Consider the following 72089-nt stretch of genomic DNA (forward strand, 5'->3'; position numbering starts at 1 on the left):
AGTATGAATGAAATTCTTATTTATATACTAATTATTGATTATTTGCAATAGATGTGTGACACTGAAAAACTGATACAAGTACAAAAGATTGATTTGTCTATAGAATGTTTACTTAAGTCTGTCGCATTTCGAGAGGACTTATTTCTAATCTTTCCGGAGGTTGTTCGTCTCGTAATGGCACAATCTAGATGTTTATTCTTTGTTTGAGAACTTGATGTTTAGGATAATCGTATGAAACAATAATTCCCCTATATCATTTTCCAAATATCTTAATGATGATACTTGATGAGGTTCATGAAAGGCGTCAATACTTTCGTGTTGTATAACTACTACATATTTTCAAGCAGACCATGAGAATTTCACTAATTCTCTTTCTTAGGTCTATTTCTTTTAATCCCTGTTAATTATTTTATAAATTGTTGACTTTGGTGATAAATAGATTTTTGAATTTTGTCCACCTGGACCTTTTCTTTATCTCCTAACTAGTACTCTCTCACTTCCAGATGTACTGAAAGAATTACCTTGAGAATTCGTGCAATCTTTTCTTAACACAATTCTTTAAAAGATACATTACTGATTTCGAGGAAATTTAAATATATCTCTTATTTATGTTGTTACAAGATTGCACAACATTTATTTACAATTGCTTCGTTTACAATTACTAAGATTTGTATTTTTTCCATCGAATAATCAATTTCTTGATCTTGTTTTACTTCTTAGTGTTTTCTTCTTTCTTCTTTTCTTTTCGCCTTTCCTCAGCATCCATTTCTTCCTTGAGAATTGCTTCAACTAATTTGGTGACATTGATTTCATAATGAGTTGAATCATCTTCAATGTCATACATTTCCATGTTCTGACGTTCACTTTCACTGTGAGCAAAGTAAGGATCTTGTATTGTTGAATAGTTGAAATATTCCTGTCCCTAAGGATTTTTCTTCTAGATGAGTTATTATTTCTTTTCCTTTTGGCATAATCTCTTTCTTGGATCTACTTGATCCGGTTCCATACGTGTTCTGACTTGGAATAATCTGTGCTAGCGGGATGTCAGAATCAAATGAACCTGAATCTTCCTCCATGGTTGTTTGGTATGAATTTTCATCACTAGATATAGGAATTGGGAGAAAAGATGTTCCCATATAGCCTTTCCCTTTACCGGATCGAGTTGAATTGATTCTTGACAAGATTGACGAACGGACATCTGTACGAGGTTAGTTTTAGGGAATAGAAGTGTGTTCCTATCTTACCCTTACTTGTTTATATTATTATCCATAATAATTATTATCGTTCAATTATTTCTTTGATATCCTCACTTGGATACTAATGATTATTATTAACTTATTATTGATCAAAGCATAGGTATAATTAAATAGCTAATTCGCTAAGATCGATGGCTCTGATACCAACCTGTCACACCCCGACTTAGGGCCTAGGCGTGTGACCAATAGTTGGTACCTGTTTTGTAAATACATCAAAGTTGCGGTTATTTAGCGAACGTCTTTATTTATAATAAAATATTAATATATATTTTGAAACATTTATTTATAATAAAATATTAATTTATTTGAAAGGTTTCTCGGATAATAGACACCCGAGTGTTTGATTTTATAAATCTTGTTTGATATTACAAATCATATTTAAATATTATTACAATATTTTATTGATTTAAAACTGAGCCATCTCTACGTTGCGAGCGTCTATCTTCATGAATGGCTCTAAATCCATGCTACCAATACTAACATGTTTTCCTGAAATATGGGGGAAAAATAGGTTAGCGACATGCTGTTGAATCTTTAACTCTAAAAACATTTATAAATCTTTCTTTGACTGACAAGATAGTTTTCTTGAACAATCTCAGCGACATCTCTTACTTCTGGGATTTGCCACTGCCATACACACAGTTACGGTTCTCTGGGAACTGATGCCCATTGGAGAACTTTTATTATGATCTCTAGTCCGCGACCACGTAGCCTTGATTGAAAGACTAGATTAATTATGTCTGGATACAGACACATGTGTACTCGGTCTGAGTTGTTTTTATTTTCTATCTTGTAAATTAGGGATCACGTAATTCTATAAATCTTTATGTTAGAGATCACGTAATCTCTTAAAATATTTGGCTGACTTTGTTTAAGATAAACAACCCGTTATCTCGACTCATTGAAAACGGTTTAACGTATTCACCTGTGATTGTCTATTCTGAATGATGGGGTGATCTCGTTTGAAAACCTTTATGAATGAATGATTGATTAACCTATAATAAAATAGGTTTATACAAATACACGGGTCGTCTCTTAATCCGGATACAGACCTTTAGTCTGGTTTTGATAGCTTTAAACCTTGATTGATCATTTGTTTGAATAAAATATTTTGGACATGAATTCATTCTCTTTATTTGCTAATCATGTGCTATGTTTCTTCTTCAAGAAGAAATGTCCATGATATGTTTCTTCTTCAAGAAGAAACGTTATTTGTCTATAACTTTGATATTTAAAATCTTATGTTTCTTATTTTGACTATACCCTCATGTATATTATATTTCTTAATTTAGAGAAACATTATTATATCTTAACCTTTTTATTTATAAATTTTGATCAAGGTCTAGGCTATACCCCAAACTAGGGTTTAAGCCTTGAAATATAATAAAATAATAACTTATGCAGAACCCCTACCTTACGCGGGTATACGAAGTTTATATGCCTAATATTGTACGAGCATCACTTCTACTCTATGTCGCGTACTAGGGCTTTAATTAGCGGAACTTCAGAGTTTGGCATGCTTTACGAGGCTCTGTTGGGTCATAAATTGGTTAGACTGACGCATATCAAAAGGCCACGACGTGATCAAGACTAAAGTGAAATAAACGAAGACGAGTTGAGAATTGCATTATGGTTGTGATGGTGTAGTACCGAAATCCATAAGGATTTCGGATGTCCAGTAACACCGAAATCCCTATGGATTTCGGTTAGGCTAGTTTGGGATTATTTGGGCTTGGCCTTTGGGCTTTGTATGGTAACCCTATGTATAGTTAATGTTTAGTCATCATTTAGGGTTGGCAGTTGGTAAGAGCCACCATATTCTCTAGAGAGCATTATATTGTTTGGCTAAGTGGTTTATGTATCTGACGATTTATTGATAATAGAATCGTATGCATTGAAACCATATTATTGTTGTGTTCATTATATTTATATTGTTCTTCTATCTTGTTCTTGAATCACCACGGTGTTAGGATTCCGCACTAACATCGTGTTTGGGTTGATATCATATTGCATAGATCCGGTTTCCGGACTTACAATTGGTATCAGAGCCTTAGACCTATTAAGGCTCATTATTGTCATAGCAAGGATTCAAGATCTTGGTTTTTGGTGGCTGTGTTCGTATTTCCGGTGAAAAGCGACCGGAGAAGAGAGATATCTATGTTTGGGTAAGAGAGTTGGTGAGAAGATCTAGAGAAGTTATTGAACACTTTCATAGCCGCCATCAAGAGAGCAATACTGATTTGTGTAATCTCATGTACTAGATGATTTAATAATATAATCGTGTGCATTTGGAGTATTATCGTGTTTATTATATTCATTTTGTTCTTCTATCTCGTTCTTGAATCACCACTGTGTTAGGATTCCGTACTAACATCGTGTTCGACTTGATATCATATTGTAGTGATCCAGATTCGGGACTTACAATTGGTATCAGAGTCTTTTGAACCATTCAAGGCTCGGTTTGATATAAGCGGATTCAAGATCTAAGTGTGTTTGGTGGTTTGGTTTTGTTTTCTAGTGATCTTCGATTCAGAGAAGAAGAAGTGCTATATTTGGTTAAAGTTTGGGTTATATTTAGAAACAATTTAAATCCCATCATTCTAGGGATTTAGTTGTTACAAAAATCTTCTGGTCAAACGAATTCTCGGGTGTCCTTGGCGGTATTTCATTGTTTTTGGCCAACTTTATTAGTTTTCGGCTTTAAATCAAGGAGTTCTCGGCCAGAATCAAGGGTTCTCGGCCATATTTGATTGTTCTCGGTCAGAAACAAGTGTTCTCGGTCAGATCATCTAGTTTTCGGTCAAACTTAGTGGTTCTAGGTCAACGTCTTGGGTTCTCGGTCAACGCTATCTGTTCTCGGTCAACAACAAGCGTTCTCGGTCAAAAACCTGCGTTCTCGGTCAATACTTGGAGTTCTCGGTCAAGATTTGTTGGGTTCTCGGTCAAGCTTTGGGTTCTCGATAAAAAAAAAGAGTAATTCGGCGGGAAAATAATTCTTGAGCGAGACTTCATTCTTGAAAATTTTGGAGAAAACATTTTTTTCGGGTGATTTTTGGTAAATTTTTGGCGGGAAATTCAGAAAAATTTGTCTTCAACAAAATTTTTCCTAGACGCTTACTCATCTCAATATTTGGAAGTACTTTTAATCAGTCTGCTCCCTCACAAGTAGTATTTCAGAGTTCGTTTACAGAGGTAAGTTTTCAACCATGTTCTCAAGATGGCATTGATAAAAAAAAATTTATATCAGCTTCGTAATGATAACTTGATTAGAGACATGGAAAGAGTAAAATCTGAAAAATTTAAACCTAAGTGTAACATCCCGAAATTTCTAGGATAATACTTAATATATATTATTTGCGTCGGGTGAACTAAATGAGTTAGCGGAGCGGTAATAATAATATAATAATAATGATAAAGGGGTAACGGGCTTCGTTTAATGAAAGCAAAGATGGACCAAAAAGGAAAGATGGGCCTTAGGTCCATGGGCTTAAGGGAGTATAAATACCCCTTAAACCCTAATCCTTTTCCATTTTCCATCCATCTTATCCATTTCATTCTCTACACTCAAACACACATACTTCCTACACCCTATGCGGCCGCGAGCTAAGGTACAACCCGAGACCAAACCGAGGCTATAACTTGATAGATCTTGAGCGTGCAAGCAAGATACATGATTGTAGTTCATCACCAAGCTAACCGTAACCTTAAAAACACGTAAAGGTATGTCCGTTATCTTTAAAGTTTATGTTTTTATAAACGGTTAGTCTTGAAACTTAAAGATAAAGTAAATCGGATCTAAACGAAATATAAAGTAGCAAACTTGACGTTGGAAACGAACTTATAGAACCTATGGCTATGTACGGCGACTTGTATTGAACGTTTTTAAGCGTAAAGGTCCAAGCTTTATGGTATATACGGGTTAAAAATGAACGAAAACGGGTAGGAAACGTTAGTGGGTGATATCGAATCTTAACAAGAGTATTAAAATCACAAGATGCTTGTTAAGGTTGATAAAAATCAACCCGTTGCAGCTACTGGATAACTTCGCTATGGAAGTTCGCGTTGTTACAAGTTCGCTTGTGGACAAGTTCGCTTGTGGACAAGTTCGCTTGTAGACAAGTTCACTTGAAGACAAGTTCGCTTGAAGACAAGTTAGACAGTGGATTATGTGTCTTCGGATACATATATGATGTATGAAGTGGTTGTATGATGAGTTGCTTGATTAACTAGAACTCACTCAGCGTAGCTGACTTTTAGTATGCACGCAGGTGATTTGATTAAAGAGTTGACATGAGGTTGGCACATGGCATGGATTGAACGGCTGGCATCTGAAGATATAAAGAAAAGAGGTTTAAATATAATGTTTTGGGTTATGGTATCAAAGAAAAGATTTAATTTTTTGTAACGAATGGATGATGTTTTATATTCCGCGAAAAGTTTTAATGAACTCTGATTTGTAAGAACTGTGTTTATGAGTAAATCCGACGTTAAAGTGAGGCACCGGGAACGGGGCCTTACATTAAGAAAAATGAAACAGCTTTCCTAGACAAAATAGAAGCACAGAAAAAGGACATCTCTAAGCTTAAGTATGATTTCAGTATAAAAAGCCGTCACCACCTAGATGCCACGCAGGAAATCGCTGAACTAACTGCTAAACTAGAAGCCTCCAAGTTAGAAATTCTGAATCTAACTAGTAAATTTGAAAGGGCCGAACTTGATTTCAAAAAATTCGAGGGTTCTAGTAAAGTAGTCAATTCAATGATTGAAAATCAATTATGGTGGAAAGAAAACGAAGGTGAGGGTATATGATATAGTCAAGTACCCCCACCATACAATGACAACTATACTAGTCTTCCTCTTACCAAAGAGCAGGAAGAAAAGGTAAAACACATGAAGTATGGTAAACATGTTCAATCTGAAATTGTTGGATCAGGATCCCTAGAGGAAATCAAGCCTGTTTTTAAATGTGTGAACAATTTTGATGCTTCTACTTCATGTGCAGATATAGTAAATGATGTTGCTTCTGATAGTAAAGGGGTTCAGGCTAGTGAAAATGAATCTTATTCTAACGTGTCATCAAACTCAGATGACACCACAACACAAAATTGTACTAATAATAATACACAGAGTTGTGGCACAAAGGTAAGGCGCATAAGAAATCAACACAACAAGGACAGTATCATCCTCATAGATCCTCCGGATCTCCATGTGTTGATAAATCACTGGGTGCTATTTATATTAAGAGGCAAACATGTTACCACTGTGGTACGCCAGGACATATAGCCAGAAATTGTGTTCATCGTCTATATGTTCCCTATTACAAGCAAGATCAGAAGGCTGCGCCAAGGGGCAAGAGGAATGGAAAAACCTTTCCTAAGAAGGAATTCCAGCATGAGGCAAGTGCTTCCGTTGACATTAGAAGAAGGATGAATGCGTGTTTCATCTGTGGGAACGGTGGGCATTTGGAAAAGGAATGTCACTATCGTGCTGTTAATAGACAAGCTTCTAAAGTGAAAGGTAACAGATTTCAACCGAATCCAGTGGTTAAACAAAATGTTTATTTTACAAAACCACGAGTATCTGTACAAGGGGACACATATACTCAAGGATTTAAAGTTAATGTGACAGGTTTGCACTCAAATGATTTAGAAAATGTTAAAAGAAAAATAAATTTTCATAAGTCAAAGAGTGTTGAAAGTTCTAAGAATTCGAACTCGAATTGCTCCACTCCAAAGTCTGTTCTATCAAATTTCACTAAACCAAGACAGACTTGGAAACTTAAAACTCAGCAAACAGAATCTATATTAACAAATGATTTTGTTAAAGATGGGAAAGATATGAGTTGGCAAGAGGTGACATATGTTGATGCTCAAGGGAACCCCAAGACATTTATGACTTGGGTTCCTATGTCCAACTGATCCCGTTCTGCGTGTAGGAACAACCACAAATTCATTTTTTATTAAATGGGTTGTTCCAGGCACATGACAGGGAAAATATCCATTGTTTTTAAATCTTTAAACCATAAAATGGATTACTTGTTGCCTGGACGGGATTTTAGGGTGATAGAACGTTTTTAATCTGCTCCCTAAGTGCGTAGGAACAAATCAGGGAATACATTGCATATTAAAAGGTTTGTTCCAGACATTCAACTTGCAAGGATACAGAATCTAAAGCAAGCTTATTCCTAGGGGGAGATTCTCACAAATGGGAAAATGATGTCTGGAAGATAAAAGGTAAACGTATCACTTTGGTATGAAAGATTGATCAATCAAAAAGATTTTAAAATTTTAAATTTTTCAAAAAATACAAAAATATGTTCACGTATAGTTTTTCAAGTATAGTTTTTTATTTTGTTTTATTTCAAAATGTGAAAATGACTTGATCGTACAAGAGAAATGATAGTACATCAGCTGGCTGACTATCACACTTCATCTTATTTTATTATTAAATACTACTTTTCGAGAATTGAGTCTTTTTGAGGATAAATTTGTACATATTTTATTGTTGCACAAATTTAGGGGGAGAAAAATCAAAAAGTCAAAAAGAGTGTGTGTGTGTGTTAAAAATAATAAAAAAGATTATTACTTTCGCTTAAAATTATGTCGGTTGCTCAAGTTTGAAGAACATATACTTGTATATGTTTGGCCCGGTGATCTACTTGTAGATTCACAGGATAGCCATTTATCTAAAGATGGAAAGCATCTAGGGCGATTGTGATGTGTTTTGTTTTTGTGTTTTGAATTCTCTCACTTAAAATTATGTCGGTAATTCCAAGTTGGAGGGGCACGTATTCTTATATGTGTTTTGGTCATGTTAACCACCAGTGGTCATACGGGATAGCCATTTACCTGAAAACTGAAGAGTGACCGGGGTGACTGAGTTCTTATCATGTGTGTCTTCTGTAACTCTATGGGAAGTGATATATTTATTCAGTTAACAGCTTTTTAGAAGCTTCAAAATATTTTCAAATGAAATTGATCCAACCTTTGGAAAATGATAGATAAATTGTTTATGTGTGCCTAACGAGTGAAGTTATTAAGCTTAAAAGGCTCTAGAATAGTCATTGATTTCAATGGTAGCTTTCCATGATGCATAAAAGTTGAGGTGATATAAACTGAATTTGCTAAACTTACTATGGAGAGTCATTTTGAAGAAATGTGCATGTCTCCATATACATCTCTCCGAATGATAGGCAGAAAAGCAATTACCCAGTCATACACGAGCCCGTTAGTGTCTTGATCACAAAAAATGTTGTGCTATTATGTTTACTTTTATAAAAATAAATAAATAAAAAAAACTAATAAAAAAATTGTTGCGAGTATGTATATAATTTGTGATGTTAAAAACTTGTTATTTCAAAAGCTTAAAGGGTCAAACTAGAACTACAAGGGTGGGGCATTCAAATAAGTCCTAAACACTCTGGATGAAAGGCATTTAAGTCCAACGTTCAACCTTAAAGCTTAAAATTCTGTTTAATTATTTATAAAAATCTTTTGATCAAGCACTAGGGGGATGGAGTCAAATTGGGGTGACCTGGGAAAGCCAAATACGCTTTGAGAAGAGATAGGAGGCATCACAGGTCCATGAGTGATGTCCATATAAGATTTATGCCTAACTGAACCTAATTCATATCACTAATGCAATGAAAATCATGCTAAGTTCGTTATACCTGCTATCAACCTGTTTCTTTATGTCATAATAACGCTGAACATGAATCTTTGTGAAATCACCTTAATCAATAAGATTTCATGTTCGGATCTTTTCATAAAGGCGACAGTTTTATCAAAAACAAAAATTTGATCCAAAATTTTTGCCAAATTACAAGAAGACCGGGTGATTAAATTTGTTTTATTTGTTGTTTTTGGTTTTATTTTATTTCATTTAGTTTTTTCCTTGATTGTTCTTGTCGAAACAAATGTGTTAAGAAATCGTTTAAAAGCTTGTTTTAGTTTTTGTCTCCAGCTCATGAAATCTGATGTCGGTTATTGTGTTGTAGTTGGTTTAGCTGGTATGATCTCACGTCAAGTCTTTTCTAGAAAATCATAAAAAAAATATTAATAAAAATTGCAAAAATTATGTCTGTTTTATTTAATTGTTTTCAAAATTGTGACAACTGCCAAATTTCAGGTTAACTTCGTTAACTAAACACAGTTAAATCTTGTTGACTATGTCTATAAACTCAGTTAGTTCTGTTAACTATGAGTATGAACTCTTGTACATGTGATGTCATGTATGCGTATATTTAAGTCAACGTGTCATTGGTGACTTAAACAAGGATAAGTGACTAATTATAACTAGGATAATAAACTCATCTTGCATGTTATAATAAACATGTCATATAACATGTATGATAAGTATAACGTGCTATGTGATTAATATGTTATATTACATGATTATGTGATTGTAAGTAAGCTAAATGATTAAATAGGTTATATTATATGTCATGTAACATGTTTGTTATTTAAATGGAACCTTAGGTTATGATGCATAGAAAATATTTATAAATTATGTAGCATGTTACAAATGAATTAATAAAAGATAACCTAAGTATTACTTTCATTAAATCAACAATAATGAGTTGTTAATAGGAAAATAGGTTACAAACTATTGATTAACAAGACTTTTCCTTTCCCTTTTCCTCTCTCTTTGGCCGTGATACTCACACACACACACATACTCTCATTTTCTTTCATACAAACAATCATCTTCTAGTATTTTCTCCATAACACAAGAGTTTGATTTTGGTAAACAAGGGTTTAAGTATTTGATCAAGCAAAGTGAGTAGATTATTATGTTTATATGTTTCTTTTTCTTTTAATTCATATGAACCTTGTATCCAAATGGTTGGATCATGAAAGGGGATGATCAAAGTTTGACAAGTAAAAAGGATTTTTGTATGTGTCTTGATTAGTATTTTTGAGTCTTTTATAAATACATGTGTTTTTACTTTTCTTATGAAATCAAATGGATAAAAATAAGACATGAAATTTGATTTGGTAAGAATGTTTCTTGATGATTTTGAATCATAAATGTTTCTTGATGATTTTGAATCAAAAGGATAGAAAAGTTTTGATTTGTAGTTGATTGTGGTTAAAACTGTTTATTGGCAGATTAGATGTTACGGATTTGGATTGTTGATAACTTGATGATATGTTTGAGTTTTTGATCGATTTTTGATTATATGAACATGTACTTTGAATCTAGTTTTCAGAAAGTCCGAAATCTTAATTTTTGGACACTGTTTGAATACTTTTTATTAATTTACAAAATCAGGATGCAAATCTAAATTAGAGAAAATAATTCTGAGTTGAGTTGTAAATTTCATAACTTGATGATAAAAATAGATATGGATATAATTCTACTTCTAGGATGTTGTAAATTGAATTAGGAATCTAGTCCAATTGGTCTTGCATCAATTGGACAAATATGGAAATTTTGACAAATTTTTGATTACTGCTGTGTTGTTGTAGAAATATAAATCATGTTGTTGTAGTATATGAATATTCTGGACGAATTGGTAAATCCAAAAATTGTAAGAAAAATATATGTTGAACCTAATACTGAAGTGTACATGTGTGATTTATTTGGTAATTTAATTGTGAGTTTTGATTGATGAGAAAAATCGGTTTAGGTGGTATAAATTGTTAATGGTGATAAAGGTGTTGGTTGAATTGAGATAATTGCAAATTGTGATATGTTAGTTGTGGTAAATTAGAACTTTGACATTTTAAGTCAACTTAGAACTAGTTGGCTAAATAGTTAGTCTTGCTTGTGATGTTGTGAAAGTTTATTGATCATAGAATTGCAATGAATATGGCTAAGTGTGTATACTTGATGATTGATTAAGTGTGACTAGAATTATAAGGTAAACATTCTATGTCCAACCTTTTAGTCAAAGTTCAATATTTTAGTCAAAGGTCAAAACTTTAGTCAAAGTCAACTTTAGTCAAAGTCAACAAAAGTCAAACTTTGGTCAAAAGTCTTTTTAAAAACAATGGGAGATTGTTGGATACTAGTGGTTCTAGGAACCATCCCACAAGTTACTTACGTACTTGCATTCTTAGGGTCTTAGCACGTGACGCATTTACTTCGTCGGATTTGTGTAATACCCGAAGCACCAACAAGGTGAGTTTACGGCCCCACTTTTATACCTTTCCTTTGGGGGAGGAAACATGCAAAACTGTTTTACTTACTTGCTCTAAATCTTTACACAACCGTTTGGTTGCTTATAACGTAGTGTTTCTTTGCCATGGAAAGTCCTCACGAACATCGGACCGTTAACTAAGGTTAACTGGCGTGGTAAATTTAAATAGTACTATTGGGTTTGACAAACCCCACCCTGCATTATTCTCGACTGGAGGTCGAACGGGGTGTAACTTTGACCAAACATTGTTAAGTTTTGGCAATACTTGACTTGAGGCAATAACTAGTCGGCTTCGGTCGTGATGGAAACATAACACTATGCGGCAACGAGTTAACTAAGTGTAGTTAACCATGGGCCACTTTTATTTATAAATGTTTATGAACTGATAGAGCATAACTTACTTTGAAAACCTGTGATCTCACCAACTATATGTGTTGACTCTTTTTAGCATGTTTTCCTCAGGTCACTAGCAAGCACTTGGATTAGGATAACATTGCATGCATGGACTCGCATTGGTTTAAGTTTGAAAACATTTATTTGATATTGGTTTTGCGCTTGTAGCGCCATGAATTATTTAAACTTGTTTGGGAGATGGCTCCCGCACTTTGTTTAGCTTCCGCACTAGCACTTAAGTACTCTGAACATTTTATTTTGATTTGTTAAAACTTTTAAGACCATGTAGATGTCATTTGGTGTGATTAATGTGTTCGGATCCTGGTTTGTCACCCGCCTTACGGTAAAACTCCGTTAGTGGAAATTTGGGGGTGTGACAGATTGGTATCAGAGCCATTGGTTATAGCGAACCAGGTTGCATACCATTTCATATAGGTTGCAGTCCGGTCTATAGCTTTTCATGATGCATTAGTTACACTGCACATATATACATGAGATACCACTCACTCATCCCAACCCCAACCCTTGTGTCACAGTATGTCTTCGTCGTCAGCTGATCACGCCCGTGAGAAAGCACCTATCATCGCTGAGGAGAGCACACCACCTGCGTCCCCGAGACTGAAGAGTCTTCACCCGAGCACACGTTCTTGCCTAAGCCCTAGTGCGACTGGGAATGGTACCCAGAGGTGGTGACCATGATGATTGAGAAGGAGGAGGTTCCACCCCTAGCTGTTGTAGGTCCTTCTTGCCCTACTCTACCCGCCCTGCCATGCCCTCCTGAGCGGGTGATAGCTGCACTTGTTTCTGGCCTGGATAAGGCGCAATGTGGGAAACAGGGTATGAAGTCGGACATTGCTAAGCTAGCGCAGAAACAGAGTGGAGCCAAGCATAAGATGGATTTCTTGAGGGAGCTCTGCGATCGGAGGTCAGAGATGCACTACAAGTTAACCTTTGAAGTTGAGACGCTAGGTGAGAAGATGCAGATGCTTGCAGACAGGGTGATAGATCTGACTAACGAACTGAACATTGCTCGTAACCGTATTCGGGATCTGGAGGACCGGCTGGCACCTCCAGAGGACCCAGTGGAGGACCCTGAAGAAGACCTAGAGGAGGACCCCGAGGAGGATCCGGAGGAAGACCCCGAGGAGGAGCCCGAGGTGAGCTGGTCATCGGGAGTATCTGACGAGTGATATTGTCAGTTGATATTCGTTTGGATTTCTTTCTTTTATGAACCTAGGTGGGAGGGTTGTTCCCATCCAACAGAGGATATTTTTGAACTATGATGTTTGGATTGAATGATTGTAATCGGATTACAAGTTATCTTTTCAAGTATTGTTTTCTTTAATTGTGTTGTGATGTTCATAAATTAGTTGTTTGATTGTTATTGATGTACTAGAATTAAGGCATTAATCCGGTCTATGTTCACGACTGCGTAGGATTATGTCGGGACGTGGACGTGGCCATGGCAGGGGCAGCATCAACCTCACTCCAGCAGAACTGGCGGCACTCATCAACGAGCATGTGACCGCAGCGATTGCAGCCGCCCAGATTCCGGGGCAGGCGGCAGGGGGTAAGTATACACTTTGCTGTCATTATGACCTATCAAAACTCAGGCACTAACACTTACTTTGTGAATCAAAAATCTAGGAGCCGCATGGTGCACCTTTAAGAACTACATGGATTGTAAACCCCATGCGTTTAAAGGCACCGAGGGGGCTGTCGGTTTGTTGCGCTGGATAGAGAAGGCAGAATCGGTATTTGCTATGTGTAATTTCCCGGCTGCGAGCCAGGTGAAGTTTGCTACAGGGACTCTCGAGGAGTCAGCACCTACTTGGTGGAATACCTAAGTTCAGTTGTTGGGTCTAAATGCGGCCAATGCTATGTCATGGGAGGAATTCAAAAATCTGATCAAGACCGAGTATAGCCCGCGTGGTGAAGTGCAGAAGTTAGAGCATGAGTTTTGGAATTTGCGGATGGAGGGTTCCGACATTGAGGCTTATACGACACGATCCCATGAGTTAGCGATACTGTGCCCTCAAATGGTCGATCCTGCTTATAAGAGGGTCGAAATGTATATTGACGGTTTACCTCCGCAGATCCAGAGTATGGTGACGTCGGCAAATCCCGCCAACATTCACGATGCCGTCCGGTTAGCTCATAAGTTAACTGATCAAGCCGTCAAACAAGGCACTCTTCCATCCAAGAAGTCTGCTACTGGCACATCCGATAATAAACGCAAGTGGGAGAGTAGTGGCAACAACAACTCCAACAACAAGAGCACCTCTTCAGGCCACAATCAACAGAGACGGTTTGAGTTTCCTTGCAGGAACAACTACCCGAGCCAGAACCAACAACAGGGAGGATATCAGCGGAAACTCCCAAAGTGTAACAAGTGTAACTTCCATCATGCGGAGAAATGTGATAAGTACCGTTGCAACAAGTGTGGCAGACATGGCCACGAAACCAAGTTTTGCCGAGCAGACAACCCCCAGAAACAAGCCCCACCTCAAGAGGCCCCGAAAGGGTGTTTTGAGTGTGGACAGGAGGGTCACTTTAAGAGAAACTGCCCCAAACTGAAGAATGCTGGTAACGGAGGGGCAAATGGCAACGGGAAGAATGGTATCAATGGGAATGGTAACAACGGAGGTGAAGGCAGGGGAAGAGCCTTCGTTATTGGTGGTGGTTCAGGTGAGACTTCTAACGACTCCGTAACTATTACCGGTAAATATAAAATAAATGGTTGTTATGCGCTAACTTTATTTGATACCGGGGCCGATCGAAGTTTCGTGTCAACTAAATTTTGTGAAATGGTTAATAGCACCCCATCTGCCCTAGAGTCTAAGTACACTATCGAGTTAGCAGATGGTAAAATCATCCAAGTGTCCCATATTTTGAAGGGTTGTACCGTAGAATTGTCTAGTCATTTGTTTCCCATAGATCTTATGCCGATTGAACTTGGTAGCTTCGACTTAGTTATTGGGATGGATTGGTTGTCCGAGCACCGAGCCGAGGTTGTCTGTCACGAGAAGGTCGTCCGCGTACCTCTCCCTGGGGGAGAAACTCTCATTGTTCATGGTGAGAAAGAGAGTCCATTTCCCTTATGAAGGCACAGAAGTTACTGCGTAAAAGCCATAGTGCGATCTTAGCCCTAATCACCGACAAAGGTACTGACGAGGCTGTGGAGGAGGAGGTCTCAATCGACCAGATCCCTATTGTTAGAGACTTTCCTGAGGTTTTCCCCGAAGACCTACCTGGCCTTCCGCCTCACAGACAAGTGGAGTTCCAAATCGACCTGACACAAGGAGATGTTCCTGTAGCTCGTGCACCGTATCGTCTTGCTCCGAAGAAGTTAGAGGAACTGTCTAAGCAGTTGCAAGAACTGCTAGATAAGGGTTTCATACGCCCCAGTTCATCCCCGTGGGGAGCCCCAGTCCTATTCGTGAAGAAGAAGGATGGAACTCTACGCATGTGTATCGACTATCGGGAACTTAATAAGGTGACGACCAAGAACCGGTATCCCTTGCCACGTATTGATGATCTGTTCGATCAGCTGCAAGGATCCAGATACTACTCGAAGGTCGACCTTAGGTTGGGTTATCACCAACTCCGAGTTCGGGAAGAAGACATTGCGAAAACAGCGTTTTGTACTCGTTATGGACACTATGAGTTCGCCGTTATGCCATTTGGGTTAACAAACGCCCCAGCCGTATTCATGGACCTCATGAATCGTGTTTGTAAGCCTTATTTGGATAAATTCGTCATTGTGTTCATAGACGACATCTTGATATATTCGAAGACAAGGGAGGAACATGAAGAGCACTTGCGATTAATGATGGAGCTACTCATGAAGGAACAACTGTATGCCAAATTATCGAAGTGCGAGTTCTGGATGCGTGAAGTAAAATTTTTGGGCCACGTGGTAAGGGGGGAGGGAAGCCAAGTGGACCAGTCCAAGATTGAAGCAATCAAGGATTGGCCAAACCCGAAAACTCCCACCGAGATCCGTCAATTTCTGGGATTTGCTGGTTATTATCGCAGATTTATTGGAGGATTTTCCAAGATTGCTCAACCACTCACATCCTTAACCCGTAAGGGCATTGTGTATAAGTGGACCGAGGCACATGACACAGCATTTCAAACTCTGAAAGACAAGCTGTGTAGTGCGCCAATCCTATCACTGCCCGAAGGAGTAGAAGACTTTGTTGTTTACTGCGATGCTTCACTGCAAGGAATTGGATGTGTGCTCATGCAACGGGAAAGGTCATCGCATATGCTTCTCGACAACTGAAGACCGCTGAAAAGAATTACACGATCCATGACTTAGAACTTGGAGCCGTCATCTTTGCACTAAAAATCTGGAGGCATTACCTCTATGGAACCCGGTGTACGATCTACACTGACCATAAGAGCCTCCAGCACATATTCGAGTAGAAAGAATTGAACATGAGGCAGAGACGATGTGTCGAGTTGCTTAACGATTATGAATGTGCTATAAAGTATCATCCGGGTAAAGCCAACGTGGTGGCTGACGCCTTGAGCCGAAAAGAAACTTTGAAGCCCAGGAGGGTTAGGGCTTTACAACTAATGATTCACTCTGGTCTACCCGAAAAGATCAGGGATGCCCAGTTAGAAGCTCTGAAAGCCGAGAATTTCGATGCCGAATCCTTGCGCGGTGTAGACGGGAACTCAGAGGTTAAGTCGGATGGCATTCGGTATTACCATGATCAAATTTGGGTACCGCGTTATGGGGATCTAAGAACACTGGTCATGGACGAAGCACACAAATCCCGATACTCAGTACATCCGGGATCAGATAAGATGTACCATGACTTGAAAGAGCTATACTGGTGGCCGAGTATGAAAGAGGAAATTGCTGGGTACGTGGCTAAGTGTCTGACATGTGCCAAAGTGAAAGCAGAACATAGGAAACCGCCGGGATTACTTCAACAACCCGAAATTCCTATGGGGAAATGGGAACAGATATCCATGGATTTCATATCCAACCTACCCAAGACACCCAGCGGTTGCGACATGATTTGGGTCATAGTGGATCGATTAACCAAATCCGCACATTTTCTAGCCATCCGGGAAGCGGACAAGACGGATAGGCTGGCTCGCATTTACATTAAAGAAATCGTTTCCCGTCATGGTGTGCCGATATCGATTATTTCGGACCGTGATGCTAGGTTTACCTCAAACTTTTGGAAATCGTTGCAAAAGTCGTTGGGTACACGACTGGATATGAGCACGGCTTATCATCCACAAACAGACGGTCAGAGCGAGCGAACAATACAAACATTGGAGGATATGTTAAGGGCGTGCATCATCGATTTTGGGAGCAGTTGGGAGACGCACTTGCCTTTGGTTGAGTTCTCTTACAATAACAGTTACCATACGAGCATACAAGCAGCCCCTTTTGAAGCCCTGTATGGGCGTAAATGCCGATCACCACTCTGCTGGGCGGAAGTGGGTGAGAGCCAACTAACTGGCCCTGAAATAGTTCATGAAACGACGGAGAGGATAGTTCAGATCCGAAACCGTATGGCAGCAGCACGTGATCGTCAGAAAAGTTATGCTGATAAGCGTAGAAGGCCTTTGGAATTTGAAGTCGGGGACAAAGTTTTACTAAAAGTGGCACCGTGGAAGGGTGTCATTCGTTTCGGAAAACGAGGAAAGTTGAGCCCGCGTTACGTAGGGCCATTCGAAATCGTGGAACGAATCGGTCCAGTGGCTTATAGGTTGGACTTACCGGAACAACTCCGCGGGGTACATAACGTCTTCCACGTATCAAATCTTAAAAAGTGTTTGGCTAACGAAAACTTGATAGTTCCTTTGGAGGAACTAGAAGTGGACGAACAGTTACGTTTCATCGAAGAGCCGGTGGAAATCATGGATCAGGACGTAAAGACCCGTAGGCACAGTAAAAATCCTATCGTTCGCGTTCGTTGGAACTCTAAGCGTGGACCAGAGTTCACATGGGAGCGCAAAGACCAGATGAAAGAAAAGTATCCACACCTATTCAAACCTGAAGCCAAACCATAGGTACGATTTAAATTTTCGGGACGAAAATTCTTTCAACAAGGGGATGATGTGACAAACCTAAAATTTTTCTTTTCTATCCCTTTCATGTCCCAGTCTAGTGGTGACATCACATTAATTTTCGGGACGAAATTCTTTTAACAAGGGGATGATGTGACAACTGCCAAATTTCAGGTTAACTTCGTTAACTAAACACAGTTAAATCTTGTTGACTATGTCTATAAACTCAGTTAGTTCTGTTAACTATGAGTATGAACTCTTGTACATGTGATGTCATGTATGTGTATATTTAAGTCAACGTGTCATTGGTGACTTAAACAAGGATAAGTGACTAATTATAACTAGGATAATAAACTCGTCTTGCATGTTATAATAAACATGTCATATAACATGTATGATAAGTATAACGTGCTATGTGATTAATATGTTATATTACATGATTATGTGATTGTAAGTAAGCTAAATGATTAAATAGGTTATATTATATGTCATGTAACATGTTTGTTATTTAAATGGAACCTTAGGTTATGATGCATAGAAAATATTTATAAATTATGTAGCATGTTACAAATGAATTAATAAAAGATAACCTAAGTATTACTTTCATTAAATCAACAATAATGAGTTGTTAATAGGAAAATAGGTTACAAACTATTGATTAACAAGACTTTTCCTTTCCCTTTTCCTCTCTCTTTGGCCGTGATACTCACACACACACACACATACTCTCATTTTCTTTCATACAAACAATCATCTTCTAGTATTTTCTCCATAACACAAGAGTTGGTGATTTTGGTAAACAAGGGTTTAAGCATTTGATCAAGCAAAGTGAGTAGATTATTATGTTTATATGTTTCTTTTTCTTTTAATTTATATGAACCTTGTATCCAAATGGTTGGATCATGAAAGGGGATGATCAAAGTTTGACAAGTAAAAAGGATTTTTGTATGTGTCTTGATTAGTATTTTTGAGTCTTTTATAAATACATGTGTTTTTACTTTTCTTATGAAATCAAATGGATAAAAATAAGACATGAAATTTGATTTGGTAAGAATGTTTCTTGATGATTTTGAATCATAAATGTTTCTTGATGATTTTGAATCAAAAGGATAGAAAAGTTTTGATTTGTAGTTGATTGTGGTTAAAACTGTTTATTGGCAGATTAGATGTTACGGATTTGGATTGTTGATAACTTGATGATATGTTTGAGTTTTTGATCGATTTTTGATTATATGAACATGTACTTTGAATCTAGTTTTCAGAAAGTCCGAAATCTTAATTTTTGGACACTGTTTGAATACTTTTTATTAATTTACAAAATCAGGATGCAAATCTAAATTAGAGAAAATAATTTTGAGTTGAGTTGTAAATCTTATAACTTGATGATAAAAATAGATATGGATATAATTCTACTTCTAGGATGTTGTAAATTGAATTAGAAATCTAGTCCAATTGGTCTTGCATCAATTGGACAAATATGGAATTTTTGACAAATTTTTGATTACTGCTGTGTTGTTGTAGAAATATAAATCATGTTGTTGTAGTATATGAATATTCTGGACGAATTGGTAAATCCAAAAATTGTGAGAAAAATATATGTTGAACCTAATACCGATGTGTACATGTGTGATTTATTTGGTAATTTAATTGTGAGTTTTGATTGATGAGAAAAATCGGTTTAGGTGGTATAAATTGTTAAAGGTGATAAAGGTGTTGGTTGAATTGAGATAATTGCAAATTGTGATATGTTAGTTGTGGTAAATTAGAACTTTGACTTTTTAAGTCAACTTAGAACTAGTTGGCTAAATAGTTAGTCTTGCTTGTGATGTTGTGAAAGTTTATTGATCATAGAATTGCAAGGAATATGGCTAAGTGTGTATACTTGATGATTGATTAAGTGTGACTAGAATTATAAGGTAAACATTCTATGTCCAACCTTTTAGTCAAAGGTCAATATTTTAGTCAAAGGTCAATATTTTAGTCAAAGGTCAAAACTTTAGTCAAAGTCAACTTTAGTCAAAGTCAACAAAAGTCAAACTTTGGTCAAAAGTCTTTTTAAAAACAATGGGAGATTGTTGGATACTAGTGGTTCTAGGAACCATCCCACAAGTTACTTACGTACTTGCATTCTTAGGGTCTTAGCACGTGACGCATTTACTTCGGTCGGATTTGTGTAATACCCGAAGCACCAACAAGGTGAGTTTACGGCCCCACTTTTATACCTTTCCTTTGGGGGAGGAAACATGCAAAACTGTTTTACTTTACTTGCTCTAAATCTTTACACAACCGTTTGGTTGCTTATAACGTAGTGTTTCTTTTCCATGGAAAGTCCTCACGAACATCGGACCGTTAACTAAGGTTAACTGGCGTGGTAAATTTAAATAGTACTATTGGGTTTGACAAACCCCACCCTGCATTATTCTCGACTGGAGGTCGAACGGGGTGTAACTTTGACCAAACATTGTTAAGTTTTGGTAATACTTGACTTGAGTCAATAACTAGTCGGCTTCGGTCGTGATGGAAACATAACACTATGTGGCAACGAGTTAACTAAGTGTAGTTAACCATGGGCCACTTTTATTTATAAATGTTTATGAACTGATAGAGCATAACTTACTTTGAAAACCTGTGATCTCACCAACCATATGTGTTGACTCTTTTTAGGATGTTTTCCTCAGGTCACTAGCAAGCACTTGGATTAGGATAACATTGCATGCATGGACTCGCATTGGTTTAAGTTTAAAAACATTTATTTGATATTGGTTTTGCGCTTGTAGCGCCATGAATTATTTAAACTTGTTTGGGAGATGGCTTCCGCACTTTGTTTAGCTTCCGCACTAGCACTTAAGTACTCTGAACATTTTATTTTGATTGGTTAAAACTTTTAAGACCATGTAGATGTCGTTTGGTGTGATTAATGTGTTCGGATCCTGGTTTGTCACCCGCCTTACGGTAAAACTCCGTTAGTGGAAATTTGGGGGTGTGACAAAAATATTTTAGTTGATATTTCTATCAAAGTTGATTGTTCTTTCAAGACTGATTTCTTGCAAAGGAAGCATATGAAGTATCTGAGATTGAAATTGGATGATGTTGTCAATAAGGGGGAGATGGTAGATTATTGGATGCAGATGCTGAAGTTGCTGATCATGTTCAAGTAAAGACTCTGAAGGTTTTGAAAGCATCAGTCTAAGGAGGAGATTGTTGGGTCATAAATTGGTTGGACTGACGCATATCAAAAGGCCACAACATGATCAAGACTAAAGTGAAATAAACGAGGACGAGTTGAAGAATTGTATTATGGTTGTGATGGTGTATTTCGGTTGTCTAGTAACACCGAAATCCCTATGGATTTCGGTTAGGCTAGTTTGGGCTTATTTGGGCTTATTTGGCCTTTGGGCTTTGTATGGTAACCCTATATATAGTTAATGTTTAGTCATCATTTAGGGTTCGCAGTTGGTAAGAGCCACCATATTCTCTAGAGAGCATTATATTGTTTGGCTAAGTGGTTTATGTATCTGACGATTTATTGATAATAGAATCGTATGCATTGAAACCATATTATTGTTGTGTTGATTATATTTATATTATTCTTCTATCTCGTTCTTGAATCACCATGGTGTGAGGATTCCGCACTAACATCGTGTCTGGGTTGATATCATATTGCATAGATCCAGTTTTGGACCTTACAGGCTCGACACACAAAACGAGGTTCGACACACAAAACGAGGTGTGCCGGTCGTCGAGACTTGTCGTCAAGTACTTTGAGGCAAGTCGGTTTACCAGAATATAATTATCGGGTCGAGGGCACGAAAACCGATGTAGAGAGAGAAAGTAATTCTAGAGAGAGTGGTTTTGGTGTGAGGGAGTGAATGCCGTGAACCCCCTATTTATAGTTGAAATCGGGCTCTATCGCGATACGCGATGGGCCCTTTCTTATGATCATCGCGTATCGCGATGACTGATGTATATCAGAGAGTGCCACGTGTCGCCACGTGGCCTGTGACGTCTACCACGAGATGGACACGCGTCATGATTCGCCAGACCACGTCATCTCGGATCGCGATGGCTTAAAGTTTTGGACCGTCGCGTATCGCGACACCGCCCTTTCTAGGATTTTGTGAGATGCCAATCGCGATAGCTCCTTGGCTATGCCCATCGCCCAACGCCATCAAAGCACCACATTTCGTCCAACGCCATTCGCCATTGCCTTCGACATCGTCCTTGTCCTCGCCCGAGTGCGGAGGGTAGGACAACTTGGTGCATGCTAAGCATAAAAAAATATATTACTTTGAAAACTCTATCTCCTATAAAGAGCTTGGGATGAGTTTTATCTTCCTTAGTTATACCCATGTGGAATGCTTCCACTTTCTTCCATCTCTCCGTGTGGGATGGATTCTTTGTTCCGTTTTCTTTACATGTGATGGATTTTTTTTATGAAATATTTCTATTTCATTATTTTCTTTTTATTTTCCTAATTTAAATTTATCCCATTACTTATCTTTGAAATATTTTTGATCCTTTAACTTTATTTAAGTTGTCAAATTTTGATCAAAATTTTGGGGATGTTACAATCATTACAGCCAAAAACCGCACACAACTCGCTAATCAAACGATATTTGTGGAGCCCGCAGGCTGCAAATAAAGAAGGTTAACAAAGAGGTATTGTCACACATTCTTATGTACGGGGAGGCTCAGACATCACTCGTGAGGGTAGGATCTACATTAGTTATAATAATTAATGGCCACCAAGATACAACAAACATATGTGTTCGTGTCGTGGCTAAATATAATACAAATTCAGTTTCCCTTATGATCACGACCTCTATCAAAACGAACATGAAATTAGGCATAAATACAGAAGAGGATTCCAATAAAGGGCTCCGCACAGTATCGTAACCACTAATGTTTAAAAAGAACAACCGACTTTATGGAAAATAGTACATACTCAAGTCACAAATCATGGCATCACAAACACAACTTATCTTTTTCAAATATTATTTGCATTGTAGTTTGCACCTTTCAGTTCGTTTTGTTGTACCATCTGAACCGATCGGGGTCCTCATAAACAACCACAGTCAACCAATCCAAAGGTCAAACTTGAAAGTCAAAGCAAAACAAAATCCAACCACAGAACCAAAATCAAACAAAAATAAAGTAAACATCATAACTATCATCCATACCTTCAACAATATTTGACGGGCAGCAACAACACCACATTCGAAGGCAACAACGGCCATAAGGCATAAAGCAATGACATCAACAACACCTAACAAAAACAGGTCCAAAATCACACTTTGATAAACTCTAACTACACCACTGATCCATAATTAATAAAAAAAACACAAACTCACAGCCTGAGACACACATCATCACCGTCTTACCTCGTTGCCGCCTACGGTTCCAAAATGGAACCCGGCAACAGTCGTAGTCGGAGGACAGACGTCGAACAATACCACTTTCTTACTTAGGCCACCGCCAAAGATAACCAACCAATTGTCACTGGTCCCCACCACTAATGGTACAACATCACCGTCTTACATTCGCCATCGCTGTCGCCCTAGGATTCCAAAATGGAAGCCGGCAACAGCAGTGATCGGAAGAGAACTACAAATATAAGATGATAAAGTCGGTGAGTCGGCGGTGTATCGTATGTAGAACACAAATGCAAGATCATCTGGGTCTTGACGATGCATCAAAGGTATGAAAAAGGTTGGAAATAGATTTCAATGTGGATGATGTTGAGTAGGTGTAACGAGCAGCTATGAGTTCGGTTGTGTGAGTTGGTTGCAATTCACTTGATGCTATAGGTATAGTAGTAGTGATCGGTGGAGGTGGATTTGGTGGAGGTGTGGTTGGGATTGTTTGGCCCGAAGTGGGAGCTGGTGAATCCATGATTCTATCTGATGCAGTTGGAGAACCAAGAAGCTTGTTCTCCCTAAGTAGGACTCGGTTTCTCCGAAGTCTTCTGTCAATCTCAGGATCGATAACTAGTGGTGATGACCTGTTAGAGCCTCTAGTATTCATACACCTGTAGGTACCTGCACACTAACACAACTAGCGTAAACCCGAAAATAACAAACAAAAACTACTAAAACTAACACACGTTGCGCACTACTCCCCAGCAACGGCGCCAAAATTTGACGTGAGGTCGAAGACTCACTCAAAAATAAACCGATTACAGCTAATTAGATAACGGTAAGCGGGTATCAAACACATGGAGTTTGTGGAAAATGTGTTGTTAAGTAGCACATTAATTTATCTATTTTAATCTAAGTGCAGAAAATAAATTAAAAGATTGAGTTGTTTAATTTGATTAACAAAAAGAACTGAAATAAATAAACGAGTTTTAAAACAATTTGAGAAAATATGCCTTCCCTCGGTTTCAGGATTCTACAAAAGCCAACATGAATTTTTAACTGAGATGAACGATAATTATATAGTTCGTGATTATGCTACAATTGTGATAATTGAGGACTAAGTACTTGGATTATAAATGCAAGGTAATCACTTAAATATCAATTAGATTATCTAATCCTGAGTCCCTCCCGATTAATCTCGATTACATACAAAACCAAGAATTGACGGCTTAGAACACGAACTTAATAAACTAACAAATTAACAATCAATTCATAACACCATAATAATGAAATCAATAAGATTAAACTATTATCTTAGAAATTCATAAACATTCAATTAACATTCTTAAAGAAACCTTACAATCCGAGGGAAAACACAAAGAGAATTAGCCACGCATCGTTTGATTCATCACCATATCAATTAGGTTATAGGAATGAATCGCAAGCATCAAACTAATGATCACAATCACCAAAATATTGTCCTTGGACTCCAAATTCGTCTCTAGGGTGTTTTTTGAATGAAAGATATCTCAAGAGACAGCCAAAACCGACTTAAAATAATCAGAAATTCGGACAGTAATGGCCCGAACTGTGGCCCACAGTTTACACTGCGGGTCACGGTGTTAGTCTGGAAACTCTGGACCGTGGCCCACGGTCTCCACCGTGGACCACAGTGGTCTTCACGGTGGTTCAGAGGCAACAGTTGTAACATTTGTCAATTTTCGGACCCGAAAACCCGACTCGTTTACAAAATTTCGATGTGATTCAGTTAATTATACATATACCCATATGTTACATATTTCATACATAATACTTTTTCTTTCCTAAAGTTATTTAATAATATTAATCATTACTAATATGTATATATATAAAAATTATAACATTCGTGATTTTTCTTTATTCAAATATCACATAAATAACATTATTGATGCATAACCAAAGTATATCATTTTAATCTAGTTATGTCACATTTATTTTTTTGTCACATTTATTTTTACCTAAAGTTATTTATTTTTAAAGATGAAAAATATCTTCCTACACCATTCAAATTTTGGTCAAACCTCCTCCCCCAAATCACTTTCCTAATCAATTTTATCATTAAAACATTCTAAAGAATAACCTCCTTATTTTAGTATAAATAAGAACTCACTCCCACCACTTTCATTCTTGCACCACTCGTTGACAAGTTCAAGAGATTATTTTCTTTTCCATTTCAAAGGTAGGGTTTTAATTATTCAGGTATTCTTCATCTTATTTTATTTATTTTAAATTCTTGTTCATACTAGTTAATCAAATGGTCATATGACCATAACACAATCATGTCTAGGAATCCACATAATCCATACACCATGGTGTATAGGCTGGATGAGACAAAGAATGCAAGGAGATGATCGATTACACGAAGGTCACACTTAAAACGTTCTTACATCTTTATTTTTCTGTTTTGAATCATTATTTTTTTGTTCAAAGGACCCAAGGAATTTTAATGATATATGCTAATAAATGTTATATAATCATATCCTAAAAATTCCATAATTTTATTTCATCAAAATCCTTTTCGAAATCGTTAAAATATTGCTTTTAGCAATATTTCAGTTTTGACATTAGATATAAAAAACTGAAAAAGTGTAACACCAAATTCTATGACATATTTCAATGAAATACGTTTCTAAAAACTATTTTTACGCATTTTAATTCATTCCTATGAATTCGCAATAAATATTTTAAAAACAATGCGCAGATTCGTACCCTCTGATTTACATTACTGTTTTGGTCTATTTAAGTTACGAATTTGCTAAACCTTTCTAAATGAAAGTTGTTCAAAATATTCAAATTTAGTAGACTGCAAAGTCTTGATTTATAATAAAATTGTTTGATATTTTAAATACCTTAATCAAAACAGAACAATTTGCTGTCCAAAAACTGATTTCGTATTTCATCTTCCTTTTTGATATTTTCCTTGTTTTTATCTTATTATTTATACATTATATGTAGTATTCTTTAAACTTTCCAATCTTATTAGATAGTCTTTAATTATTATATTTTGTTTATTTATAGTTCGTGAGGTTCGATAGTTCATTTTCTTTAACGTGTTTTCGGTTGTCATTTCAAGTTTGGCTTTAATCTCAGAGGTGAGTTTACATATCCCCCCTTTTTATCTTTTAAATTTTGGGGGTGGTATGTATACCCTATTTAAATTACTCATTTTTATTTACTTATCTATTCATAACACAATTCAATATATGTTTATGTGTGATTATTGCATGCTCTATGATAATGCTCTATGTGCTTAATTGTTTATTTTATGTTTGGTGGTTGATATCTCATCCTCATCTAGTATGATCATACATTTACCCAAGTACTTTGATTTCATATCAATTAGAACGGGTCCACATCTATTTAGTTTACATTTTCATCAGAATTGTAATACTCATCATTTACATATGAATTGTGATATATATATATATATATATATATATATATATATATATATATATATATATATATATATATAAAACTAAAACTTATGCATTCTCACCAACATTCGTGTTGACAATCTCTATTTTCATACATGTTACAGGTACAAGTAGTTGATATTATTCAATTTGGAAGAAAATAGTTTGACCTCAGGATATTATTTAACATACAAGAATATGATATAATTGTTATAATTATTGAATCTGTGTACGTGTTTAATGTTAATGAAATTAAATATTCATTGTCGCTTTAATTAGTGTCTTTTGAGCTACTGTCCAATCAATACGTTACGCCCCGGCATGTTCCGCCGCCTTTGGTCGGGGTGTGACAGATTGGTATCAAAGCCAAAAGCTATAAGATAGGTGGTTAAATATAACGGCCTAGTAGCATGCTTAGGGTCCCTATATGTGATATGCCTTTACGTGTTTGCACCCTGAATTATATTATTGATTGCAGTAGCTTAAATACTACTTAATGATTTAATATTATTCTTGTACACAAAAGCACACACTTTATCCGAGGCTATGCCTCACACTCAAAATTGTTTTCAAACTTTAGAAAAAAAAATGGGAAATTCCTTAAGAAATCCCGCCTTTTCACTCCCCTCTCATTGAGGAAGATTCGTGTGACGGATATGTAGTAAACTGTAAGAGTGACACACTTATTTACTGAACACTTGACACCAAGGCTTGCGAGCCTAAGGAAGTGTAATGCGCATAAATCTCAATCAACTGCGAGACCCGGTTGCCTTCCTGGAGTGTTTAGTAAGGGTGTGGAACTTATTAAGCCAAAGAGTATCACACCAAACGAAACCGAATCTACTACCCTCATTGTATCAAACGTGGGCATGTGACGATCACACTCTTAAATCAACGATGAGGTTTTTGTCTAAATTTTTTTATTTTGTTAAGAATGAATATTTTCTCAAATTATCATTTTCATCAATACTCTAAGCTAAGGTTATTAAAATTTTATCTTATGTTCTCATGAATTTTCACAAAACTAGAAATTTCACATAGTTATACAATTTTTTTTTCTTTTTCCAAAACATAATAAATTTTTCACGTGTCGTCATTATAGCATGTCTTCTTCCCGCCTTATCAACCGTAACCGTCGCACCGGCAACTCAGGCAGTAGCATGTCATCCCACATCGCTAAGGGAATCATGGAAGCCCTCCCAACAATCATCTCTCAACTCCAAACTGTGAACGCCCCTACATCATCCACAACTCCAAACCCAATTGCTTGCTCCATCAAACAATTCAAGAGTGCCAACCCGCCTGAATACTTCGGTATCGACTGTGCTACTATTCTCCTCCAATGTTTCGAAGAAATGGAGAGCGTGTTCCTCCACTGTGAATGTCCCGAGGACAAGAAAACCACTTACGTCTCTAGCGTACTCAAGAAGAATGCCCTCAATTGGTGGAACGGTGAGAAGCGTACGCTTGGCGCTGAGGTTGCCATGGCCTTGCCATGGGATGAGCTCAAGAAACTCATGCTCAAGAAGTTTTGCCCGAAACACGAGCTTCAGAAGTTGGATAGGAGTTTTGGAATTTGAGACAAGAAAGTGGTAATGACACCATCTACAACGATCGTTTCCATGAACTGAGCCTTCTCATCCCCACATGGTCACTCCCCTTGAACGTTCAATTGACAGTACATCTTGGGTTTGCCTATGCAAATCCAAGATTCCGTCCTAAGTCGTGACCCTCAAACGCTCCATGATGCCATCACCTTAGCCGGTACCCTCACCGAAAACCACGTTAAGGCCGGGACCTTGACGCGGAAAAATTTCAAGAAGCCCAATGATAATCCTGCATGCGAGCCCCCCGAAGAACCTAAGCCCGAATCTTCTAAACCTGAGTCTTCTAAGCCCGAATCCTTCAAGCACAACAACACCCCAGTACCGCAACAATAAAAGAAGGTCCAATCCCCAAAACTATGTCTTGGCCCAATCGCAAGCCCAACCCACCAAGAAGCCCTACACAGGACCCCACCCATTATATGATACGTGTAACTTTCACCATTCGCCTAACCTCAAGTGTCGACAATGCACCCATTGCAATCGATTTGGTCACCTCTTTACCACATGTCGTCAATACAACCAAATTTTGATGCAACCATTTACCTCACTTCTTACCCAACCCCAAACTTTACCCTGTGCTCAACTGTTTACTCAATCACCCTCAACTATTAGAGCTTGCTACAATTATGGAGACCCTAACCATTATTGCAATGCATGCCCAAGACTCGCACACATGAACCAAATTCAATCCTACCCAACCCAAACCACTCAATATCAAGCTTACCAAGCCCAAGTAAATCAACTTCAACCAATCTAAGCTCAACCCATCCAAGCAATTCAAGCCCAACCCATTCAACCCATTCAAGTCAACCAAATCCCAATCAACCAACCAACCTAAAGTGACTAAGCTACTCAAGGACAAGTGTGTTACATCAATGGTTCCCAAGTCTAAGCCTAACCCTTTATGATGACATGCTACGCAAAAGACGTTTCTTTTATTTAGTTCTTTTCATTTAAATCTAATGTATTGACTTCATTAAATCTCCAGTTTTGTTATGAATGAGAATTATGGGTATTTATAATGGTGTTCAATCACTCATTTATTCCTATTTTGTTGTTTAGTGCACTATTTATTATTGCACAATTTATTATCATGATTTAAGTGGTCTATGACCGGCTAATTACTAGGACTATGTGCACGGTGATGTGCATAGTTATCTAATAGTACCGTATATGTATCATAAACTACCTATGACCGATTTCCTACAAACGTGTTGGAAATTGGGACTATGAACATGTGTTGTACATAGTTATCTAATAGGAGTCACATGTACAAATTTTATTTCGATATTTTAATACACGGCCACCCAAACCCTCCAAACTCACCTCATCCTCATGGTACTCTTACCTCATCTCATCGATTTTATAATCTTGGTTTCAAACCTTATCTATTATTATACTCGTAAGTCATGTGATTTGTTTGTTGTGTGAACCTATTTATTATTGCGTGAATTTTCTCGTCATCTCAAGTATTTTCTCTACATCGTATGTGTAAGTTACTTATATAATTTCAAGATTTTCCTCTATCTGTTTATTTCATTTTGTTGTTATTACTCACGATGGTTAACTTCAACAATTTCGTCATATTTTTTTTTTATTATTTTACTAGTTAATTATGTTCATCAATTTTCCTTCAATTTTTAGTTCATTGCTCTTGATCAAAAGATATCGATTTAAAAAAAAAAAATTTTACCTTTGTTTTCAGACCGCACAACGGTACGAACCATGTGCATCATGCGACGACGTAAATAATTATGAGTGCACGCATAATTATCGAAATCCTCGCATGGAACTCATAGTGAATACTGTTGTGTGTCCTATCTCAGAACCGAGGGTGATTTTGGGTAACGATACAAATGTTGTTATGATAAGGGTAGGGTGGATACGCCGCCGGTACATCCTATATATAAGTGTCTTTATCATAATTTTCCATTTGTAGCGTTATTCGGGTCATTCGAAGGTCTACGTTGTATTTAAAAAAAATCTTTCTTAGACTCTTACTTTCTATCTTTATGTTATGGTTTTTCTATAATTTCGGGACGAAATTTTCAAAAAGTTGTGAATACTGTAACATTCGTCAATTTTCGGACCCGAAAACCCGACTCATTTTAAAATTTCGATGTGATTCAGTTAATTATACATACACCTTTATGTTACATATTTCATACGTAATAGTTTTTCTTTCCTAAAGTTATTTAATAATATTAATCATTACTAATATGTATATATAAAAAAAATTATAACATTCATGATTTTTCTTTACTCAAATATCACATAAATAACATTATTGATGCATAACCAAAGTACATCATTTTAATCTAGTTATGTCACATTTATTTTTGTTTTTGTCACATTTATTTTTACCTAAACTTATTTATTCTTAAAAGATGAAAAATATCTTCCTACACAATTCAAATTTTGGTCAAACCTCCTCCCATAAATCACTCTCCTAATCAATTTAATCATTAAAACATTCAAAAGAATAACCTCATTATTTTAATATAAATAAGAACTCACTCCCACCCCTTTCATTCTTGCACCACTCTAAGTTCAAAAGAGTATTTTCTTTTCCATTTCAAAGGTAGGGTTTTAATTATTCAAGTCTTCTTCATCTTATTTCTATTTATTTTAAATTCTTGTTCATACTAGTTAATCAAATAGTCATATGACCATAACATAATCATGTCTAGGAATCCACATAATCCATAAACCATGGTGTATAGGTTGGATGAGACAAAGAACACAAGGAGATGATCGATTACACGAAGGTCACACTTGAAACGTTCTTACATCTTTATTTTTATGTTTTGAATCATTATTTTTTTGTTCAAAGGACCCAAGGATTTTTGGTGATATATGCTAATAAATGTTATATAATCATATCCAAAAAATTCGATAATTTTATTTCATCAAAATCCTTGTCAAAATCGTTAGAATATTGCTTTTAGCAATATTTCAGTTTTGACATTAGATATAGCTGTCAAAGAAAGTGGAATATCTTGTTTATAACAAACTAAAAAAGTGTAACACCAAATTTTATAATATACTTCAATGAAATATGGTTCTAAAAACTTTTTTTACGCATTTTATTTCATTCCTATGAATTCGCAATAAATATTTTAAAAACATTGCACAGATTCGTACCCTCTGATTTACATGATTGTTTTGGCCTATTTAGGTTACGAATTTGCAAAACTTTTCTAAATGAAAGTTGTTCAAAATATTCTAATTTAGTAGACTGCAAAGTCTTGATTTATAATAAAATTGTTTGATATTTTAAATACCTTAATCAAAACAGAACAATTTGCTGTCCAAAAACTGATTTCGTATTTCATCTTCCTTTTTGATCCTTTCCTTGTTTTATCTTAATATTTATACATTATATGTAGTATTCTTTAAACTTTCCAATCCCATTAGTTAGTCTTTAATTATTATATTTTGTTTATATATAGTTCGTGAGGTTCGATCGTTCATTTTCTTTAACGTGCTTTCGGTTGTCATTTCAAGTTTGGCTTTAATCTCAGAGGTGAGTTTACATATCCCCCTTTTTCATCTTTTAAATTTTGGGGGTGGCATGTATACTCTATTTAAATTACACATTTTTATTTACTTATCTATTCATAACACAATTCAATATATGTTTATGTGTGATTATTGCATGCTCTATGATAATGCTCTATGTGCTTAATTGTTTATTTTATGTTTGGTGGTTGGTATCTCATCCTCATCTAGTATGGTCATACATTTACCCAAGTACTTTGATTTCGTATCAATTAGAACGGGTCCACATCTATTTAGTTGTTTACATTTTAATAAGAATTGTAATACTCATCATTTACATATGAATTGTGATCTATCTATCTATATATATATATATATATAAAACTAAAACTTATGCATTCTCACCAACATTCGTGTTGACAATCTCTATTTTCATACATGTTACAGGTACAAGTAGTTGATATTATTCAATTTGGAAGAAAATAGTTTGACCTCAGGATATTATTCAACATATAAGAATATGATGTAATTGTTATAATTATTGAATCTGTGTACGTGTTTAATGTTAATGAAATTAAATATTCATTGTCGCTTTAATTAGTGTCTTTTGAGCTACTGTCCAATCAATACGTTACGCCCCGGCATGTTCCGCCGCCTTTGGTCAGGGTGTGACAATGGTACGGTGGCCTCTGTTCCATCCTCCCTTTTGGACCGTGAGCCAAGGTGGACTTCAGCCACAATTTTCATTTTTTTCACATGTTTGACCTCTCTCGAGTCTCCGGTTCCTTTGGTTTTTTTGTTATACACCATACTGACTGCATAACCTCCTTTTAATCTGTAATTAACCACTGAACAGAGTATGACCCATAAGTGTGATTAATTGATATAAAATTCCATGCATTAAGTGTTAATTTCATGATAAAGAGATAATACATCACAATAAGGTGCAGCGGGACAGGTGTAAAACAATATCACACGTGTAGAGAAAACAAACAAAGAGTAGTATACAACTGAGAAAACATGTAGTACAACACTTAAAGCATCAAAACATTGTACAACACAATCAACATAAGGTACAAACAGTAATGCATCATAAAGATAATTAATATATAGTATAATTTCAATGGATATTTACTTATCTTTAATTTTGTTTATAACCTCAATGAATACTTGATCATCTTTGCTTTATCATCTTATCAAAACCCGATAGAAACCAGTTGGGTTTTGGGACGAGTATGCTGACAGGTATTTTGTCAAAACATGATAGCAAACCCGAAACCCGATGGGAAAACCCGAAACCTGACGAGTAATAACCCAATTAAATCCCGGCGGGTTTGGGACAGGCTGTAACGATTCCGGCAAATTCAGGTATACCCTAGCCGGTATATACTATTTACGTGTCATTTAAATATTGATTATATGAGTTATAGTACATATATACGAGTATATATGATTCATAGTACGAATCATACTCGATTATATAGTGAATCGTATTGGAATTACAATTAACCAATGAACGATTATTGAAACCCGAATGAATCGGGAATTACATTATAGACGAAGTATATAATGTTTAGTGATGTTTACGAGGTATGAATGCTTCGGGATAGGTGAATTATAGCACAGAAAAAGGATTTCGATTTAATGGTACGTCGGTACGCTAAACGAAACCTTTAACACCAAATCAAGCAAGAGACGATCAATCAAGCCGAAAAAGATGCGTGATTATTAATAATATGATGTTTTAATGTCATGGTTTAAGTTTTTAAAGTTTTTAAGTCGGTTTTATGTAAATTTTATTTTGACCCGAAAAACGACCATTCTATGCTCGTTTTAAGCCGAATTACGAGTTTAAACGAGAAACGAACCGAGCCAGATTATCCACAACATTATCCGGATTGCGTAATCCGAATATGTGGCTTAGAATGAATGTGTGGGACCCACCCCACCCATTACTTTGGACCGATCGGCCCTAGGGGGTATTATTTACCTCACTTTTTCTTTTTTATTCATCAAACAAACAAGAATTCTCTCAAATCCTTCAAGTGTTCATCCAAATTCTTGAGTTTTTAACCAAGATCTTCAAGGTATATACATAATTTGAGGCTTAAATCTTGTTTTTAATTTCATAATTCTTGAGAAAAGGAAGTTTTATGTGAAAAATGGGTGAAAACCCGAGATGAAACCGATTCTCGTGTGATCAAAGGATGTATACAAGTTATACAAAGGATTTTGATCCAAGTAATTAGTTAAAAGAGTTTAGAATGAAATTTTACGGTTAAAATCTTGTGAAAATGAGTTTTCATGTGAAAGATGGGTGAAAACCCGAGATGGAACCGACTCTTGCATGATCAAGAGATGTATACATGTTATACAAGGGATCTTGGTCCAAGAAAGGAGTAAAAAGAGTCGAGAACGGATTTTTACGGTCAAAATCGTTGTTTTGATGTTTTAACCGACACTAGGAAAGTAATGGCTTGATTGTGGGTATAACTTGCTTGGTGTGGTGTTGATGTGCTTGTAAGTGTTGTATCTAGCGGCTAGCAAAGGCTAGAAACCGAGATCCTTGCGATCTAAAGCTAGAAAACACAAAATAGTTCGGTTTTCGTGTGTTTATGAAAAATGGACAGATTGTTGTGTGCTTAGAGTTGGGTCACGAAATTTCACAGAGATGATCTACACATGATAATATGAGATCTGTGAATTTTTGGTAATTTTTGGATAAAAGATGAATATTTGGTGAATTTAATGCTCGGTTTTGGCCAAAAATAGTGAAAAATAGCAAAACATGATGAAAAATTCCGGAAAATTTAAGATAAGCTTTTTATAACATATAAAAGTCACCCACAAAATTTGAGCTCAGTTGGAAAAGTCTAAATAGGCTTTTCGGTGAAACGAGTTCTAGGGCTTTCTAGCTCGGTTTTGGGTGAAAATGGCTTGAAAAATAAGTTTTAAATTCTGGAAAAATTCCAGAAAGTTATGAGGATGATAGAGATCATCCCAGAAAAATTTGGGATTTTTCTAAAGTGTTTTGGTATTTTTGATATATTTAGTATTTTAATAAGATTTAAAAATAGATAAATAAATGTAAATATAGGAAAATAAATCTGGGAAAATTCCAGAAAGTTATGAGGATGATAGAGATCATCCCAGAAAAATTTGGGATTTTTCTAAAGTGTTTTGGTATTTTTGATATATTTAGTATTTTAATAAGATTTAAAAATAGATAAATAAATGTAAATATAGGAAAATAAATCTGGGAAAATTCCAGAAAGTTATGAGGATGATAGAGATCATCCCAGAAAAATTTGGGATTTTTCTAAAGTGTTTTGGTATTTTTGATATATTTAGTATTTTAATAAGATTTAAAAATAGATAAATAAATATAAATATAAGAAAATAAATCTGGAAAATTTTTACAAAATTCCTTACTGTCAAATTAAGTTTTGTGCAAAATTTCAAGACCCGAGACTAATCGGGTAATTATTTGTGCTAAAAAGAACATAAAAACAAGTTTTTAAAGCTTAAAACGTGTAAACCGGCAAAGTTCGCATAAGCGAGCTGACTGGTACATGAAAACTCTAAAAATGGACTATTTCATAAATCTAAGTAAATTAAGTAAAAATAAATCATCCGAAAATAATTCGGATGATTTGGGTAATTTTACCCGATTATACCGTTTCCGGCACCGAAATACCGGAAACGGGCCCCACGGCCAAACGGGGTGTCAAACCGAGCTATAATTTCATCACCTTAACTAAATTGACTGTCAAACTCTAAGCAATGTCAATCTGAGTCCTTAGAAGTGTCACGGGGTTAACATTGTCCCCGAATCGAGTACAGTACTGGGTTAACAATGTTCCCAGATGTACCGATTGATATGTATTTAAGTTATGGGAATTATATAGTAACGACTAGATATTATATTACAGATCCAGGCACGTAGCTGTTCCTTATATTACTCACCGACTCACAACAAGGTGAGTTTTCACGAGCCCCTTTTAATGTATTGTTTTAATTATATTTTCCCGGGGCGGAAAACATGTCTTATTTAAAGTATTTAAGTACATACCGATCGTATGGAAATACTTGTACATTTATATATATATATGATCTGATGCACAGAATATATAAAATGTTTATCATGTGTTATTGTTCTGGGGTAACATAGTTCCCAGGGGTTATTATTGTTCTGGGGTAACATAGTTCCCAGGGGTTATTATTGTTCTGGGGTAACATAGTTCCCAGGGGTTATTATTGTTCTGGGGTAACATAGTTCCCAGGGGTTATTATTGTTCTGGGGTAACATAGTTCCCAGGGGTTATTATTGTTCTGGGGTAACATAGTTCCCAGGGGTTATTATTGTTCTGGGGTAACATAGTTCCCAGGGGTATTTATTGTTCTGGGGTAACATAGTTCCCAGGGGTTAGTATTGTTCTGAGGTAACATAGTTCCCAGAATGTTAATGGAAATGTTCTGGGGTAACATAGTTCCCAGCATGATTATATTGTTAATAAATGATTATTAAAATGATTTGTCAGTGTTTATTTAAATTAGTGAAACTCACCAACTATTCGTAGTTGACCCGTTTTCTTTACATGTTTTCTAGGTATGCCCAAGTTGGAATGATTGATATGTGCTTAACTATCTGTGCTACCTGTTGGAAGCTTGCTGCTCTATGTTTTGTAATGAATTTATTAATGTCTTATTGGTAATATATGTGTGTAACACCTAGACAGTAACGCAACTCGCAACAATGTAATATGTTATAAATTAATGTAGTGGTATTTTCTTTATAAGCAATGCTGTTGATATCAGATGTGTCTGTTGCATCCCGAGTACGTTTCCGCTGCGGTTACGGGGTGTTACAGAACTTGGTATCAGAGCCATTGGTTATAAAGAATTAGGATGTCTGAAAAAGATACCTAAAATATAACCAGTAGCTCAAGTATTATAGGATCTGAATATCAACTAATAATATATAGTGACGAGATCGGGATGAACTTGGATGGACAAGTGGGTTATTATGGTCCGGAACATAATAACAGACTTGTCTGCACGAGGGAATTCAGGGGAAGTCACGGGGGACTTAAATAGGTAAAATTGGCAACATATGTGTAAATATATGATAATATTATTATGTGGTAATGTTGTATAAATAAGTATGTGTTAATTTAATTATGAATTACACTACGAAAAGGACTATATGTTTGTTAACTTGTGTGCAGGTATAATGGCAAGAACACCTAGTGTGTCGACGGAAGAGGACCCGGAAGAGGCTAGTTCCGGGGCCTCTGGAAGCCCAAGTGTAGCACCCAGCTCCGAGCCTTCGGAGGCTAGTCATAGTACTTCTAGACAGACCACCCCAGCTAGGAGTGCTAGTGTACCCTCCCCTGCTAGGGTTACCAGGTCTCCTACCCCGCCCGCACCACAGACCACCCCGATTCCCCCCAGACACGGTCCCCGCCTCACGGCGCGGATCAGTGCCCCGTATGTTCCGCCCACTGTTACCCCACCCAGATCCACATACCACCGGGGCGAGTCTTCCCGCCCCCAACCCGAGCCTGCAACCCTACCTGTGTGGGGTCTTCCAAGGCAGGAGCGGGACTTGGCGGCTTGGCTACGTGTTCTCACCGAGCAGGTGAACGAGCACTCTGCCGCCCTGGTCGTGGGGGTACAGAGGCGGGCGTACCTCGGGGACAGCATACTGGACCACCAGTATGCTATTAACCAGTTAAAAAGGGAGTGCTCATACTCCCACTGGTTGATCGACCAGATGGAAACCCGGATGCGGGTTATGATGGCGGTGTTGGTGGTGCTGGTGGCGGTGTTGGTGGGGTTGGTTTACCACCATGTGTAGATGTGTTGGATGGTAGAATCTTGAACCGCTTTTTGATACTCCGTGTAAGTAGTTAGTGGTGATACTAACACGGAGTGAATCTTGTTTAGTTATAGTACAACCACTGGCCCATAGGGGGTCTCTTGTAGGGCATATCATTATCGATACTTTTGGGTATCATTCAAGCACTGACCCATTGCGGGTTATGTCGAGGATGATACCAACATAGGCCCTTTGTATTAAAACTTAGTTGTGTAATGATGACTGGGAAGTATGTAAATGGATGTTTGTGTAATATGTACTAATGTTTATTAATGTATGGAATGTGTTTGTGTTTCATAATTTGGGATGATATTAATTATATGTGTTTCCTTGATGTTGTGTAGAATGGCACCGAAACGATCAACGAAAATATCGGAAGTAAATGTGAGCCGTTTGATTGCTCAACAGTTGGAGGCGGCGATACCGGATATAGTATCGCGCATCGCCGCCAGTATTAATAACTCGACCAATCCAACCCCTCCGAGCAATCAAACGCCCATAAATAATGACGGGGAACAAAATGCTAATCCTCCAAGGAATGACAACACTATGCCGAGTACTGACGCACCGCCTACGGTGGTCGCTACCGACAGTAATGGCCCTATCCCTACTGTAGAGACCAACCGCACTGGACCATCCAGGGGTTGTTCAATCAAGGATTTTATGTTATGCAAGCCTTTAGAATTTAACGGGTCGGAAGGACCGAATGGGTTAGTGAAATGGTTAGAGAAAATAGAATCAGTGGTAAATATCAGCAACTGTCCCGAGGATTGTGTCGTTAAGTACGCCACCTGTACGTTCACAGACCATGCCTTGACATGGTGGAACACCATAGTACAGACTCGAGGTCAGGCGGCGACAAACCGCATGACCTGGGCAGAGCTTAAGGATCTTGTTTTGAAACATTTCTGCCCAAAGAATGAATTGCAGAAACTGGAACATGAGTTGTGGAACCTAGAGATGCATGGGGCGGACCACTTGGGATATACCAACCGGTTTAATGAACTGTCACGATTAGTGCCGTGGTTGGTCACCCCAGAGTCAAAGAGGGTGGAACGTTATATTTGGGGACTTACTCCAGTAGTGAGGAGCATAGTTAACGCGGGAGGGCACCAGACGTATGAGGGTGCAGTGACACAGGCTGGTATTGTCACGTATGATTTCTTAAGGAGCGGATCGATAAAGACGACGGGAGAGTCGGCTGGGGGAAAGCGAGGTACGTATGACAATAGGATCCGAGAGAAACAGCAAGGTAAACGAGCTAGGCCCGCTGCCCAGAGCTATGCCATGACTAGTTCGGGCGGAAGGCAAGAACCGCAGAGGGGAACGTTTCCTAAATGTGGGAAATGTGGTTACCACCATAGTGGTGTGTGCAAGGAGGTGGTGTGCCACCGGTGTGGCAGGGTTGGACACTACGCACCAAATTGTAAGACAAATCTGAACAACCTGAACCGTCAACCGCAACCAATTCGTGCGCAACCATTTAGAACTCAACCAGCCCGACAGCAGAACCCGCAAGGAAACCAGATGGTGACCACTAGCCGTGCTTGCTACGAATGCGGCAGCACGGATCACTTCAAAAGGAACTGCCCGAAACTGAATCAGGGAGGAAACGGGAGACAACTCGCGGGTCAGCCATCGGCGTCCAATCCGGCGCGAGGCCGGGCATTTGTGATGGGAGCGAACGAGGCGCGCCAGGACCCCAGCGTAGTGACAGGTACCTTCCTCGTCTCTGATCATTACGCTTCTGTATTATTTGATACAGGCGCCGATAGAAGTTTTGTCTCCGTTAGTTTCCTTTCGATAGCAAACCTTCCTATTGGTGAAACCATAGAACCCTACACCGTAGAGGTCGCTAACGGTAAAACCATGATAGTTAATCGGATTGTTCGGAATTGCCCTTTTATTCTAAGCGAACAGTCCTTCCTGATTGACTTGTTACCGGTAGAATTGGGTAGTTTTGACGTGATAGTGGGAATGGATTGGTTGGCACGTAATAGGGTAGAAATAAACTGTGAAAAGAAAACCGTCAAGATCCGGGTGTCGGATGACGAGGAGGTATTAGTGCAGGGAGAAAAATCCGGCACCATGATACCATTTATATCCCACCTCAAGGTGTTGAAATATATACGTCAGGGATGTGTGGCGTATCTAGCGAGCCTGACGGCCGCTGATTCTGAGGAAAAACGGGTGGACGATATTCCCGTGGTACGCGAATTTCCACAAGTTTTTCCAGAGGAACTTCCTGGATTACCGCCAACCCGACAAGTCGAATTCAGAATCGACTTATTACCTCAAGCCGGCCCTGTTGCTAAGGCCCCCTACAGACTTGCACCGTCCGAGATGCAAGAACTATCCAACCAGTTGCAGGAATTGTTGGATAAGGGGTTTATACGTCCCAGTTATTCCCCGTGGGGTGCACCTGTACTATTTGTGAAAAAGAAGGACGGAAGCCTTCGAATGTGCATTGACTACAGGGAATTGAACAAATTAACCATCAAAAATAGATATCCTCTTCCCCGAATCGATGATTTGTTCGACCAACTACAAGGTGCGAGCTATTTCTCAAAAATTGATCTTAGATCGGGATACCACCAAGTTAGAATTCAAGAGGAGGATATTCCGAAAACCGCGTTCCGGACTCGCTACGGTCACTACGAATTTTTAGTTATGCCTTTTGGGCTAACAAATGCGCCAGCGGTGTTCATGGATCTCATGAACCGAGTCTGTAAACCCTATCTCGACAAGTTCGTCATTGTATTTATTGACGATATCTTGATATACTCGAAGAGTAAAGAGGAGCACGAGCAACACTTAAAGTTAGTTTTAGAGCTCCTGGATCAGGAGAAGTTATATGCAAAATTCTCCAAGTGTAACTTCTGGTTACAAGAGGTGCAATTCCTCGGTCATGTTATAAACCACCAAGGAATACACGTTGATCCGAGTAAGGTTGAAGCTATTAAGAATTGGCAAGCGCCTAAATCCCCGAAAGAAATCCGCCAATTCTTAGGCTTAGCTGGATACTATCGTCGATTTATAGAGAACTTTTCCAGCATCGCCCAACCTTTAACCCTCCTGACTCAAAAGGATCGGAAATATGAATGGGGTGAAGAGCAGGAAACGGCGTTTCAAACGCTAAAACAAAGATTGTGCCAAGCGCCAATCTTAAGTCTCCCCGACGGAGACGATGGATTTGTTGTATATTGTGACGCATCCCGTAGAGGGTTAGGATGCGTGTTAATGCAAAATAAAAAGGTCATAGCCTATGCGTCTCGACAGTTAAAAGTTCATGAGAAAAACTACACTACTCATGACTTGGAACTGGGAGCAGTCATCTTTGCACTTAAAATATGGAGACACTATCTCTACGGTACAAAGTGCACCATATTCACTGATCATAAAAGTTTGCAACACATATTCGATCAGAAAGAACTGAATATGAGGCAACGAAGATGGGTCGAGTTGCTGAGTGACTATGACTGTGACATACGATATCACCCCGGCAAGGCTAACGTTGTAGCCGATGCCTTGAGTAGAAAGGATCGAGTCAAGCCACTACGTGTGCGAGCGTTGGGGATGATAGTCCAGTCGAACCTTTCAGATTTGATTCGAGTCGCTCAACGCGAGACGTTGAAAGAGGGCCAATTGGTTAAAGAAGGAATTTACGGGAATGAGAAGAATTTCGAACAGCGTGTGGACGAAATTCTTTATTTCAAAAATCGTATGTGGATCCCGACCCTCCATGACCTTCGTGATTTGATCATGGATGAAGCACATAAATCGAAATATTCCATACATCCGGGATCAGATAAAATGTACAAGGATGTGAAAGAATTTTACTGGTGGCCAGGAATGAAAAAGGATATAGCCACATACGTCGGCAAGTGTACGACGTGTGCGAGGGTTAAGGCGGAGCACCAGAAACCTTCGGGAATGTTGCAACAACCGGAAATTCCGGAATGGAAGTGGGAGCAGATCACAATGGATTTTGTGACACACCTCCCCAAGACACCCCGAGGTCATGATGCGATTTGGGTAATCGTGGATCGATTAACCAAATCGGCACATTTTATTCCAATTAGGAATACTTTTAACACTGAGAGACTTGCGCAAATTTATATAAATGAAATAGTGTCTCGTCATGGCATCCCCATCTCGATCATCTCCGATAGGGATAGCCATTTCACCTCCAAACTTTGGCAAGCTGTCCAAGAAGCATTGGGAACACGTATTGACCTAAGCACAGCTTACCACCCTCAGACCGATGGTCAGTCTGAGAGGACCATTCAAACTTTGGAGGATTTGCTTCGTGCTTGCGTACTGGACTTTAAGGGAAATTGGGATCAACATCTCCCACTCGTTGAATTTTCCTATAATAACAGTTATCACAGCAGTATAAAGGCAGCACCTTATGAAGCATTGTATGGGCGGAAGTGCCGATCACCACTTTGCTGGTCTGAAGTGGGTGACCCGCAGATCATTAGATCGGATCTGGTCCAGGAGACGACCAGCAAGATTCTTGAAATTAAGAACAACCTGAAAGCCGCGCGGGATCGGCAGAAGAGTTATGCTGATACCCGTCGAAAACCGTTGTCTTTTGAGAAGGGTGAAAAGGTATATTTGAAAGTATCACCCTGGAAAGGAGTGGTCAGGTTTGGAAAGGCGGGGAAGTTGGCCCCTAGATATATTGGACCATTCATTATTACTGCAAAGATCGGTCCGGTAGCTTACCGACTAGAACTGCCTGAGGAACTAAGTGCAGTTCATAGCGTGTTTCATGTGTCGAATTTGAAAAGATGTCTGGCGGATGAGACATCGGTGTTACCCTTAGAGGGTGTTCAAATAAGTGATAGGCTCAACTTCGTAGAGGAGCCCATCGAAATAGTGGACGGTAAGATCAAGCAGCTTAGACACAATAAGATCTCGTTGGTCAAAGTTAGATGGAATTCGCAACGAGGCCCAGAATTTACTTGGGAACGAAAGGACGAATTTCGGAAGAAATACCCCCACCTATTTCCTCAAAAGGAAGTAGTTGACGCGTAAAATTTCGAGGACGAAATTTTTATAACGGGGGGAGAATGTAACGATTCCGGCAAATTCAGGTATACCCTAGCCGGTATATACTATTTACGTGTCATTTAAATATTGATTATATGAGTTATAGTACATATATACGAGTATATATGATTCATAGTACGAATCATACTCGATTATATAGTGAATCGTATTGGAATTACAATTAACCAATGAACGATTATTGAAACCCGAATGAATCGGGAATTACATTATAGACGAAGTATATAATGTTTAGTGATGTTTACGAGGTATGAATGCTTCGGGATAGGTGAATTATAGCACAGAAAAAGGATTTCGATTTAATGGTACGTCGGTACGCTAAACGAAACCTTTAACACCAAATCAAGCAAGAGACGATCAATCAAGCCGAAAAAGATGCGTGATTATTAATAATATGATGTTTTAATGTCATGGTTTAAGTTTTTAAAGTTTTTAAGTCGGTTTTATGTAAATTTTATTTTGACCCGAAAAACGACCATTCTATGCTCGTTTTAAGCCGAATTACGAGTTTATACGAGAAACGAACCGAGCCAGATTATTCACAACATTATCCGGATTGCGTAATCCGAATATGTGGCTTAGAATGAATGTGTGGGACCCACCCCACCCATTACTTTGGACCGATCGGCCCTAGGGGGTATTATTTACCTCACTTTTTCTTTTTTATCCATCAAACAAACAAGAATTCTCTCAAATCCTTCAAGTGTTCATCCAAATTCTTGAGTTTTTAACCAAGATCTTCAAGGTATATACATAATTTGAGGCTTAAATCTTGTTTTTAATTTCATAATTCTTGAGAAAAGGAAGTTTTATGTGAAAAATGGGTGAAAACCCGAGATGAAACCGATTCTCGTGTGATCAAAGGATGTATACAAGTTATACAAAGGATTTTGATCCAAGTAATTAGTTAAAAGAGTTTAGAATGAAATTTTACGGTTAAAATCTTGTGAAAATGAGTTTTCATGTGAAAGATGGGTGAAAACCCGAGATGGAACCGACTCTTGCATGATCAAGAGATGTATACATGTTATACAAGGGATCTTGGTCCAAGAAAGGAGTAAAAAGAGTCGAGAACGGATTTTTACGGTCAAAATCGTTGTTTTGATGTTTTAACCGACACTAGGAAAGTAATGGCTTGATTGTGGGTATAACTTGCTTGGTGTGGTGTTGATGTGCTTGTAAGTGTTGTATCTAGCGGCTAGCAAAGGCTAGAAACCGAGATCCTTGCGATCTAAAGCTAGAAAACACAAAATAGTTCGGTTTTCGTGTGTTTATGAAAAATGGACAGATTGTTGTGTGCTTAGATTTGGGTCACGAAATTTCACAGAGATGATCTACACATGATAATATGAGATCTGTGAATTTTTGGTAATTTTTGGATAAAAGATGAATATTTGGTGAATTTAATGCTCGGTTTTGGCCAAAAATAGTGAAAAATAGCAAAACATGATGAAAAATTCCGGAAAATTTAAGATAAGCTTTTTATAACATATAAAAGTCACCCACAAAATTTGAGCTCAGTTGGAAAAGTCTAAGTAGGCTTTTCGGTGAAACGAGTTCTAGGGCTTTCTAGCTCGGTTTTGGGTGAAAATGGCTTGAAAAATAAGTTTTAAATTCTGGAAAAATTCCAGAAAGTTATGAGGATGATAGAGATCATCCCAGAAAAATTTGGGATTTTTCTAAAGTGTTTTGGTATTTTTGATATATTTAGTATTTTAATAAGATTTAAAAATAGATAAATAAATGTAAATATAGGAAAATAAATCTGGAAAAATTCCAGAAAGTTATGAGGATGATAGAGATCATCCCAGAAAAATTTGGGATTTTTCTAAAGTGTTTTGGTATTTTTGATATATTTAGTATTTTAATAAGATTTAAAAATAGATAAATAAATGTAAATATAGGAAAATAAATCTGGGAAAATTCCAGAAAGTTATGAGGATGATAGAGATCATCCCAGAAAAATTTGGGATTTTTCTAAAGTGTTTTGGTATTTTTGATATATTTAGTATTTTAATAAGATTTAAAAATAGATAAATAAATATAAATATAAGAAAATAAATCTGGAAAATTTTTACAAAATTCCTTACTGTCAAATTAAGTTTTGTGCAAAATTTCAAGACCCGAGACTAATCGGGTAATTATTTGTGCTAAAAAGAACATAAAAACAAGTTTTTAAAGCTTAAAACGTGTAAACCGGCAAAGTTCGCATAAGCGAGCTGACTGGTACATGAAAACTCTAAAAATGGACTATTTCATAAATCTAAGTAAATTAAGTAAAAATAAATCATCCGAAAATAATTCGGATGATTTGGGTAATTTTACCCGATTATACCGTTTCCGGCACCGAAATACCGGAAACGGGCCCCACGGCCAAACGGGGTGTCAAACCGAGCTATAATTTCATCACCTTAACTAAATTGACTGTCAAACTCTAAGCAATGTCAATCTGAGTCCTTAGAAGTGTCACGGGGTTAACATTGTCCCCGAATCGAGTACAGTACTGGGTTAACAATGTTCCCAGATGTACCGATTGATATGTATTTAAGTTATGGGAATTATATAGTAACGACTAGATATTATATTACAGATCCAGGCACGTAGCTGTTCCTTATATTACTCACCGACTCACAACAAGGTGAGTTTTCACGAGCCCCTTTTAATGTATTGTTTTAATTATATTTTCCCGGGGCGGAAAACATGTCTTATTTAAAGTATTTAAGTACATACCGATCGTATGGAAATACTTGTACATTTATATATATATATGATCTGATGCACAGAATATATAAAATGTTTATCATGTGTTATTGTTCTGGGGTAACATAGTTCCCAGGGGTTATTATTGTTCTGGGGTAACATAGTTCCCAGGGGTTATTATTGTTCTGGGGTAACATAGTTCCCAGGGGTTATTATTGTTCTGGGGTAACATAGTTCCCAGGGGTTATTATTGTTCTGGGGTAACATAGTTCCCAGGGGTTATTATTGTTCTGGGGTAACATAGTTCCCAGGGGTATTTATTGTTCTGGGGTAACATAGTTCCCAGGGGTTAGTATTGTTCTGAGGTAACATAGTTCCCAGAAAGTTAATGGAAATGTTCTGGGGTAACATAGTTCCCAGCATGATTATATTGTTAATAAATGATTATTAAAATGATTTGTCAGTGTTTATTTAAATTAGTGAAACTCACCAACTATTCGTAGTTGACCCGTTTTCTTTACATGTTTTCTAGGTATGCCCAAGTTGGAATGATTGATATGTGCTTAACTATCTGTGCTACCTGTTGGAAGCTTGCTGCTCTATGTTTTGTAATGAATTTATTAATGTCTTATTGGTAATATATGTGTGTAACACCTAGACAGTAACGCAACTCGCAACAATGTAATATGTTATAAATTAATGTAGTGGTATTTTCTTTATAAGCAATGCTGTTGATATCAGATGTGTCTGTTGCATCCCGTGTACGTTTCCGCTGCGGTTACGGGGTGTTACACAGGCTTTACTAATTGGGTATAGGTTAGGGAATACCTAAATGCTTATTCTTGTCTTAATTAACTCTATCTATATAACTTAGGTGTTGTTTGTTTTTTAAGAGGTAAATTGTTTGCTGTCTGCGGACCACATCTGCAGACATCTTTAGCAAAAGAGGTGGACCAAACATCTGCAGTCTGCAAAAAGAAGATTGTTTGTTTTTAACGTCTGCAGACTGCTAAAATCAAACAGAAAGTTTTAAATAAGCTAAAGTTCAAATAAAAAGTCCTTTAACATAAAAATTTAAAATAATAGTAAAAAAACACTGAATAATATTTACAAAACCACAATAATTTTTTTAAAATCACTTGTTCCGCACTTTGCAAAAACAATGTTATCTGATAGATGTTGTGCTAACAATGTTGAAGATGAATTGTGAAAGTTGAGATCAATTCCTCTTATGTATCTATTCTTTCTTTTGCTTACATATAAATTATACAACAAAGATGAAAATACAAAGAAACTTGCTTTAGGGTAAAATATTATGTTCAAAAAGATTATTAGATGTCAACAAAACTCAAGCCCAATTCATCATGTTAAAGCCCAAATGTCCAATCCTATAATCTTAGGTTCATTATCGTCAAATCTCACAACATTATTTCTTTAGCAAAAACATACATGATCATTTGTAATATGTAGAGAGCACATCGGTAGATTGCTAAAATAAATGCTAACGTCTGTAGATTTCTAATATAAACCGGTAGTAGTGGGTGGTGGTGGTGTTAGATGGTGATAGTGGTGGTGATGGACGGTGGGTGGTGGTGATGGATGGTGGTGGTGGTAGAAGGCGGTGGTGGTTGGTGGTGCTAGGAGACGGTGGTGGGTGGTGGACAGTGGTGGTGGTGGACGATGGTGGCGGACATTGGGTGGTGGTGGTAAAAGGAGGTGGTGGTAAACTATGGAGACGGCGGGCAGTGGAGGTGGGTGTTGGACAATGGCGAACAATGGGTGGTGGTTGTAGCGAACGGCGAGTGGGTGGTGGTGATTGTGGACAGTGGGTGTTGGTAGGGTGTGGTGTTTTAACCTTCTGCAGACCTTATAAGATCTCAGAAGTGGATGGGCCTAGTCTGCACCAAGAAGAGCTTGCGCAAACGTATTTTAATGAAACGTTTTCGAGAAAACAAACAGTCTGTAGATATCAATGTCTGCGTGTGATCTACACGACACATAAAAAAGAGGCGACACAAACGTTTTTAAAAAAACAAACAACACCTTAACCATATATTACAAAATTGCATTGCTATGATTATTTCCTAGCCTTCCTATGAAATACTAACTTCCTATTATATCCAAACCCGAAGGATATAATCAACATATTTACCATTCTACACCATGTTTTAGAACGCGAGTTTGACCATCGTTTGCCTGGATGCTAGATGTGGCATCGAGGACGCAAATATCATGTCAAGTACATCTTGCAACTGAATTAGGGATAAGATCGATACAGTACCTGTACCTGAAATTACCCGTGCCTAAAATCAGTAAATTTGGGTACCCATACCCGCACCTAATTTTATGAAGCGGGCACGGGTACATGTACTTTCGAGTATGGTATTCGTTTTGGTACCACTTTGTTCTTTTTTTAAAAAAAATCTCCACTAAACATGGTATTGGTACCGTATAGTACTGACATGCAATTATCTATAATACTATAACCAAATCCGTAATAACACAACCAAAAACATAATACTAAAACTAAAAAAGAAATAAGCCATAATGTAATTCCAAAATATACAAAGTCTACCAAATTTTTTTTTATCAAAATGTTTAATACAAAATGGACTTATGCAAAGAAAGTTAACATTCATTTAATTTTCGTTAGTTATCTTTCCATTTTCTCTTTTCCTTTTCTTTCTTTGTTTATTTATTGCTTTCTCAGTTTTATAGAAAAACAAAAGAGAAAGTTAATCCTTTTTATTTAATGATATACACAATTACATATACATGAAATAAAAATATATGAAAGGGAAAGTGAATATGGGGCTGTTAGGCATCTAAACTTAGATACGAAACCAATTTTAAACTGTGTAGAAGCTCCTTCAATGTAAATTGGAGATATTTAAGGAAACCGGACTCCACAAATAGGAATTAAGTTTAATGAAATTAATTTTTTGGTAGATTTAACCAAAATGACGTAGTTTTGATTGGTTTCGCATCTAAGTTTAGATGCTTAACAGCCCCATATTCACTTTCCCCAAATATATTAATTAGTTTAAATATATACTAATTAAGTTTATCTATTATTTAGTTTCTATATTATACTATAATTAGGTTTTATTATTTTTATCTTTTCCTATTTTTATGTATTGCTTGTCCTATATATTGTAATCTTCGCTTGAGAAAGAATAAGAAAACAATCAGAAGATTGTTTCAAGTTCGGTTTCACTTTTCTTTTGTTCTTGGAGCCTAACCCACTCTATGGGTCTATTAGGAAATTGAACATCTCGATTTGGTCTCTACTAAATGGTGCTTTCATTTAGCCTTAGCCTAGATGGCTTTGGAAGAAATCTTGTGGGAACATCATTAGTTACATCGTTTCAGTGATCCTTCCACATGGATTTCTCAAGCTCAATGCTATTTTCTTTTTTACTCTATCTATGATGATGAGCGGTTTCCCTATGTCATTGAATCCTTCGCTTATGGTTTAGTGGTTGGCATCGGAGTTCAGACTTATCACATGGGACACTTTCACTACTACAATGCTTAATCAATTCCGTATTGGTGTTGTAGATAACCCTTATTTCACAAACTACGCCACTGTCCATTCCAAGCTACCACCCTCCACTACCAAAAGTGTCATGACAACAACCACGACAGATACATGGTCCAAAAACTCAAAAGCCATGCAAGTTCAATCATATAAACTTGAAACTATTATCAATCAACTCACGGCTAAATTGGAGTAGACTAGCATCATACTCATCAACTTCCTTCAAACATATGTTTCTTCTTCTTCAACCAGACCGCCACTGTCCATGCTACCGTCGCCACCACCGACTCCGCCTCCATCACTTTTGTTAACTCCATCAACTACATTGTAGGGCTAACATTCTATATTAGTATTAGGATTATGTATGCATTTATATTTGCTTTTAGCCGGTGCATTACATACCTCAGTACATTAATTTTGGAAGACAAAATGTAAAAGATGGAGAAATGGGGACCATATAAAATGGCCACTTAAGCAATTTCTCCAAAAACTCTACACACTTCCAAGAAAATAAAGAGAACTTTCTCTCTCACCAACTTAACCTTTTCTATCTTTTCTTTCTTTTGTTTATACAAACAAAGATCCGAGATCCGAGTGTTGTTAGTGATTTTCGCTAGCTAACAACACAGATTGATCTGAGTAAAGTTGTTAGATCAATCCCAAAGAGGACTTACAAGTGGTATCAGAGCTATCGATTCAACTTTTATGGGTTTCAGATCAAACTTTTTGGGTTTTGATCTTAGTTTTGGTGGATTTGAGGTTGTTCTTCGTGTTACTCACTACTTTTGGAGTGCTTTACATCCAAGAAATAACCGAAAATCATCAAATCTAAGTTTTTGGTGTTTTTGGTTTTTGTGTCCTTTAGATCCGGTATAAAAACTCAGATCTAGACCAATATATTGGTTTCTAGACTAAAGTCCTTTAGACTTTATTGATATTTGTGTTATTATCTTTCAAAAAAAAAAAAAATCTAATCGAGCCAGTCCGACCAGCCGAGCTGGTCCAACCAGTCGAGACGGTCTGACCAGCCATGCCACCAACCTAATCGATCCGCATCTAGTCGAGCCGCCAACCTAATTGAGCCGGTCAACAAGCCGCGTTGATAGTGTAGACTTTGACCCAAAAAAACTTCTCTAATCGAATGGGAGTTGACTGTTGACTTTGACCAAAACAAAAAAAATTCTCTAATCGAATGGAGTTGACTTTGACCAGTTGAGTTTTTTACTTTGACCAAAAAAGTAAATTATTATTATTATTATTATTATTATTATTATTATTATTATTACTACTACTACTTAGTATTTTGTTAAAAAGAAATGGCTTGCAACTCTAAGCTTGAAGGAAGTCTCAATATGAGTGAATGCCAAAAGGACATGTTAAAAGAAGAATTGAACATGTTTAAACATATTCAATGGGAATAGGTTGCCTCTCTCATCAACTGATTTGAGTCACTCGTTACTAAATTGAGAAATGCCGGTATCACAAATAAGTTGTCAGAGATCAACATGAAGTTGTTGAATTCACTGTCTTACACATGGAACAGTATCGTGGTTACCATCAAGAGAACGACAAACCTAGATACCTTAACACTCTCACAGTTGACTTCACCATCAAGTTTTGGTGCAAAGAAAATACATCTGAGACAAGTGTTGCGGGTGGAAGTAGTCTAGCAAGTCTTATCCTTCCCGAGGTACACACACTTGTGCTCTCAAGCTTGTATAAATAGAATTTAGAACTATAGAACTCATAATGCTACCTTGATAGATGAAAAACTTAGTCTTAGATGCCAGAACGATGATCTTAGAAAAGCTGAAAAGTTATATGCCACTAGGATTAAAACTCATAACAATGATATGGCTAAACTTAATGAAAAGTTATTTAAGTTTAATAAACTAGCTGAGCACCATGAAAGACATGTTGTTGAATTACACGTTCAAATTAAGAAGCTAGAATTAGATTTAGCACAAAGAAAAAGAGTCGTTGAATGAGATTATTGGGGCACAGATCGGGGTGAAATATAAGACGGGAACAGGCCATGATAATACAACTGTTCCACCTCCTTTTAATGATTATTATACTACCTCCCTCACTTTGGTTTCAACACCCCACTCGAGGACGAAATGGTCTATGTTATTGGTCACGTGCCAAAACCAAAGACATTTATTCCTCCTGTATCCAAAACTGTTGATCCCATTCCTACATCAGTTAGTTCTAGTAGTGATTTATCTTGTTCAGCAGGTTGTGTAGAAGAAAATGGGTCGGTGGAAAGGCTTGTTGAGGTAAACATATCAAGTTGTAAGACTGAGGATAATTCAAGTAAAAGCAAAGTATTTGAAAATGATAATCAAATTAGTACTTCATGTAAATATATGCCACAAAATAAAAGATCATTTTCTCAAACAACTACTCAATCACAAAATCCTCAGTCATACAACTATTTTGATAACAGCTACTATGATCACTATCAACAAAATTATGTTGCTTCATATTGCACCAGTGTTTTTGATGATCAGGGTCACACATCAAATGTGATTTATAATTGATGTGTTGTAAAACACACCTATTTTCCGCACCTTTTTATCACGTTTTAAGTGCTTAATCATATAATAAATAATAGTTATGGCTTGTTTGTGCATGATCTTACAAAGTTTAATAATTGTTGTAGGTTATGAGTTTTACAAGAGAAAAGGTTCGGGTTTTTGAAGTTATTGGAGGCCTTTATGATCAATTTTGAAGACTAAAACTCAAGGCCTGACCCAAGCCCATAAAATTTAAGCCTTACATGTTATTATATTAAGATAATTAAAAGAAAAAAAACCCTAGACCAACACTCCATACATTGTTCTGATCAGAATTGGCAGCCAAAAATATAATAGAGTTTTGTTATTTGTGTGCACAGCTAGGAAGGAAGCAAGCAAGAGAACATCTTGTCTCTTTTAAGGAAACCAAGTAAGGTTGAAATTGTGGTGGGAATTGATCCACGACCAACATAAAAAAAATAAGAAAAAAACTAAATCAAGAAACCCTACAACTTGGTTCGATCGGGGCAGCCTCTCATGACAAGAAGAATTATTTTTGAAGGTTTTGAGAGCAAAAGAAGAAGAAGGCAGCTAAGGAGAAGTCGGGACAGCAGCTCGGGGTATTTTTTATCATATAACTCAGCCACAATTAATAGTATAACACTCATAAACTTTGTGTTCTTGTTCAAGGTTCATACTTGTTGATTTGATCTTTAAACTTGAATTGTTTTGCAATTGAATTGAAGATTTGATTGTGCTTGAGTAGTATTGGTTCTTGAATAAGTTTGATTATGAATTGGTTGAGTTTTATGATGTTTACATTAATGTGTACCTGCTGTCCAAAAATCATGTTAGGCTAAACTTGTTAGTTCTACCTAGGTTTGTTGAATAGTGTTAGGTTTTAGTAAGTAATATGGATTGTTTGATCATCATGACTTGATTTTTTAATGAAAGTTTAGTTTAATATTGAATTAGGTTGTGTTTATTGGCTTTGATTTTGTTAATTATACTCATATACCCCTTGCTTTGATTGATTGAACTAGTTTTGATTGATTATTGCTTGTTTGACTATTTACTTTGTGTTTAGAGATTGTTTGCGAGAAGTACAACTGTAGGGTTTAAGTGGGTGTGTTAATTGATTAGATTCAGCGGGTAAGCACCTTCTTAGATATTGAGAGGTGATAGGAAGTAAGGTCGTCTTATAACTTTTACTTGTTAGGAATAGGATCGCGCGAGAGCGGGTTCGGTTCTTGTCGGGTTTGGGTTTGTGAGGGATTAGTTGACCTAGTTTAAGTTAAACCAAATTTTTCCTCTATCCTTGGTTGCGTAGTATTCATTTCCATTAGGGTCGTGTGTCGGTGAGACCGAGAGTTGAGTCGACATTAGAACACTTTAGCAATTCGTTTCCCGGTTTGTTCTTAAAATCAACTAAGTGTAAGTTAGGGTTTGTTAGTGAGACTGAGAGGTGATCTAGCTTTCTTGAGCGAACCTAAGTTGTGTCATCCTTAGACACCGGTGTCGTGAGATTATTCATTCCATTAAATTATTAGTCCTTCAATAGGATTCTTACCTAGGTAGACGTTTTTCTCCAATTGCAGTTATGTCTCAAAGTTTCATTAAGTGTCTTGTTAAGTTAAGTCTTTTAATTTAGTTAAAGTAAGTTAGGTCAAGCAGTTTAATTATTAAAAATCAAATTAAAAAATATTATTCTTAGGAAGGTCTTTTCTAGGGTTAGTGATCATAGACGTTTTCACGTGTCCTCGTGTTCGATACTCGGACTTCCTTAGTTCTATAGTATTTACGATCGGTACACTTGCCGGTTGTGTGTAGTTTTATTAGGAAAATCCGTTTTATAAAGTTAAAGCTTAGTTGTGAGTTCCGTAGAAAGAAACACCTTTTATACACACATCAATAATCTTGTTCCTTTCCATGGATCACCTTTCCCACCGCACCAACCATATTATAGTTCTGATAAGTTCTATGGCTCTCATAGGAGAAAAGTTTGTTTTGTGTAAGACATTGCAAGCATATTATGTTGACTCATGTTCCTTTCCATGGTCATTCTTCTCACCTTGCAAGACTTTGCAAGCATTGGTTCAAGCAACAACTTGATATTCAAAGGCGACTTAATCAATCCCCAAAAGGTGCTTTTAGTAGCCCTAACTCAAGAACTGATCAAGATGATAGTGAAGCCAGTGAAGTGGATGTGAGATCCAAAGTCAATAAGCTAAAACGCAAAAAGAAACCTTTTTAGAAAATTAAAAAGGATAAAATTAAAAAGGATCCTAAGACTGAAAAGTCCAAGGATTCACCAAAAACAGTTTTAAAATCAAGAAAAAAAAGTCCAAAAATTCCAAAACAAAGGAACAAGTTTCTGCTTGGATTCCTAAGGACGATTCTTCAACAAGTGAGGCTTCACCAAGAAATAAATTATTTTCAAGAAATAAAATTAAGTTTTGTCGATTTATGGTCGACTTTCCCGAGACAACTAAGTCTCCGGAACCCATGTCTATTTAAACGCTTAGTGCACGCAGAGTCAACCAAGGAGGACTATCAATAGTATTAGGTACTTAGATAGTGATTGCACCCGATATATGATAGAAGAGGAATCCTTGTTGTTTGATGCTAAACTATTCGATGGCAGATTCGAGTCTTTCGTAAGCGACATGGGATGAAAAACTTCAGGGAATGGGAAATGTTTTATACTTTGTGCTTCAAAAATGCCAACCTTGTTCAAATGGCTCAACCACAACTTGTCAAGCGTTTCTCAAACTCATCTCGTCTAACTACTTCTTTCAAGTGATGGATCCAATATCAGCTGCTGGGCTTTGGTTTGAATCTCTTCAATTTTGTTATACAATGTGATAATGCATGTTTAGGATAGTCCATCTAACAACAACTTTGCTGACCTTTTCACTAAAGCCATCGATTAATTTTGATTAAAACAACATATCTATATTTTTGTATATAAAATTGTATATATTTTTCAAATATGTCATAATTTTAGAGGGAGAAAATGAGTTAGGTTTAACTCACCAAAAAGATTTTCACTTTTGCTTTAAGAAAAACAAAGAGTCATTTGACTTACCAAAAATATTTATATTTCATTAAGAAAATGTGAAAATATATTCTCTCATTTAGAGGGAGCTCCTGCTTAGAGGGTGTCGGATATTTTAAAATTTCAAAAAAATAATTGTTGAGAAATGATTCGACCTTTAGAAAATGATAAAAATTGTCTTTAATGATCCTAGCACATGAAAAGAGTATATCAAAAGCCAACAAAATCCTTGCTTGATGTGTAGATAGGCTTGACAAATGAGTAAGTGCCATAGTGATATAAAATTAAACTCTCGCCTATGCTAGTGGTTACACTATTATGAAGCGGTTGCCGACTCCAATATAAGTCATATCGATGAAGGAAAAAATGTTATTAATCAGTCATACACGAACCTGTTAGTGATTGATCACCAGAATTGCTTTAAATATAAATATTGAAAATTAAAATGATAAAGTAGAAAAACTACAAAGTGCTTAAAAGTATTTAAAATCGACAACAAAAATGTTGATAAGTAACAAAAAAATGGGTATATTAGAACCACGTAATGTGGGGCAAACAAGTAAGTCATAAACACTTTATATAAAGGCTTGTAAGTCCTTATAACAAGTAAGTCCATGGTTCAACCTTTATTGTTTGAAAGAAAATTTGCAAAAAGTTCAAATAAGCTCAAAAATGTTTTGATCAATCATTAAGGGGTTAGAGTCAATACGGGGTGATACTGATAATTACAAACTATGCCCGAGGTATGATGTAGTTTGTAACATGTTGGATTAATTGGGACCACATAAGTATTGTGCTTAATACATACCTTACCATATCACGTTGACATCAAAATACTTGTTAAGTTTAAAGTGGACAAAATATATTTACAATCAAATTTGGGTTCTTGAGATAATAATATCCAAATAAAAGTGTGATCTAGGACGTCATCGATCAATGTGATTCCATGTTGTGATCTTTCTCGCAAAATATTACAGTCATTAGAAAATTTTGTAAATATTATTGCTATATAATATTAATTTCATCTTTACTCCCATCATTTTTTTTTGTTTTATTTTATGTTTCAACTTCAAAATATTATGTATATATATTCGTAATATTTGATATATGAAAATGCCAAAAAGATTTTAATTTTTATGTGTTCGTACATAATTTATTAAACCTTTGTTTTATTCAAAATCATGTGTTTGTTTTCAAGGTCGTTCATACAAAGTTCGTTGGAAACCTGAGACTTAATCAAATCATTTACATGTTGAGGGACTGAAATTGATAATTTATGATAAGTCTATATAAAATAAAATTTTAGAGTTATCTTGTAAACACTTCAAACCAAGAGTATGTTTTGAAAAAAGAATATTCTTCTTTGACCCTCAAGAGGGTCTGTGAACGAATCTTATTCGTTTTGAATTTTGTGCAGTTGTACATGGACAGGTAGATCAAGATCAAGTGTCCTGGGCTGCAGAGATTGAAATTGGAGATGTTGACGTACTTAAAAGAACACGAGAACGTGACAGTTGGCGGTTGAACCCAAAGATGAATTGACAGTGTCTGAAGATCAGTCGAAGGAACCAGTCGGCCCAAGAAAGTCAACAAAAGAAAATTAGACGTCGAGCCTCCCACATCAGATGATTCTCAAATCTGTCGTTGCCGATCCTTCCTAGAAAATAAGATTGAAGTTAAAGTCCTCAAGAATGGAAAATAAAGATTTGTCCAAGATTCAATCTCGTTCAAGCTCTTGGATCAAGACATGTACTAGATTTCAAGAAATAAAGACGGGGCAAGGAACTTGGTGAAGGTTCCTGGATATACTCAATCCTAGAGGGAGATTGTAGGGCTAATATTATATATTAGTATTAAGATTGTATATGTATTTATATTTGATTTTAGTCTGTGTATTACGTACCTCCGTACGTTTATTTTGTAAGATGAAATGTAAAATATGGAGAGATAGGGACCATATAAAATGGCCACTTAACCCATTTCTCCAAAAACTCTACACACTTCCAAGAAAATAAAAAGAACTTTCTCTCTCACCCACGTCACCTTTTCTATCTTTTCTTTCTTTTGTTCATACAAACAAAGATCCAAGATCCGAGTGTTGTTAGTGATTTCCGATACCTAACAACACGGATTGATCTGAGTAAAGTTGTTAGATCCATCCCAAAGAGGACCTACATACATCAACGCCCAAACCCGTTGTTCCTATCTCGTCCGGTGGATTGAATACCAATGTTGTAAAATTAGGTCTACACGGCCGAGTACTCGCTACAAGGCATGGAGCCGAGTATAGTTTCTTTAACTCCGTCTAGTTGCTAAGAATTGATCAAATGTGGTCAACCTCAGCCATAATCACATCTAGTCGATCAACTTGGCCGAATTTAACTTAAAAAATAAAACATAATTCATATTTCTATAATATTAAAATAAAGAATATCACTTTTTTAGTTAATGGTTTGCAAATTTTTGAATAATTTAGTACAAATATTAATATACTTATGATATTTGACATATACATACTACCCGAAAATTAATTTTTTTGATATTTACAATTTTTGAGTACCCAAGTACACCCAACTAACAAGTCGGCAGCCTAGGGTCCGGCTAGCGACTTTTGTAACCTTAATAAAAACCGTAAAAAAACCTCTATCAAAGGTTGTGAATTTTAACATCATCAAAAGGAGTATCACATCGCCACCACCAAGTCCAAGTTTTGTTCAGTCTATCAATAACCATTACCAGCTTAGGATGGTAAAACTACAACACATAATGCTTCATAAAGCCAAAACCTACTACTAAGACGAATATCACATGTAGCACGGCAAGACGCGAGTGGTGGCCACCGTGGTGCTAGGTTGAGACCGCCTTGTTTGTCATTGTACGACTCGAGTGGCAATCGCCATGGTGACAACATTCTGTCCTTGAGGACAAGGACGTTTTCAAAGGGTCGAGAGTTGATACGATCCGGTTATTGATACTAATGAATCTCAAATATTGTTTCCAAAGTGCCTTCTGAGTTCAAGGCTCCACATTCCGTCCTTAAGGACAAGTACCTTCTAGGTTTCCAAAGTCGATAATGATCTCTATTGTTTGTTGGATATCAAGAAGCCTAAGAACATAGGTTTAATAGAGAGTAGGAATGAAGAGGTTTTTTATTCAAGAATAATAAGATTTAACAGTGATTTGTAATAAACAAATGGATTATGAACATAAGGTTTTCTTATACAAATAACGAACTGATTATTCCAGCATTAATCGATCAAGTTGTGTAAAGATCAAATCTGGGCAACAATTGGTATCAGAGCATCAGGCTCTTTGATCGATTAATAGAAGATTAGTGGTGATTGGTGATGGAATCCTACAATCTTTGAATCGGTGTTTTTGAAATCCCTATTTCTTGCGAAGAAGAAAGCCATAGTGACAGGCCCAACTTATACTCTGACCAGAAGAATGAACACACGTTCAAACCCAGCCCTAATCCAAATACAAACAAGGAATTATCAATGATTTAAGAAGCATTAAGCCGAGACAAAAGAACAATCCCACCTTCATTCGCAGAAGAGAAAACTTTTGTGGTGTAGCGGACCAGACAAGATTTGGAGAAAATTCTTGTATTGATGGACAAAGAACAGTCCATAGTTCCAACCAAGGAGTGGTTGAAGATGGAAAAGATGAAGGCCATGGAATTCATGCAGATGGCATGACAATCGCAACACGGAAAAATGATGCAGCCCAGATGTTAACATGGAGATTGCAAAAGTTAATAAAAGGCTAACCATTGGAGATGATATATTGTTGTATAAAGATGGTAGAAGACTAACAAAACAACAAGCAAAGAGGGAAAGAAGAAAGTTTAGGGGATCTATGAAGAAACAAAAGGAGAAGGTTAAAGACGAACAAGAATTCCCAAAAGATAAGTTTTCCATTATATGTCATATTTGTAAAGATATTGGCCATGTTTCATATGAATGCCCAACAAAAATTGCAAACAGTTCCATGTTTTCATCAACTAATGAATACATTGTTGTTGGAACCGAGTTTCCAACATGGGACAAAGTTTGGTTTGTTAATCCATGCATTTAACATCTTCTATCTTTTTCCAATTGAATCTAACTACTTCTTGATAAAAGATCGAATCTTCAACAGGGTCGTGTTGTAATTATGCCAAAGTATGTTTATGTTGTATATAGAATGTCCATGTAAGTATAGGGTCTAGAAGTGTCAAATGGAAAGTTTATAACTTCCATGACACATGTAAAATTAAGATTGGCTCTAGTTGTGTATAAATAGGGGTCAATGTTGAAGAGTCAAAACATTCATAATTGCATAACGTGGTATTATCAATAAAGTTATTGTTGATATCTGTTTCATCTTTGTTTAACCGATCAAGTTGTGTAAAGATCAAATCTGGGCAACATAGTTGTTGTAAAAAAGCTTTTGATCGCTAGGTCTTCTAATGGAAACTCAAACATTGTTGCAAAGGCTGTCATGGGCACCACTGGTTTGTGCCATGTGAAAACCATGCCACATCAGAATGTAACTTTCAAAGGCATTTCGATCATATGTAAGAATGTACAAAATATATACCAACATCCAAATTACGGTTTTGATGGATTGCAGTTTTCAATAATGAGGTTAGATGGACCATTGCCAGAGGGAGTGAGAAAAGATGTAGCCTTCCACCTGAAGACGCAAATGACCCGGATGAAGACACATCCACAAGACGCAAGTGGCGCACACCATTGCGACCTGTTGAGACCAACACATATGTTGTTGTGCTGCTTGAATGGTAGCCACCGTGTCACACCACCAAGCTTTTTCGGTCTCTGTCCTTAAGGACGGGGATGATTTGAAGGGGCGAGGAATTGATACGATCCAAATATATTAATTAATTTGAACATATACTAACTAGGTTTATTTATTATTCAGTTTCCTTATTATACTATAATTAGGTTTCCTTATTATTTATCTTTTCCTATTTTTATTTATTGTTTTTCCTATATATTGTAATCTTCGTTTGTGAAAGAAGAAGAAAGATAATCAGAAAATCGTTTCAAGTTCGGTTTATCTTATTCTCTTTTGTTATTGGAGGCTAACCCACTCTACGCGGGGTCTATTGAGAGATTGACCATCTAGAATCGGTCTCTATAAGAGATACACCATTTAAGTACATTTGACAACCTCAAATGCTAGATCCCATTTAAGTACATAGATCCGATAAAAAAGAATGGAAATTAGCATACATACATACATTTACGTAATTAGTATGGATTGATAGTTCATATTGATTCAAATATAATACATTTGTATATAACTAATATAAGTATATAACCATACACAAATTACCTGAAACATTATCAATATATACAATTCTTCTCATTATCTACCATATACTTGACTTAATGTTACGCCATTAACTGATAATGATAGTAACGGAAGTATTGAAGTGGAGTTGATTTCACTTTCTTGAATGAAGAAAGCTGGTTTTTTTGTAGCAGGAAGTGAGCCTTCACCACCCAACATCGCCACCACAGTCGGTGTGTCAGGCCGATCTTCTAGTCGCTGTTGCACACACAAGAGGCCAACATGTACTGATCGTGACACTTCACAAGCAGAATAGGATGTGCGCAAACATTCATCAATTAGATTGAGGGACCTTCCTTCTTTGTAAAGTCTCCAAGCCTATTATATTAATGCAAGTAAATAACCAAAAGTTAGATCTCCTCAGAAGGTACCCCATACGTGTTTTGTAGCTTCACTATCCATATATTGCATTCATACCTCATCACATACATGGAGGGTGGTTCAAATAAGAACAGTTAATAATTACAAACCACTTTTCAACCTTGGATGATATTTCAATGGATGATTGTGATAACCATATATTATGTCAGTTCTACTCCATGAATCACAACCATCCGTTCCTTTTGTTCCCTCCATGATTATAATGAAATTGGGAGTTTATCCAAATATTGTTGATTGTTGTTTTGATATATCGATTATGCAGTTCAAGGGATGATTGTATTCAACACACTTACATGTCCAAGAAGGTTATCATCATGGTCTTCATGAACAAAACCCCTATTTTTCTTCCCGCTCACAATTTCCAACACTAAAACACCAAAGCTGAAAATATCTGACTTTACCGAGAAGTGGCCATTCACTGCATACTCTGGAGATATGTAGCCCCTGAGTAGAAGTTAGTAGTATGCAAATCAACACATACAGACAAGAATTATAAATTGTTGAAGGCATTAATCGAGTTCAGAGATTCTTACAAAGTTCCCACAACTCACTTTGTATTTGCTTCATTCTCGTCTTCTTTAAACATTCTGGCCAAACCGAAGTCTGATATCTTCGGACGCATCTGATGATCAAGTAAAATGTTCCCTGCTTTTAAGTCTCTGTGAACGACTTTAAGCCGGGAATCTTGATGAAGATAAAGAAGACCTCGAGCTATCCCATGAATTATGTGGAATCTTTGTGGCCAATCAAGCAACGACCTTCTTGTTTCATCTGCTAACTTTGCAACATTTTAATTTATATATATTGTATTCCTTTGCATATATAATAAAGAAATCTGTAAATTTTGAGGATTGTAAAGAGAGCCCAACCAAATAAAAAACTGTCGAGGCTTTTGTTAGGCATGTATTCATAAATTAACATTTCTCATGTGCTTGAATGCAATATCCTAAGAGCTTCACAAGATTCCGATGCTGTAGTTTAGCAATGCATTGAACTTCATTCTTGAATTCTACAAGCCCCTACCCAGATGACTTTGATAGCCGCTTCACAGCAATCTCTTGTCCGTCTTCAAGCACACCCTGGTGGATTCAGATGTCCATTGTTAAAGGTATGTACACCTATTCGATCAAATATAAATTAACGCCAAATTCATATAATTCATTTACCTTGTAAACTGGTCCAAACCCGCCTTCTCCCAACTTGTTGTGGACTGAAAAGTCATTGGTAGCCCTAGAAATTTTAGATAAGCTAAACAAAGGAACCTCAGCACTTCCCATTTGGTTGTTGTTCTCTGCATCTGAACTCCTCCGTTTTCTTCTAATGTAGAGAACCAATACGAGGCCCAACAAAGTCAACACGGCTGATATTGACAAAGTGACAACCAAAACTACTTTTTTCTTCCCATGCAACCTGAAATGAGGTCTAAAAGATGATATAGAGTTAAAGGAAACAAGTATATGTCTTGCTTACAAACTGCCTTATTCTGAGGCTGCAAGTCTGACATAAAGATCTTGCCCGCTTTGTGGGTACACCCTGACATCAATCAGACCCCCAAACCATAACAAGCACCCAACTCCACCTAGAGTGATGTTTGGGTTTGCATAGGCGGTACACGAGCAATTATTCTTGCAAGCTGTGTCACAATCTTGTAAGCTCATGTTGCTATTATAGACAGCATTCCCCGTATCTGGCAGTTTCATGCTCGAAAACTTGTGAAATCCCTCTCCAGGCCCACAATCCAAGGCTATCTTCCGTCCACAAACACTTGTATCATTATCAGGACTCTTTTCAAATCCTTTCAAGCACCCACAATAAGGAGATGTGGAGGTATCACAACTCCCATATGGGACACAAACTCCATAGCCGTCACAATAATCTACGGGTAAACTAATACTACGCATCCATTGTGGGTTCGGTAATTTTAGCTGCGAAATTTCAAGTATACCATCGTTCTTAAGAAGAACGTGGAGTCATTACCATTAGAAAAATAAGTGAAATACATCTCATTCTGATTCACAATCATATTAATAACGTAGGTCGGATCAGAAGGGTTAGGAGTAAAGTTTGGTCGGCCAGAAAATGTTTTGCATTATACGGCCCGATCCTTGTTTCAATAGCAGAGCTTCTCATAATATACAACTGTTGGTATTTACCCCTAACCATCAAAAACCTTAATATATACTCACCTGGGGAAGGATCATCTGTACTCCTCCATGATGTCAGATATGTTTCTCTTCCGGTTATGAAGTTCTTGCCCATCTTCATTCCCGGTAAGTAGGTATCCCCAGGGTAATCAAAACTTTGCCAAATAACATTTTCATTCTTAATCACCAGATTTCCTGTATCCAAGAGTTGTGCTACAAGATTGATATTTGTATCAGATGCCGAAGAGTTGGATGACCAGAGGACTTTGCCACTACCAATACCAAGAGTCAGGTTCCCTTGGTTGTCCAGTTCGACCACGCCAGAGGTGTGTATATGTAGATTTTCCCGGTTTGCAACCCATGCAATCGTAGGCGGTGATGTGTTCTTAAACCATATTCCCAGGTACCGATTTTTGGAACTGCCCGGGCTAAAGAAACCAAACTCAAATTTTTCGTTTTCTGAAACTATGGTCTGACCATCTCAGATGTTTTGATGCACTGCTATGGTGTCTGATGATCTAGAAGCTCTTAGAACTAGAAAGAAGAAGGTGATATAAGGGAGTAACATTTTGGTTTGATTGATTCTCTGAATTCCGCCTTCCTCACAACTTGATAACACTTCTATGGATAAAGATAAAGCTAACTTTCATTGATGGAGATATTTTCGTTCTTCCAATAAAGAAATCTCCTTGGTCAACAAAAAGTAAACTGACAGTTTAATAATAGATAAACATTTTGGTATGATCTCAAATGAGACGTTTGGGACTTTCACTCATAAGCATTCCATCAAACCAAAGAGAGTTAAAATTTGACACTTAACGTTAAGTCTTGAAGTTAAAATCGAATAGCTAATTACGCGTGTGGGCGAAAGGATAGTTTGACTGGTAAATCTAAGAAAAGATTTGATATTTAGACACATCACCCTATTTAAAGTTATTACATTCTGTTTGTGGTTTCAATCTTGGCAGCGGCTTTTCTATAAATGAGTCAAAAAGTCAACCTTTTCCTCTTTAACACTCGCACTAGTAAAACCTAGGGGTAATGTTTTTTTCCCGAATACACGTACTCGTACCCATACTAGTATTCATACATGTACATGTACGTGTCTATTGGGTACGAGTATGAGTACCCAAGTTTATTGATTTTAGGTACGCGTATAGATACGTGTACAAGTACGGGTATTACGGGTACCGGTACCCATTTAGAATATGTAAGAGTACGCTTTGAATTGATAACAATAACCGAATAATATTTTATTCTTTTATTTATTATTTACCAAACGGATTCAGTTACAACAGAGAGGCGGATAACCGAATTAAACGTGAATATATGTAACGAGTAGGTAACGATCAATTAATTTTGTAATCGATGCCAAGATCAATTGATTTGGGAATTGAGTGTGGGGAGAAAGATGATGATGAAACATGGAAAATATTGGAGAACAAAAAAGAGGATGTTCTTCACTGGGAATCGAATGAAATCCATCATTCGTCCGGCAAGGGGAAGGGGAGTGGTGTGACCGTTGGTGGTGAAAGTGGGAAATTGCATGATAATTATTTTATGGGTATTGCTCTTGGTAATGAAAATGAAAGTTAGAATTATTATTGGTCAAAATGTAAGTATAGATTATTATCGACAATAGGTGATAGTTCGAGTATTTAAACCTAATTTTCAAGTAAATTATGTAGTTGATTCTTTATCGTACCAAGTAAACTATGAAGTAGTCAAATGCCAAAGTATATGCATTTACATGTACTTTGAGACTCTACTAGAAATAAAGTATTGCTGACGAATATGACGGATATAAATCCATCAGCGAAGGATCTCACGAAAAAAATGAAAACTAAAAGAAAATGAAAATAAAAAATACCTGTAGGTAATCCCTACGTAATCACAGACAGATTAAGGATAATTAGCATAACCAAGAAGTAGAGATTACGCCTCTCTTGATTTTGGGACCACTCACTCACGATCCTTATCATGCCCTTACGGGTGATGCTGTTGATTTCATCATGGGAGATCTCATCATCTCGTTCTTCTCCAAATTCTATGCTACTACTTTTATAAATATAATCATTTTTAGTTGTTAACAAACGACTAATTATTTAGTCAATGTTTGGAGATTATCGTCATACTAGAAAAACTAGAGGAGGCCATGGAAGTTGAGCCGATGGTGATGCAACAACTGTTTCATGCGGCCATGGAAGAAGTTTTGAGTCAAACGTAGTTAGGACCACCACCATTCTGTTATATAGCTAAAATTCGATGGTACACATGCTTTGTGCGGCCATGAAAAAAGTGTTCAATCAAACGTAGTTAGGACCTCCACCGTCCAATTATATAGCTAAAATTTTCACCTGTATGTAACTTTTTGTATAAAGATATTTTTTATTTAATGTTTATTTTATGAGGTATTTTGGATACAATACCTTTTTTAATATATTTACTTTTTACTTAAAATCTTACCAAAGATTACCAACAAATCTGTCTGTCGTCACTGAAAGCCTTCTGGTTTGTGGTGGGATATTGCTAAGCAAACATGTATAATTTAGGCGATAACAGTAATATTAAGGTAATACTGTTAAGCCTGGAAAAGTAGTTATGCTAAAGTTAATTAAACTAAGAGACTCTAAATTTAGAGTTAATTTCAAGTAATAATGAGGTGCTAATTAATTAGTCATGCATGAACTTCCTTTTGATATTAAGGGTGAAAATTAGGTTGTGTTTGCTTTGTATCTCCTCGGGGTGAAATTTTAGTATGATTAGACTAACATGAAATACAAATTACATAGAAGTTCTCGTAATAAGCACACCACTGTCCCCGTGCATCAGGGCACAGAACCTTTACGAACAGTACCTTGGAGCCGATTTCTCGTAAGCACACTGCCACTTACAACAAAAAACTAAAGTAGATTACAGTATTATAGAGTTCTCCAATATTCCCAGCCTCCTCTATCATGTTAGATAAACAGGTAACTAGTAAGATACATCCCCTGACGTGAACTACATTTGGCATCCAATGCTAGATTTGAGAAGATTAAAGAAAAAGGAAATACACATATAAACAGACATTAATGTTGGCATGGATTGATAAGTATGCAGTGATCCAAAAAATTCACATTATTTATATATATAGGCATCTAAAATGACCTGAAGTGTGATTAAAATGTTTCTTCTCAGTATCTACCATCCACTTGACTTAGTGTTACCACATTAACTGACGATGGTAGTGAAGGAAGACTTGAGGTGGAGTTGATTTCACTTTCTTGAATAAAGAAAGCGGGTTTTTTAGGAGAAGGACGTGCCCCTTCACCACCCAAGAATACAACCACAGTTGGCGTGTCAGGTCTATCTTCTACTCGTTGTTGCACACACAATAAGCCAACATGTACTGCTCGCAACACTTCGGAAGCCGAATAGGACCCACGTAAAGACTCATCAATTAGATCTAGAGACTTGCCTTTCGTGTAAAGTCTCCACGCCTGTATGAATCCACGTGAAGACAAAAGTTAGATCATATCATAAGGTACATGCACCAGCATTATTCAGTGCAAGTTTAGTTCAAATCACAAAACGATGTTTATAGAACTTCATCACATGTATGCACATAAAGGCTCGTTGTCACATAATATACATGGAGGCCGGGAGGTTAAAATCATAACCGTTAAATAATTAGGAGCCAGAAAAACCACTTTTAAGCCGTTGGATCATTTGAAGGGATGATTGTGATCTCCACTCCATGAAACGCTACCAACCTTTCCTTTTGTTCCCTCCGTGTTAAGGCTCAAGAAGGTTCATTTTGCTCCACATTATTTAATGGTTATTAAACTCACACTTACATGTATATGTATTCCAAATACAGCATGGGTGCATAGTATATTTCATTTTTGGATGGATGATCGTAATCAACACACTTACATGTCCAAGAAGGTTATCATCATGGTCTTCATGAACGAAACCTCTATTTTTCTTCCCGCTCACAATTTCCAGTACCAAAACCCCAAAGCTGAAAATATCTGACTTTACTGAGTAGAGACCATTCGCTGCGTACTCTGGAGATATGTAGCCCCTGAGTAGAAGTTAGGACCATGCAAATTAAGTCAATGGATGCAAGGCATATGTAAATATTACTGAAAACACAAATTGAGTTGAGGGTTTCTTACAAAGTTCCCACGACTCTCTTTGTATTTCCTTCACTCTCGTCTTCTTTAAACATTCTGGCCAAACCAAAATCTGATATCCTTGGACGTATTTGATGATCAAGTAAAATGTTTCCTGCTTTTAAGTCCCTATGTACAACTTTAAGCCGGGAATCTTGATGAAGATAAAGAAGACCTCGAGCAATCCCATGAATTATACGGAATCGTTGTGGCCAGTCAAGTAACAACTTCCTAGATTCATCTGCTCAATATGCAACAATTTAGTTTTAGAAAAGGTATTCCTTGGATGTTTAAAGAAATTTGACTTTTAGAATTGGAAGAGAGCCCAACCAAATAAAAAACCATCCAAGCTTTTGTTAGGCATGTATTCATAAATTAACATTTTCTCATTGCCTTCAATGCAGTATCCTAAGAGCTTCACAAGATTTCGATGCTGAAGTTTAGCAATGCATAGAACTTCATTTTCAAATTCATCAAACCCTTGTCGAGAGGACTTTGACAGTCGCTTCACAGCAATATCTTGTCCTTCATCTAGCACACCCTGGTGGATTGATATTGTCAAAGTTGTTAGTATGCACTTATTGTCACAACATCTGATAAATGTCATTTAATTACCTTGTAAACTGGTCCAAACCCGCCTTTTCCTAGCTCGTTGTAGACCGAGAAGTCATTGGTAGCCCTAGCAATTTTAGCTAAGCTAAACAACTGAACCTCTACACTTCCCATCTGGCCATTGCCACCTTTGTAATCTTCAATAATGGTCCTTAAAGGTCTACCTATAAAATATGACAATGAGACAAAAATCTTATTTTAAGTTATATTGATCATAGTTTGTATTTACAGCGGACAAATACAAATTGCATTTCGATCAATATCACTTGCCTTCTCTCTCTGCATTTGATCTCTTCTTCCATTTTCTCCTAGTGTAGAATGCCAATATGAGGCACAACACAGTCACTACAGCTGATATTGACAAAGTCACTTCCAAAACTACTTTCTTCTTTCTGTGGAAACTGGAATGGGAATAAAAAGTATATGTCTTGCTTACAAACTGCCTTTATTTTAGTTTGTAGATCATATTTTTCCAACACAAAGAAGTATTTACATTATTTTGTTAATTTATTGGCTTATCTAAATTCAGCGGCCGCAAGTCTGACAAAAAGATCTTGCCCGTTTTGTGAATACACTCGAACATCAATCAAACCCCCAAACCATATCAAGCACCCAATTCCACCTGGAGTTCTGTTTGGATTTGCATAGGCGGTGCATGAGCAATTATTCTTGCAAGCTGCCTCACAATCTAGTAGGCTCATGTTGCTCCTAAATATAGCATTATCCGTGTCCGGCAATTTCATGCTTGAAAACTTATAAAATCTCTCCCCAGGCCCACAATCCAAGGCTATGCTCTGTTGACAAATATTTGTATTTCCTGAGGTATTTCGTTCAAATCCTTTCAAGCAACCACAATAAGGAGAGGTATCTGTATTACAGCTCCCATATGGGCCACACACTCCATAGTTGTCACAATTATCTACTGGTAAGGTGAGACTCCGCAGCCATTCTGAGCTTGGAAGTTTTAGTTGCAAGATCTCAAGTTTACCACCGGGAGTTACTACCATTATTGACAAGATTCTGGTGGTATCTTTTATGGAAATAGTAGCGAAATACATCTCGTTCTGATTTACAACCATATAACTAGCGAATGGTGGATCGGCAGTGTCAGGAGTAATAAGTGGTCGACCCGAAAATAATATCCCATTATATGGACCGATCCTTGTTTCAATACTAGACCCTTTTCTAATATATAATTGTTGATATTTACCCTTTATCATAAAAAACCTTAATGTATACTCACCTTGAGAAGGATCATCTTCACTCCTCCATGATGTCAGATATGTTTCTCTTCCGGTTATAAAGTTCTTGCCCAATTTCATTCCTTCCATGAAAGTATCTCCAGGGTAATCAAAACTTTGCCAAATAAAAGTTTCATTGTTAGGTTCATTACCGCTCTTAATTACCAGATTGCCTGTATCCAAGAGTTGTGCTACGAGATTGACACTTGTGCCAGACGCCGAGGAGTTGGATGACCAGATGACTTTGCCGATACCGCTAACAAGAGACAAGTTTCCTTGGTTGTCTAGTGTGAGCACACCTGAGTTATTTATAAGTGGAGCATCGCGGTTTGCAACCCATATAACCGTTTGCGAAGATGTGTTCTTAAACCATATACCCAGGTACCGATTTTTGGAGTTGCCCGGGCTAAAGAAACCGAGCTCGAATTTTGAATTCCCTGAAACAATGGTGTCACCATCTGAGATGTTTTGATGCACATCTAGTGTGTCTGACGATCTACAAGTTCCTAGAAGTAGAAAGAAGAAGGTGATCATACAAGGGAGTAACATCATGGTTCGATCACTCATAACCTCCCCGAAATTCTTAAGATGCACATCTTTATCACTACTTGCTTGCACTTTCATGGATTAAGATAAAGCAAAAGTTCATTGACTGGTAAGCTCTTAAGATGCACTTTTATGGACTTTCTTTTGCCAATGATAAGTCACCAACAGTTAACTATGGATTTTCTTTGACCAATGAAAAGTCACCAATAGTTTATTATTTAGAGGCTGTAACACTATGTGTGTTGTGGAATGGTTTTGGTGGTTAAACTGGATGAGGTAGCCGAGTGGCGCCCCACCACCTCTCCTTAGCACTCATTCTAGCGCGGTATATACTTGCTTTACTAAGTAGCCCATGTTATTTGATTGATTTTTCCCTTATACAAATAAAACAAGTGATTTGATAAGAAAAGGGGTGTAGATTCGATAAAAACCATGTTTGAGGTGTTTTTTTAGCATGACCCTTTAAATTGTAAATATCTTTGTATGATCTCAAATGGGATATTTCTTTGTGAGTTTGTGACATATGTGAATGTGAATACTGATCTCAATGAGTACTACAGCCGGCAGATATGACCTACAAGCACAACTCATCAACAATCAACCCAAACTCAACCATTTTAAGTCACATATTTTTGTGGTTCGAATTTTGCCAACCAGCCATTTCTTTGAATGGGTTGAAACACTCAAGCTTTTGTAATTACCCAGCAAAATAATCCATTAGACAGTAGAAATTAAACTAAAGATATTGTTTTTTTAAAGTTTAATATCTATTAAAACTGTTGTTAAACGGCCGGAATTTCTGCTAAATAGGAGGCCCCGTGTATTTGTTTTCATGGATCCGTTTTAAGGAAGGTCTACATTACGGCTGTCAAATATCCTTGTGTTTAATTAGGTGCGCGTGTGTGTGTGGGTGGGTGGGTGGGTGGGGGGGGGGGTACGTTTGTGTGGACTTTACAGAGTGCCCACTCTTGTTGGGCTTAGAAATAGTGGGTTTGTTGCGGGGAAAACAACATTGAGGGCAGAATCGAGGAAAGTGGTGATGTGCTAAAAGTAATTATAAGTTTATTAACTAAAAATAGGCTATTCTAGACATTAAGTGATAATTCTAAACTCTTAAACTTAACTAAAACTAGTAACCGACTAGTGTGCTGGTCGACTCTAGTACAGCTAACTAAGTCCGGATATCGAACCTATAACACTCTTTAAATTAGGTAACTAGCTAATTAGACTCAACTGACTGACACGACTATTTAATTTTATATTATTATTTTTTTTTTGGAGGGGGGGGGCGGGGGAGGGGGTTGTTACTGAAGACTAAATTTATACTAATCAAAACTAATTAATAAAACTAAACTTGACTTAATTTAGAATTAAGATTTTAATTCAAATAATGATGAGTAACCACTTAGGCTAGAATCCTGGATGTATCAATTATCAATTAATTGGAGAATGCTATTAGGACCGGCCCAAGGGTCGTGCAGCCCGTGCAACCGCACAAGGCCAAAAATATTTTGGGGCTCAAAATTAAAGAATTCAGGATATGCAACTGATAAATTAGATACAAACAAAAATTAACTAAAACTGTTTTGTAGCTCACATGGTATGCTCCATTGTTTCCATGGTTGATGTTGACTTAGGTTCAATACCCGGTAACAGCACTTTTTTTTCCAGTTTTTCCAGAACTTGTATAGCATATTTTATAGGCTACAACAATATTTTCTTTTCTTTTTATTGCTTGGGTCAATTTCGTTGTTTGTATTAAGATCTTTTATCTTATTTGTATATCTATTATATAGTTTTTTAAGCAAAAGCCCATACTAAAGTTGTAAAATTCCAATTTCGTGTAATTCAAAGAACAAAAAGTATTATTCTTTTTTTCCCATAGAATAATTCGAGCATTTTTTGGTTTTCCCTTCAAAAATAATTTCAATATATAGGGGCCAATTTTTTTTCCTTGCACGGGCCCTTGAGGTGCCCCGCATCCTCAGAGACGGCATTGAATGCTATGTTATGGAACCGGGATCTTAAAATATTTACTTAATGAGAAACCGAACAGAATTCTCAACTCTTCTCAATGAGACACCTATGGAACCCTAATAAGTTATTAAAATTACCAGTTTAATTAGACTTCCTCACGGTTGCTAATTTATTTTATGAAAAGTACCTCTATACAAAATCTTACATCATAGCGCGAAAATCAAAGGTGGTAATGCATTCACTCAACTAGATAGACAAAGCTGATAAATGACACCTCACGTACAACTAAATCTAACAATTTAAACAACCAAGACCTATCATATAATCTATCACCTCACAGTTATTTAAATTAACAACACACTTAGATCTACTTGATTAATTATTATTGTTTATATGGTTTTATTGCATATTAACCACAAACTAGTCAAGAACACACAATAAATGACTTAACAAAATCCTATTATATGAAAGACATTTACAAAAACTTTGATAAACAATAAAACTCATCAAACAAACTTAAGCACACACATGCATCGAATGAATAACCATAAACCTCTTACTTAGTCATATCACCATAATCCTATTATAACCATAAACCTCTTACTTAGTCAAACTAGTCAAGAACACACAATAAATGACTTAACAAAATCCTATTATATGAAAGACATTTACAAAAACTTTGATAAACAATAAAACTCATCAAACAAACTTAAGCACACACATGCATCGAATGAATAACCATAAACCTCTTATTTAGTCATATCACCATAATCAAAAGCATAATCCAAAATAAAATCAAACTTTAACAATAGTTTATCATAAGCCTTAGCGGTTTATAAAGTTTAGTCTAGCAAAATTAAACCCAATAAAGCAAAACAAGATTTCATGGTGAATATTAAGATAAAAACAAAAAACGAAAGAATCAAGGTGATAAAGCCCATGAGTCTTCGCTCCCGATTGATTAGCATTTCACCTAATAATTCCTAGCTTTTAAAATCTTCAATCTTAAGCTCCAAAACAGTTGTGTTCGTGTATGTCTTTAGGTTTTTATAAGTATGATTATATAGGAAATTAAGGCCACAAAACCCTCCAGACGTCCAAAACCTTCTCGGCCTATAGGCACCGTGTGTCACGCGGGGA

At 36.8% G+C, this 72089-nt stretch overlaps 2 protein-coding genes and 1 pseudogene across 2 annotated transcripts; 1 reads left to right on the forward strand and 2 right to left on the reverse strand.

The window, feature by feature from the left end:
- Positions 1-16236: 16236 nt before the first annotated feature.
- LOC143549502 (uncharacterized) lies at positions 16237-56069 on the forward strand. Its single transcript, XM_077040403.1, has 2 exons — positions 16237-16557; positions 55959-56069. Exons 1-2 carry the CDS (start codon positions 16237-16239, stop codon positions 56067-56069), a joined length of 432 nt encoding a protein of 143 aa, XP_076896518.1.
- A 3800-nt stretch (positions 56070-59869) lies between these two features.
- On the reverse strand, positions 59870-62981 carry LOC143550390 (G-type lectin S-receptor-like serine/threonine-protein kinase At4g27290; annotated as a pseudogene).
- A 2128-nt stretch (positions 62982-65109) lies between these two features.
- LOC143550400 (G-type lectin S-receptor-like serine/threonine-protein kinase At4g27290) lies at positions 65110-68993 on the reverse strand. The gene is made up of 7 exons (XM_077041052.1): positions 67716-68993; positions 67452-67612; positions 67189-67345; positions 66904-67114; positions 66577-66814; positions 66332-66482; positions 65110-65895 (listed from the first exon to the last, which is right to left on the reverse strand). Exons 1-7 carry the CDS (start codon positions 68991-68993, stop codon positions 65590-65592), a joined length of 2502 nt encoding a protein of 833 aa, XP_076897167.1. The 3' UTR covers positions 65110-65589.
- Between the last annotated feature and the right edge of the window lie 3096 nt (positions 68994-72089).

This window comes from Bidens hawaiensis, unplaced genomic scaffold, assembly GCF_021521415.1.
Source record: "Bidens hawaiensis isolate Kalapana, Puna unplaced genomic scaffold, B.hawaiensis_p1.1 tig00000978_1, whole genome shotgun sequence".
In the NCBI taxonomy this organism is placed as follows: domain Eukaryota; kingdom Viridiplantae; phylum Streptophyta; class Magnoliopsida; order Asterales; family Asteraceae; genus Bidens; species Bidens hawaiensis.

What these genes read in the sequence shown, in the direction of transcription:
- LOC143549502 (XM_077040403.1), top strand. Translation starts at nt 16,237, where the DNA reads ATGAGGCAGAGACGATGTGTCGAGTTGCTTAACGATTATGAATGTGCT. An exon ending in ATGGGGATCTAAGAACACTG is followed by an intron (nt 16,558 to 55,958) that starts GTCATGGACGAA and finishes GTACATGGACAG; the next exon opens with GTAGATCAAGATCAAGTGTC.
- LOC143550400 (XM_077041052.1), bottom strand. Translation starts at nt 68,993, where the DNA reads ATGAGTGATCGAACCATGATGTTACTCCCTTGTATGATCACCTTCTTC. An exon ending in AATGCAGAGAGAGAAGGCAA is followed by an intron (nt 67,346 to 67,451) that starts GTGATATTGATC and finishes TTTTATAGGTAG; the next exon opens with ACCTTTAAGGACCATTATTG. An exon ending in AAGAGAGTCGTGGGAACTTT is followed by an intron (nt 66,483 to 66,576) that starts GTAAGAAACCCT and finishes ACTTCTACTCAG; the next exon opens with GGGCTACATATCTCCAGAGT.